At 38.6% G+C, this 72,089-nt stretch overlaps 1 protein-coding gene and 1 long non-coding RNA gene across 2 annotated transcripts; one reads left to right on the top strand and one right to left on the bottom strand.

Moving 5' to 3' along the window:
* Positions 1-3,687: 3,687 nt before the first annotated feature.
* On the bottom strand, positions 3,688-53,001 carry ATAD1 (ATPase family AAA domain containing 1). Its single transcript, XM_008689583.2, has 10 exons — positions 52,877-53,001; positions 49,297-49,468; positions 34,068-34,166; positions 31,995-32,115; positions 27,097-27,297; positions 20,179-20,285; positions 14,783-14,872; positions 11,883-11,933; positions 6,806-6,939; positions 3,688-5,089 (listed from the first exon to the last, which is right to left on the bottom strand). The coding sequence occupies exons 2-10, from the start codon at positions 49,456-49,458 to the stop codon at positions 4,969-4,971; spliced, it is 1,086 nt and encodes a 361-aa protein (XP_008687805.1). The 5' UTR covers positions 49,459-49,468; positions 52,877-53,001; the 3' UTR covers positions 3,688-4,968.
* Positions 53,002-53,153: 152 nt separating this feature from the next.
* Positions 53,154-57,151, top strand: LOC103661920. The gene is made up of 3 exons (XR_568330.2): positions 53,154-53,271; positions 53,616-53,777; positions 57,074-57,151. It is a non-coding gene; the product is annotated as an uncharacterized LOC103661920 (long non-coding RNA).
* Positions 57,152-72,089: the final 14,938 nt, after the last annotated feature.

The raw sequence follows: 72,089 nt of genomic DNA on the forward strand, positions 1-72,089 counted from the left end.
TGCGGGGTCGGGATGCTGGGTACACAAGAGCAGGTCGGCCTCAGGGAGAATTCAACCAGTACTGACCGAGATCCAAAAACATCACCTTCAGAATCAAGCTGCCAGGCGAGACAGTCCCCCTCCCTGGACCTCACCGAGTAAAGGGTGAAAGAGGGGCTCTGAGTCTTGAGCATCCTCATGGGGACTGGCTACCGGACCCCGTCAGAACGGGGCACGTGGAGCCACAGACCTCTGACCCCTGCACGCCCAGCCCCTCCCAGCTCCAGTCTGCTAAGATCAAAAGGCTGCTGCCGGAGAGGGGGTGGTGGTGCTGGGCCTGGCCAACTCCTCTTACAGCCGCAGCCCACACCCGGGGTGACTGGACTGCAGAACGGGGGCGATCAGGCCTTCGCCACAACTGCCTGTCAGAGGAAAAGGTTTGCCTTCCTTGGAAATAAAACAAAAACCAGGGGCGCCTGGGGGGGGGCTCAGTCGTTAAGCATCTGCCTTCGGCTCAGGCCGTGATCCCGGCATTCCAGGATTGAGTCCCACATCGGGCTTCTCTGCTGGGAGCCTGCTTCTTCCTCTCCCACTCCCCTGCTGTGTTCCCTCTCTCGCTGGCTGGCTCTCTGTCACATAAATAAATAAAATCTTAAAAACAAAACCAAAAATCAACACTGTACTTCAGTCTCCAGTGTTCTTTTTATACCCTTTATCTGGAACAAAATAAATGACAAATTGGAAGCGATCACTTAGCTAAAAGTTGGACATGCCAAGTAGCAGTCCAGCATCCAGGGAAGCAGAGTGTCTGGGATCCCTGAAGGCTGTCCACACAGCCGGCGGTGCTGGCCACTCCCATACGCCCACTAGTTAGAACACCGCTGCCGCTGAGCACATGCCTGTGGCCGCCTGGGACCAGCTGGTCATTTGTCACTTTTGCTTGTCCAGCCACCTTCTCCACAATACTCCATTTTCTTTGGTCGAAAGACTGTTCTCTTCTGAGTTTCGTCTTGATGAGTCAGTACCTTCAGGTACTTGCTCTCAAACCGTTTAAGCCAGGGCTCCTGGAGGTCCTTCCCTCCGAGCTCCTTCCCTCCGAGCTCCTGGAGGTCCTTCTCTGCGAGCAGTGATTTTCACTGGGGTTTGCACACCCACTTCCAGGATTCAAGAATGGGGCAATTTAAAGATAAACGGAGTTCATTTAATGCAGTGGAGGAATAAAAGCAAGATTCTTGAGCAATTCCTGCTATAAAACCTTCAGGAGCTTTCTGTCCTAAGTCCAGTTTTTGAAACTTCCTTTTGAGCTCATGAGCTCACCGTATCCTTCAAATATTCCTGCTGGAGTCCGTTGTCTGCAGGAGAACCCTAACAGCTACTCTGTACGAGACTGGGACTCTGGCCCCGTAGACCATGCTCATCTCCCTCACATGCCTGCCCAGGAATTTGCTTTACTGAACTATGTATCGCCACCCCCTACTGGGGCATCGGGGCCATTCTCAGAATTTCTGGAAGCTACGCATCGCCAGCACACAACACCGCTCTAGTTGCAGCTGCAAGTGTTGGTGTCGGGGACTATCCCACTAGGAGCTTTGGCTCTAGTTTTAAAACTGAACTGTCAGAACGCACGAACTCGGGTCCTTGACACCTTCCGCACCAGCATTCACACTCACTGCAACCGGAGCTCAGAGCACACGAGCTTGTATTGACAAGGGTTCTCACGCAGAGTGGTTCTGACCGCAAGTACGAGCTGGTCCCAAACGCGTGCTCCCGCTGCAGCGTTCCGGGGGACGAGACCTCATGCTCTGTTAGGAGTAATGCTGCGAACAGTTACACCAGTGGGGCCGAGGAGGTTCTGTTCTCACGTCGCTATGGGTCTCCTGTAGGTCCGACCTCATTTGCATCTGGCATCTGTGTCCTTCTTCTTCTCAGCAGTGTCACGAACGTGAGGGGAGCACAGAACTTCCGCCTGTACACGTAAAGACAGCTTTGAGTTTTGACAAGATTGGGGAACTCTGATGGCTGAATCTACAACAAATTTAATTAGCGAAGGCCCTCTGAGGACTTCTGTCAGCTCTAAATGGAACGAGTCTATGGCTTTGAGGGCAGGATATGCGATCGGCGTATTATAATTCTATCCAATATTCTGACCTGAGGAAAAGCTAACAGAATTATAAAATATACATCATCCCGTTTATTTTCTTTATCCAGAAGAAAGTCGTAACATTTGTCGACAAACAGCACAATTCTGATAGAAGCACCTCCTATCGACAAGGGATGCTGCCATTTTTACACAAAGCTTGAGACACCCTCACATTAAGGCCAACCATAAAGTGCAGCCAGCCAGCAATGGTAGATTATGGCCCACATGCATTATTTAGATGAGCCCAACCCAGCTCCTGATAGTGTCGTGGGTCCCGGGTTGCCCTGCAGTTGGGAGCGGAGAGGTAGAAGCGAGGGAAATTCGTAAAGATACTGAAGTGCTTCAAATCCCGAGTTACTAAACCCTACACAAAACGGCCAGGAATAGTTTGAGACACACCAGACTTACCATACCAGAAGTCTTCCAACAAGGAGGCCTGTAGAGAAATATCACACGGGTGGTCATTTCCATCTCAGTCCCTAGAGTACAGGCCTCGGGATTCTGGAAGCTTAGCGGATGCTCACAAACACAGCCTGGCCAACAGTGATGTAATCAGTGTGCAAAAGTAACACAACTAATAACATGAGGGCCCGTTCTGGGCAGTCACTGTTCTGGGCGCGGCGCTGACCGCCTCACGGCGCCAACTCCTCACCCCGCCGGCTGCCTCGGTGGCTCCGCTCCGTAAATGAACCCCGGAGGCACAGAGGAATCAGGTGTCTGGTGCACGGGACAGGACTGGTTAACGGGGAGCCTGGATTCAACTCCAGAGGGTCCGACTCCACAGCCAGTACTCGGCACTGCCGCCCACCAGGGAATGCCTGAGAACCCAGAACCCTGCTACCTGTGTAAATGCATGTCTGCACAGGCACAGATTACAGAACGCTAAAAGTTCTTCGGAGGGGGGTAAAAAAGTGTCCTTGATTACTTCAAGGCCTTAAAGATGAGTCATGGTTGATGGGATTAGTGTAATTTCTCTAACTTCATTTGGTGATTAAAACCATGATAAACCTCGTAACTGTACTACTGGACATTCTGAATTAAAGAAAGGACACGAGAGACAGATCCTCTTATTCTGGATCAATATGCCATCAGATTAAAATTAAATCATTACTGAACTCCGTACTGAGACACAATGACTGGATACTAGAAGGTATGCTTCAGAAGTGCGAAGGCTACACGGCGAGATAACACTCCGAGGGCAAGGTTTGTTCACTAAAAACAACCCAGAAAATGTTATATAACTCGAAAAAGACCAAGGAGTAGAGAAAAATTAATAAAGAGGGTCCTCTTTATTACACATTTATAAAATAATAGTATAATATAGTCATTGAAAATGGAGACGAAACTTTTTTTTGGTATCTTGTGTTTTGCAGCCGATTTTCGATCAGATCATCGTCACAATGTTTGTGACTTGCTTTCTGCTGTAACCTCGACCCCACCCGTCATTCAAAGCACAACAGAATGAACTCTCCAACAGGTTCTGTGAGAGACTTCCTATCAAATAAATTTATCCAGTAACTCACGAATGAAGAGTGAGAGTTTTCAAAGAAATACGATAAAAACAAAACTATATGAAGCATAATTTAATCTTTCAGGTGTTCACAGAAGGCACCTCAAGACAATAGCGTGCCGTCTTCCTCATGCGGTGTGCGTAAGTGCCTGCACCAGAACTCTCGTTAGTGGAATTTTGGACAAAAAAAAAGTTTCCTATGTGGGGCACGTAGCATCGAATGACTACAGATATAATATGGGGATTCTGATGTGTATATTTGTACTAACCAGGGCACAATTTATAATATGCTAAGAAAACTTTAAAAATTAAAGTTACAAAATGAGTATTTTTAGCACATTTAGTAACATTTAGCTACTCGTTTTAAACTATCATTTCATTTTTGATGACCAAATTATATTTGACCATAATTAAAGAACATACAACTTTAAAATAACATTAAAAAACCATGGTTACAACAGAACAATGTCCCATGAAACGAAGAAGGGAAAGTCACATACACATACTGAATGGCACTGTGGTGTTTCAAAGCCATTCTCGGGCAAGGCTTTCAACCCGTGTGTCAGGATAGCGATCTGAAACACGTCTCTACTCAGTGTGCTGCCAAAAGGAGGTGAAATCCGTGCTGCTCACACGACTGCCTGACAACCATTCCATGCTCGTCACTGGACAAGTATTTTTATTTGATTATCCTGATACCATAACAGCGGAGCCACATCCAGAAATGGAACTGTGGCTGGCTCCCACTGTTCCACGGCAGACAAATGCTCAACTTAAAAAAAAAATAGCTGAAACAAAGGAAACAAGTGGCAATGGCTGAATCACCGTACCTTCAACACAAGCATACATCTTTGTGTTGCTATATACTATTTGGTACTTTCTGATTCAGTAGTTGGGGTAAAAAAAAGTTTCTGTATTCAAACGTATCTACAGAATATCAATACAAAATGTGTGAATATATACATTTAATACACACACACACACACACACACACACTCTCTCTCTCTCTCACATCCCCCCTTCTCACGAATGACTCAATGAATCATCTCTGAGACCAGCTTAGATGCTCTCAGGCTGCAACGTATGGCTACAGAGGTCAAACACAAGCACCCACTCAGGCCGGATCAAATTGTTCCTCCTCATGATTTCTGACAAGTAGTAATACCGCTTATACAACAACTGTTATCTCAATAACTTAGAATTCAGAGTATAAAACCAGTGTCGTGAACACTTTAACTCTCTCACGGGGTGAAGAACATCTCTCTTTTCATTCTATTTCCACTGATGATAAGAGCGCATCAAACTAGATCACATTGAACTGTACAAATGATCTTTACTCTTAATCTAAACAAACGTGTGTTAAAACATTCTGAAATGCTGCATCCTTTGATTTCTTCATTTTTTCAATTGCCCGATGCAGGTCCTGTTGTTGCACGGGCCGGATTTCATCCTCGTCGTGGCTACAACGTAAACAAAACCGCCAGATGGTCACATGACTTTGGGATACATATCCCTCAAATATGCTACCCAGACGTCTCTTTCCCGTCAAAGACCCCCAAAGATAGCCACAATGCCTCCAGGAATTCTCATGCAGACACAAGTCTGGGAGATTTTTAAGGAGCACTGACTGCTGGGAGACAGGAGGCCAAAATGCCTGGTAATAAATACACATTCAAGATGTGGGAATGAAAACCAAACACCTCACACTAAGACTCCAGGGGAGAGCATTAGCATAATGGAAAACTGTCAGATACAGGTGTGCAGTTTATCTAAACGGGAATGGGATTCCAACCAAGGAATCACAAGTAGCATTTGTGGCCATATAGTCATGTTCAGATTTAGCATGTGACAAACTGAAAACAGAATTCTTTGCTATTAACAAAAACCAACTACTCTAAGTCCTCCCCTCTTTAATAATAATAATAATATATAATGTCTCCTAATAATTTACACTTAGGAAAAAACATTTGGGGAAAAAGTTAGGATAAGCCAAGTCTATTAGCCAGATTTTTCATACTGAAATATAAAATTTTCAAAGGCTTTGAGGACAGCAGAAAAAAGAGGACCTTCATTAGTAATGTGATTTATTCACACAAAATGTATTCATAGGTTATTTTTTGGCCTCTCCTCATTATCTTACACACAAGAATAAAAACCTTTGGAAAGTAGACTCTTGGCTACAGTCAGAGGTCAGAAGTATTCCCAACGTTAGCGTCAGGGGAGCTGGATAATCTGGCAACAAATAAATGAAGTGAGCCTCTCTCCAACGGGGCCCCAGGGAGCACTGAAGGCAGGTGTGGAAGCAGCGCACACACAGCTAACCCGTCCATACCACGGGACTTGCTGCTGGCGAAGCCTGCTATGGCAACGCAACGTAATGAAACAGCGCAAGAGGCAAATCCAGGTCCCGTGGAGTGAAAGCCTCAGGGGGAAGGAGGATGGGGGCCTGAGAAACAAAGGAAAAGAGGTGGAGAACTCATTCACCACAGGCCCCTGAAGTACACGCGTCTGCTAAGAGTTACAGCAACTCTCCGTCAGAAGGTCAGTATTTTGAGGAGATGCAGAGCTACACTGGCCCAGGGCAAGGGGCCTTCTGGGAAAGCTCCCTGCAGGACGGGGTTCATCAGGGCTGACTTATTCCAGTTCTCTAGTGTCTCTGCTGAAATAGCTGAGTACGAATTGGTTTCTCAAACTCATGCTTTGAAGTTGGCTGCAGTGACAACAGTTTCTTTGTTTAGTAAACATGTCACTGTCAACAAGCTGAAGTCTAACTCCAGCCAAGGCCCTAGGCCCTCACCCCCATTTATGTGTGAAATTCCTGCAGGACCACAGGAAACGGGATTTGGAAGTTAAGGTGCAAAACAAGCCAGGAGTGTTGGAAAACCCTGCTCTCCTAGCAGAGGCTATGAGCCTCAGCTCCTGTCAGCCTTCTGTGACCCAGTCCATGGATGTGCAGTAGAAATTCAGCTTTTCTTTCTCTTCATTCCAGAGCCTCCCCATGACCCACATCCCCAATTCACTTTCAGAACTTCCCTTTAGAAAAAAAGGCAATTAACAAAGTCGGGACGAGTGTTCATTCAAGTTCACCTTTGATTCCATAAGCAGGGTTGGTATTGTAAGAAAAATGAACCAACCTAAAAGCTCTACAAGGGTCTGACAAACCTGAGAGATCGTACCTTTCTTCGGACGTAGAATTCACATACTCCCTGACACAGAGGAGGGCTGCGTCCCTGCACATCTCTTTCAGGTCACTGCCCGAAAAGCCATCCGTCTCCTGGGCCACTTCGAGCAGGTCCACGTGCCTGTCCACCTTCAACAGGGAAAAAGGGACGTAAAAAAAGCTGCAGAGTATCTATCCACACACACACTTCTTAACGCATACTGCAATAGCAGGGAAGGAGAATCATCAGTTTCTAGTTTTTTCTTTAACCATAAAAGCTGGAATTTTGAAATCTAATTTTCATTAACTGTCACTATGACTGAAATAGCGGAATAAAGCCTTCGCAGACATACCACATACTGCCCGAGAAGAACAGACATGCAGACACTGTCAGGCTGATTACGAACAGACTTGTCTATTCTCCTCCTTGGTGTCTGAGAAGACTTCTTACATGTGTACATCAGCAATCGGACACAAACAAGAATCTAATTTCGCTACTGCTTGTAATATTTGTGAAAGAGTACATGCATTATGCATCTGTCCATACACACTCATGGGACTGATGGACACTACCGACTTCAGGACAACAGGCTACCAATGACAGAGACTGCAGGAGACGGGAAGCAAAGTATAGGTGGTAGATATAAGGTTATTTGTGTATACACTTAAAATATTTCATGAATTAAAAAAACTACTTAAGGGGCGCCTGGGTGGCACAGCGGTTAAGTGTCTGCCTGCGGCTCAGGGCGTGATCCCGGCGTTATGGGATCGAGCCCCACATCAGGCTCCTCCGCTATGAGCCTGCTTCTTCCTCTCCCACTCCCCCTGCTTGTGTTCCCTCTCTCACTGGCTGTCTCTATCTCTGTAGAATAAATAAAATCTTTAAAAAAAAAAAAACTACTTAAAAACACCTTCAAATTATACTCTGAGATGTTAAAAATTAGTCTTCCTCCCTTAAATAATCAACACCTGCACCCCATCTTCTGAGTACTTTGTTGGGCCGCACTATTTTCTAACCATTCACAAGTCTTGTACACGACACGGTGATAAAGTCACAAAGATAAGCAAATCAAGTATGAGACAGGATCGAAAAGGAGAAGATTCTAGTCACTGGGAGGGCAAGATGAACAGAGGTAGCGCACCATAATGGTTAAGAGAAGGGTTCCATCACTTCTTTGCTATGTGAGCCTGGGCAATTTATTCTATAACTTCTCTCGGTTTCAGTTTCCCAACTGTAAAACAGCATTACTATGTGCTCCTTAGATGGACGGAGGATTAAGTAAAACAAGGTACGCCTCATCACTAGCCTAGGCATATGGCAAATACTCTAAAAGTAAACCCTTTTTACAAGATAATAGCTATCAGACAAACCACAAAGTCATGAAAACTGTTTTCATTTGGTAACTAGAAAGGCAGCTCCCAAGTTAAAAAAGGTTTTGAGTCCCGGGAGCAATACTGGCATAAGTTAACAGACTCCTGAGACAGCTGGGAGCGCAGCACTGGCTTGCGTGCAGTTACTGTGTCTGCCGTGGGGGGCGCAACGCGCACGGTGCTCTCAGCACTTACACGCATCAGCTAAATTCTCAAAAGGATTCTGTGAGACTGTTGGCATTGCCTCCACTTTCCCAGGAAGAAGAATAAGGGCACAGAGACGCTCAACACTATCTGCCCAAAGTCACCCAGCAGGGAGAGGTCAAGCCAGCATGTGGGGCCCTTGGTCTGCCTCCAAAGCCCATGCCTATGAACTATTCCTGCTGTGTTACAGAAAAGGTCTAAACTCGCATGTAGAAGGAAAACCCTGATCTCTTTACTACAGAGACAGGATACCTGTGTAAGGTATCCATTTTATTAGTTCTAATTCTTCTTCTACGTTAAACTTAAAGCCAAAATCACTACCCTGTTTTAAATGAGAGAGTTGTGCTAAGGAACTACCAATAAAGAAATGTGAAAGACTAGAAAAGAGTATCATTTGAGACATCTTTTAACAAAATTACAATGTCTTTCAGATTCTAGTGAAGTAACGCTATGCCTTCAGCATAGAAATACCAGCTAGTGGGAAATACAATGTTCCCACACTGACAGTTATCGAGAAAGCATTCAGAATTATTCTGAATCATAAAACTGGAGACTAGTTCTTTGTGCTTTAAGAAACAGAATCCTAAAAATTCCTTATCCCCATGACAAATGTAATTCTAAAAGAATTTCCAAAGATGGTATTGTTAAAAAAAAGCAGAATATGAAATAGAAGTTTAGCAATAATGAGGAGTTTCTTAAGTTAAATGTGAAAACGTCAGCCTGTGTAAAGCATGGCTATCTTATGAGACAGAGCTTAAACTGTATCATTTATATTTGGCATCTGTATGTAAGTCATCCACATCATCTGTATTAAACCACACACGTTAACTTCCAGCAGTACCATCCTTCGTTAGTTTTAAAAATTAAATAATTGTATTAACTTGAAGTCTCTACAAAATCGTCAGCAATTACCTTCTAATACATAATAAATTTCAAGCCACACCACAGCCATCCTAATTCAAAAGAACTAGTGGAATTATCTCCCTGAACTGCTCACTGACACCCATCTCTGTGAAAGGTTTATGATTTCAGTGTCTTCAGCACTACAACTACACAATGTCTTTTTGAAAGCAGTTACTGAATATTCAGCTAAAGGCAAATGTAATTTGTTGGTTTTTCACTCATATAGGACAGGAGTTCCTTACCCAAAACACATGGAGAATTTTAGGAATTACCCTGAAGTCGTACAAAATATCTCATGGACATGTAGTTTTTAAGAAAAGATCACACAGTGTTTCTCTTTTTTATTAAATGACTCTACTATCCCTACAGTAGTAATTGCTGTAATCTGCTAGGGTCTTTAAACTTTCACAAATAGCACATATGTTTTCTTTGATTGGTTTTAAAGAAAAAAATGAATACGACATTACTGAAAGATGTGGGAGAAGGCTGGAAGAACCAAAAAGACATACTTGCTTTTGGACAGAAAGATTAAACATCAAAAAGATCTTAATTCTCTTGAATTATGATCCATTAAAAACATTAATGTTTGTTTTTTCTTGAATAAGACAAATTAATTCTAAAACTCACACAGAAAAATCAGCAAAAACAGCCAGCACACTTTGGGTGGGGGACGAGGGCACAATCCAAGACCATGAAAAAAATGTGGACAAACCCAACTTGATGGTTTCAACAAATAAACTGAAAGAAGGTAGAGAAAAAGGAGAGAGAGAGATGCATATAGATTAAAAGATTAAAAAACTATCAAATAATAGCAAATCGTGAACTTTACATGGATCTTGAGTCAAACAAATACATGGTAAAAAAAAAAAAAAACCAAACCCAAAAATGAGCTATTTAGGAGATAACAGGAAATCTGAACAGATGAGGTATTCAATGATAATAAGTAGTTATGGTCAATTTTTTGCTGAGTGTAATAAAGTTTATGAGGTTAAGTCAAAAAAGTTAAGAATTCTTTCTTTTAGAGATACAACTAAAATAAACCTGGGAGGTGGGGAAGTAGGGGAGAGCTGGAGCGGAATTAGTGACCCAAGGACCGGAGGCAGACCACGGAAATACAAGAATGCCTCACTATGGGAACCTATTTGATTTTTTTAGTTTGGATATAGCAAGTTCAAATAATGAGTTTATTTAATTAATTAATTTAAGTAAGCCCTATGCCCAACGTGGAGCTTGAACTCACGACCCCAAGATCGAGCCACATGCTCCATGGAATGAGTCAGCCGGGCGCCCCTCAAATAATGAGTTTAAGATATGAAGTTTAGGATAGTGAGGAATACGATGTTACTCAAAACTCAGAAACCATAAAGGGGGGAAATCCCAGTAAATTAAAAAAGACAAACCAGGAAAAAATATTTTCAAATCCTATAAACGAAGAGAAATCTCCCTAATATATTAAGTTCCTATAAATCGATAAGAAAAAGAACACTGCAACAGAAAAATGGATAAAGCATATGAACCAAGTATTTCGCAGAAAAAACTTCCAAGTGGCTCCTAAACATACTCATTTCATCCCTAAAACTAGAACGAGAGACCATTTTCTCATGTCAGCACCAAGTTCAACAGCACTCTTTGCAAGACTACAGGGGAAGAGGTACTGTAATATTGCTGGTGTGAGAGTACATTAGCACAGATAATTTGGCAACAGCTACCAAAATTATAAATCATATCCTTTGATCTAGCAATTCCTCTTCTGGAAAATCCACCCCACTAATATTCCTGCACAAGTGTGAAGGGACATGTGTACAAGGCATTTTTATGATAGTAAAAGACTGGAATCAACCTGAATGTTCTTCAATATGGCACTGATTAAATAAATTATGGTATATCCATACAGTAGAATCCTATGCAATGCAAAAACAGAAACAAAAACAAAACAAAAACACAACAAAAAAACCAAAACAGAGAGAGAGAGAGAGAGAAAGAACAAAGACACTGTATGCTAATATGGAAAAGATCTCAAATGAGTGAAAAAGCAATGCATAGAACAGTGTATGCAGTTTATTAATATGGTTTATGTAGAACAGGGAAGAGGAATAATACATATCCTAATTTGCTGGTATGGACAATGCCATCTGAAAGGATACAGAAGAAATCAGGAGAGGAAGTGAGATTCCTCCCTGAATACCATTTAATGTACTTAATTCTGAAGCATGTGACCTTAAATATACAAGTTCTTAAAGATTTTGATTATCATACCTTCTTAAATCTAAATTCCAACTTCAAAAAATACTGCAATTAAATACATGAGAAAAAAAACACACACAGTGCTGTACAAAAGTAAATGTATCTTATTTAACTGGAGAACTGTCTAGAAACACCAAAGAAGGTTTTAATGTGTAGATATGAAAACACAGGGCTTTAAGAAAAGCAGACCATCTGTATTAAGTTCACATGCACCCGGGTTACTGAGCTGCAGGAACGGCCAACAGTTTTACAGTGATTTATGTCAAGTACAAAGCTGTTTATTCTCAGGTTACTTTTTCATTTCTCTCTAAAATAGTTTTATGAACATAAACATACTTACAGGATAGGGAAAACTGTAATTTTCTACTTACATTTTCATTTTTCAAGATGAGTTTCAGGATTGCTTCTCTTTGTTTTAGCGCCTAAAACCAGAATAATTTCTAGTTAGCATTAAAAAAAAATAAGGAACAACTAGTTTTTCTATTATTTCTTTCCTCTCTAAACCATCTGACAATACCTACAGGAAATGACAGAAACTCTAAAACACTGACTAAAGCAAGATCTAGGTTCTAGACTCTCATTGTCTGTGGTCAACCTACTGAATTCCCATCTTCTTATTCTGAATCCCCAGTGATTAGCACAATGTCTGGGAAATAACATAACCTTAAATGTTTCTTGAGTGAGTGAATGAATACCTAGGATGACCAATGTCTTTCCCCTGTGGCTCTGCAAATCCCCTTTTCTTTATTCAGGAAACTTTTTTTTTTTTTTTTAAGATTTTATTTATTTATGTGACACAGAGACAGCCAGCGAGAAAGGGAACACAGCAGGGGGAGTGGGAGAGGAAGAAGCAGGCTCATAGCGGAGGAGCCTGATGTGGGACTCGATCCCGGTATGCTGGGATCACGCCCTGAGCCGAAGGCAGACGCTTTAACGACTGCGCTACCCAGGCGCCCCCAGGAAACTTCTTAAAAATGCTGCGGTAAAATTTTTACCGCTAATTGGAAGAGATGGCAACAATACCCCCTTAGTTCCTCCACTTCAACCTGTAACTTCCACACTCGCTAATTTATATTAGAGAGTTTTTGTTTAGTGCTGACAGTACATTTGTTTATACGCTTATATGCATCCCCCCGGCCCAGTGATGATTCATAGTATTATACCAGATAATAGAAGCTTTTAAGGAAAACCTTACATATATGGTAAATATAAATGCTTTAATAAATTATCATGCCTGAACTCATTCCTATTCCCACAACCACTGAAAAAAGAGCTAGTTATCATGAGTATCAAATCAAATGACCAGAAACAACACTAAACCCTGTTGTTTTTGTAATTCAAGAGTGTTCAGTGTGAAGGTAAATTTGTTATGTGATCACCAATAACTACTTTTTGTTAACAATCATTTAATTTGGAGAAGAGTTTTAAGGTAAGGTTAATCATAAAATTTGACATCATAGTTACAAAATAAGAAAAAATTACTGTATAGTGTGTATTCACTAAGAACAGAATGAAATGAAAAGGGGGTTACAAAAGCCCAGTCTCTACATTAAGAGCACACAAATATGTAACCAATTTGACCAATAATGTTACAGCCCATTTTGATAACTAACATAATAGATTTAACTTAGAACTTTAGCAAAGGCTACCTTCCAAGCTGTTGTGTCCTACGTTCATTCTACTGTACATCAAAAACCTTTGTTTTCTACTGGACTACAAGCAGAGATCCTATCAATGTAATCTTTGTCTTCAGAACCACTGAGGTAAATTAATTTTCTTTAAAAATATGTCCTGCTGTCTTGCTAACAAAGTAGAAGGGGAGTTCTTGGTCGAGGCATACAAAGTTCGTCCACAGTTGGCAGCAGCGTACCTTTCCAGCCCTCCCTCCACCTGTTTTCCTGACGCCAGAAGTGAACTACCCCCAGAGGCCATCATTAAACACGTGCTCCCATACCTTCTGGCCTTTGTTCTTCCTGGTAGAAAGACTTTCCCTGCCTCGCTTGCATATGAAATTCCTGCCATCCTTCAAGGCCCAGCTGGATTCTGTAGAGTTTACTAACTGCTCAGACAGAATTACTAGTTTTCATCATCATTTCAGGTTCTCACAGTTCTTTAAACATACTTTTGTAAAGTACCTTTTCTGTCACTTATTTATGTGGCTGCCTTTCCTGCGACACAGAGTGGAGGACAGGGGCTGCGTTCCTTCACCAGAGCCTGGCAGGTGCCTGACACATGGACAGTGCTCAATGCTCGTCAAACTCAACTTTAGAGTCTCCTACATCAAGTTAAAAAATTTCTTCATTGATCTCATTTTCTAAAAGAGTGACTAACTTTGTGCACACCCTCAGAGGGGCCAGAGGCTGTAGCCACAGAAAATAACAGATCAGAGCAATTTTACAGAGGCCACAACCATCAATGTTAGGAAACCATGTTTACTGCCACAAACTGGCAAGCTGCAGAATATACAAGGGGACAAGTTGTTTTTAGCCCAGAGACTGTAAGCGGTATTACAATATTTTTATTTCAAAATTCAAAATTTCAATATTTGAAAGGCATGACACTGAGAGTTCCTCTACACAGCTGTACACATAGCACGCTGATTGTATGGCACACGTATTCACTTACTAACCCTGTTTTCTTCTTCTATCTAAAGGCACAGAAAATTCAAGATGTGAGGACTTTGTGCAAAAACTATAGCGTATGGTAAGTTATAATCATTGACTTGAGGGTATCTCTTAACAAAATAAAAGTACTAGAAAGGAGATAACACTGGTTCAAGACCGCCCTCACATCTGCATTAAGTGTAATATCTTAGCGAACGGTTACCCATTATTCCTATCAAAGGAAAGCACTGACTACAACTGCCAATAATTAATCAGATCAATCGCAGTTGTTCTTCCGGTCAGCCTTCTGAAGGGAATGATTCTTTACTGCCAGCACTCCTAATTTCATCCTGTGCTAAACCAAAACCATAGTCCGGGTTTTCTACGTACCTTCCTAGATGGCTTGCTACATTCTAAAGAAAACCACACAAGCAGCTAAGCAAACTTGGGGTAATTACATACTTTTGAAGAGAAGCAAGTAACACTCAGGTAAGTATGAAGGGAGGCAAACCAAGTGGAGAGTGGAGAGGACAAATAAACAGCTACAGGGATGCTTGCCCTGTTCCTTTCCTGCCTATCATAAATAGTAAGTCCTATTACAAAAAACCTTCCCTTCCTATAAAAAGCTGAGTATTTAACTGTGCACAACATCAATCAAAACCACTTACAGGCTGGTTGATATGAAATCTCGTGGGCATTCTTCTCATGATGGCCGAGTCAAGATCCTGAGGACGGTTAGTAGCTCCCATTACTATGACCTGGGCAGATAAAGAAAACACAAGGTATTAAATCTACCAGTAATGCTCCTTTTAGGATGTTATTACTAGGGCTTAGAAGATACAAAAATTAAGGAGTGTTTAAGTCTTCTATAAGACATGATTTTAATCCAGTATTACTCAAAAATTTGTAACTACAAACCAAAGTTAAACCTAAATAGATCAAATCATAGCAAAACTGGAAAGACTGATGCATTTCACCAGCCTTTCCATAACTAAAATAACATACTGTTCAGTTAATGAAGAATTATACAGATTTAAAGTAAAAAAGGTTGTATTTTGCAATATATGATTGCTCTATGGCTACACGATGAATAACTAAAAGCCATGTATGCTACAGCTTGGGAGTCTCTATGGGGGACACTTCAAGTCCTTTGATACTCATATAAAGGAATCATTTCCCCCGAGTCTGAGGATTCCAGTACTAGTAAGAGATAGCATGTACTTTTCCCTCTAGATGTCACATCACCATTTTACAGCACTACCAGCAGTGCTGGTGACATCATCTCAGTGCTAGAATACAACCTCAAGCAATCAAACTTCCAACAAGGGCAACAGAATAAGAGCAAACATTAAACATAACAGCAAACATCAAAATACTGGGTAGAATTTAAAAAAAGAAAAAAGAATGTGGCGCCTGGCTGGCTCAGTCAGTGAACAGTGCGACTCTTGATCTTGGGGTCATGAGTTCTCTACCTGATGCGTAGACTGCTTAAAAAAAAAAGAAGAAAGAAAGAAATAAAATAAAATAAAATAAAATAAAATAAAATAAAATAAAATAAAATGCTGGTGACCCTGCCAATCTCTGGGTCTATATCACTTTATTTATTAAGGATGTAGACATGTAGACATGAAAAATCAACACAAAAAGACAAAATATCCAAAACAAGTCAATTTCTGAAAGGCTTCAATATTACCATTACTGTTGGTATTTCTGTATAACCCAATAATGGCCCATATCTGCTACATAATATGAAATTTACCGGTATTCTAATGAAAACTTTTCTTCAATATAATTTTATTTCAGTCTAAGAGGTTTTAGCTTTCTGAAATAATCTAACTCCAGAACATGCTGAAAGATCCATTAAACCTTAATATTCTACTTCTACTCTTTACATTTAATGACATTCAAGAGCCAAATTATTTTCAATTTAACTGTGAGATGTTGCCACCTAGAGGGAAAAAATGTAAACACAAACATAAATTTGAGAAATGTTAGTTCCACAATATAATGCAATTTTGTATTAAAGCTGTCTTAAAAATATTAATGCTTTTATTTATTTTTTAAATTTACTGACTTTCCACAACCCTATAAAATTAATATGGTAAAATTTCTATGAAATGTAAAACAAAAAAAAATTTTTTTTTAAAGTAGGATCCACGCTCAGCATGAACCCCAATGCCGGGCTTAAACTAACGATCCTGAGATCGAGACCTGAGATGAGATCAAGAGTCAGCCGCTTAACTGACTAAGCCGCCCAGGCACCCCTAGAACAAAAAAGTCCTAAAAGTGATCAAAGGAACTGCATAAGATAAAGAATGAATATAAGTACATTTTGAGATAGAGTATATATTAGTGTTAAAAGAGATTCAAAGTGATAAGGTAGCTTGTGGAAGACTGACCATATCAGATGGCAGAGAATCACAAAAGACATAGTGGCTGAGGCAGTACTTTGAAAAAACCTGAAAAATGGGCTGTATTTTGAGAAACACTGTAGTTAAACAAACAGCCTAAAACAAAAGCCAGTATGGGAGACAGGATGCCAAAAATCAGGATCAAGGAATTTAAATAAAGCTAGCACAGCATGTTGTAACAAATACATACAGGATGATACCAGATATTCATGATGATAAAAAAGCAAGAGTGATTCAAACTACCTGTCTCACTTAAAAAAGCTGTTTTAAGGAGAGATTGTAAGAGGCAAAAATGGATAAACTGTACACAATACATTACCTCTAGTGCAAATGCGCTAAAATTCAAAAAGGGAAGAAATAGTCATTGTTTAGTATTTAAGCAGAAAAACCAGTGCTTTAGTTGACTTTTCAGAATCTTTCTTTTGTTTCACATCTCTGCAGATGCAGAACGTGTCATCAGTTAACCTGGATTTCCAGAGCTGGTGACAGGCTGACTTGGGCCACTCAGCGATTTTTGTTTCCACTGTGGCATATCAGACACACAAGAGAAAGCAGGGGTACTGGGCTGGGTCCATCGTCACAGAACAGACAATTTTACAGAAAAGCTAACTGGTTCATACGAAAGAATATGTCTAAACCTAATATTCAGGTTAACGATATCAATTTTAATCCCCTCAACACACAGAAAAGGTAAAAAAAATTGTTACTAGAGTTTAATAAAAAAGCCACATCTTTATTTGCTCCCACAAATATTTATTTATCACAATGAAAGCAGTGCATACTGTCAGTGTAATGAAGAATTAATTATGGTTCTAACAGCTGTTTTAAGTTGTACCGCATCAGAGCCGTGCTGCGTGGCTCTGGAGTGTACTTCATCCAACCACTGCTATTTCCTTGGCTTTTAAAACTATGCTCTGCTACGATATAATCTGAAACAAGTTTCTCTTACACAGGCTAACTAAGTGCTTATAATACTGTTGCTTAGGAGGATAATCAGTTTTTGGAAGCCTGTAAACTATTCCTATTGAACAGCCTTATTAGCACCAGTTATTAACAAAAATCATTCCTATTAATGTCACCTAAATTTATCTATGTTGTACTTCCTTCTCTATCATCCAACAAACACTAAAGGCAACTTTCCCTCATAATTAAATTGTATTTTCACAAAGAGGATGTAGGAGGAGGACACATGGCTTCATGTTCTCCTTGAGGAGGATGTTTTAACTTTTGATTTATGGTAATGTGGTGGAGTTAGGAGATCCTTAAACCCTCCTGCTATAAAACAAAAATAATAGTATAAAAAAACCTCAAATTAAGCAACAAATCTGCAAAAATGTAAAGGAACTGAGCTGAGCCAGAAGTGAAGTCTATGTACAAGGGAAGTAAACAAGGGGAAAAGCTGACCACATACCATGTGGAAACGTACAGATCATAGACAGTGGGGTGTATACTGGACACCTTACAGGCTTAACAATAAGAGACCACCCTACATGAAGCTGGGACTCATCAAGTACTAGGCCCTGAAAAAAGTGAAATATTAGAAAACACATTCAGTAGTCCAAGCTTTGGTTCTTGGAAAGACATATAAACACACACACACACACACACACACACACACACACTCTGAGATTTCATGGTTCTTTGCCAGCTAACATGGATCTCGGATCTCACTCTACCTATTGGTATCGAAAAAAATCTGGCAGAAGACAAATACAAAATCCTCTTTGGGTCTTTTGGGCCATAAACCTTCAACACAGCTTCCAAAAATTCAGACACAAAGTTCTACCAAATATGGTTTTTCCCATGAAATCACAAAACACACAAGGAAATAGCCACCATAAACTCAGAACAAATGACAGAACCGGATGTACAGTCATAGGTTAGAACTGCTGGACACAACTAAAAAATTAGTATTTTAACATATTCAAAAGAATAAAGAAGGAATCAAAAAAATCACAAGCAAATACTTATGCAGTAAATATATACCAGGCAAGTTAAAAGCACTTTACTCAGATTCCTTAAAACCTGACAACAGTTCTGAGGTGGATCCTACCCTTCTTTTTATAGACAGTTCTCCCTGCTTTCAGATACAGAGTGACTGTATTATTTGGCCAAGGTCGTACAGCTAGTTGATCCCAGGGCTTCAGTTTTTTCTTTTCTTTCCCTTTCTTTCTTTCTTTCTTTCTTTCTTTCTTTCTTTCTTTCTTTCTTTCTTTTTCTCTCCTCTCTCTTTCTTTTTTTTTTTTTTTTTTAATTTATTTGACACAGAGACAGCCAGCGAGAGAGGGAACACAAGCAGGGGGAGTGGGAGAGGAAGAAGCAGGCTCCCAGTGGAGGAGCCTGATGTGGGGCTCGATCCCAGAACGCCGGGATCACGCCCTGAGCCAAAGGCAGATGCTTAATGACTGAGCTACCCAGCCACCCCAGGGCTTTAGTTTTCTAATCCAGTTGCAAACATGAGTTGATGGGCAAGAGCCCATCAAAACTGATCTAGCAGACTTCAAGAAGGATCTAAAAGAATTTCTAGAACTGAAAAACATAATAAGTGAAATAAGAAGCTCAATAAAAAGATTAAATAGCAGAAGAGATACAACTGAACCTAGAATTAGCAAATTAAGTAAAAGACTACCCAGACTATAGCACAAAGAGAGAGAAAATATGAAAGAGAAGTTAAAACGCATGGAATATAAATAAGGTACATCCAATTGGCATTCCGTAAGGAGATCACATGGGGAATGGAGGGGGAACAATATTTAAGAAATAATGGTTGAATTTTTTAGAAGTGATAGAAGATATGATTCTAAATATGAAAGGGCAAAAACAGATTACAAAATAGATAATACCTACTAAAGTTAAACAGCAAAAAAACATCATTAACTTTTCTAACACTTTTCCACGAGATATAAAATAGGTGATTCATGAAAAAAACTAAAAACAGAAAAAGAAGAGTAGTTCTAGAACTTCCATTTCCAGTAATAATGGCAGAAAAACAAATAAGCCAGGTGAATTTTTTTAAAATTTTCTTTTAAAATACATTACTGTTCTGGCAAGAAAATATGGAACATTCAGAGGCAAAGAACTAAGAGAAAATGGGAACCCCAAGAAGCAAATTGAACAATACAGGTGCGTTCCCTTCGGGGCATACCAAGGGACCTTAGTTCTAGGGCTCACAGCCCTGCAGGGTTAACAGACAGGCCCAGACTAGAACACTGTCTTTTATAAAACTGGGATCCTGAGGAAGGTGCATATGGCAGGAAGTGGGAAAGTGTGTACGTTCCAGTAACTAATGAAAACAGCAAAATGAAACGAAGGTAACTGACAGAGGAATGGAGAGTAAAGATTCACAGTAAGGGTCTGAAGAAACGTGCATACAGGACTCGCAGCCACTAATTTCCTTTCCCTTGGCAGGAGGATTCTAAAAAATCCAAGGAGAGGCCTCACCCTGGTTTTCTCTTCTCTGTTGTATTTGTTTCAGGCACTTAGTCCTCAAAATGGATGAAAATGTGCACAAACCACTCTTTTCAGATCCCCATCACTTAATAAGTATAAAAATTTATTAAAAAAAAAAACTTTTCTAAAAAAGCCTATGAAGTAGCCCAGCGAATTTTCTCTTACCCCCCGCAACGAGCTCACAGCAGATTTCTTTCACATACCTGGCAGCTGTGATCAGTGTCCAATCCATCCCACAGACTCATAAACTGAGCTTTCATCATGGCTGTAGCTTCGTGGTCAGAACTTGAACGGTTTCGCAGAAAGGAGTCTAGAAGGAAAAAGTCCTCAACTTTAAAATTAATATTGAATTATTTACTCTTCCTATAACTTCAAACCCTTAATCAAAAGCCAACAACTCTGTGAAAGAGTACAAGAAAATGGGTTCAACTACGCCTTCTCACACTTTAGTCTGATACAACAATTCTGGCAAATAACTGGGCAAATTAAAACACAATCAACTCCCAATTTTCATTTCTTTCCTAAAAATACGTTCATGCCAACATATTTAAAGAAGGACAGGATCTGATACTAAGAGGCTGGAAGAGGATCAAGTGATGTCTTGGAGTGAAGGTCCGTGTGCTTTGGCCCTAACTTTCCAGGTTATCTGCATCCTATGTATTCTTAATTATGGAGTTGCATTCTTTTTTTTTTTTTTTTTTTTTTTTTAGATTTTTATTTTTATTTATTTAACAGAGATAGAGATAGCCAGCGAGAGAGGGAACACAAGCAGGGGGAGTGGGAGAGGAAGAAGCAGGCTCATAGCAGAGGAGCCTGATGTGGGGCTCGATCCCATAACGCCGGGATCACGCCCTGAGCCGAAGGCAGACGCTTAACGACTGAGCCACCCAGGCGCCCCTGGAGTTGCATTCTTTTTCCTCACACACTTTTTCTGGAAATAAAGAAAAATGACACTGGAAAATGTCAAAACACTACTAAGTGGGAAATGCAGGACAGAAAATGGTTTCAAACACACATGCTAGCATGCATGTGCGTATACATTATGTATTGTGAAAAAGCCTTTAAGAAACTACACCAAAATGCTTATCGCTTTAGTTATCTCTCAACGACAGACTTAAGGACAATTCGGATTTTCCCCTGAATTATTTTCTATCTTCCCAATTATCTACAAAGAACATGAAATGCTTTTAAAAAGGGGGAAAACATTTTCCTTCTAGAATGAAAAGGACCTGGAAGACAGTACATCCTAAGAATGAGAAAAAGACAGTAAAAATAAATCCTGGATTGCCTAGTATAATCCTATTACAAATGCTTTCTTATAGCCCTTCAAATAAATGGCATTTCTGGGTACACTTTACATTTCAGCACTGAAATTACAACCTGAAGTCTGTCGATCTATATGTCTAAGTAGCATAGAAATGCTCTGCAATGTGCTAGGTCCACCCAAGCTTTAAAAAAAAAAAAAAAAATTTTTTTTTTTTTAAAGTAATTGCGGCAAAAACACAATACAACGAGATGACAGAGTCTTCTGACAGCAAATATATATCCTGGATTTTCATATGTAGTTCCAATTTTATACAGTCTGTCCCACTGTTGGACTATGTATCAAACTAACCCATCTACTCTGGATGTAGAAAATGCTGTCATTTTTAAATTGCTTCTTTTTAAAGATAATATGTGTAAGTACAACCGCCTACCTAACCACCGTAACTGTGCTATTAATAAGTCCTAAATTATCTTCATTACAAAGAAGTTGGTTCTGGCAAGACAGCTCCGTAAAATAATATGAAAACTTCAAATGCTGGATAGGTATATTAACCTAACTGTATCAGTAATTACATTAAATGTAGACGGTCTTAAGAGTACCCACATACATGGTTAAGAAATTAGACTGGATTAAAAAAAAAACAAACCCAACTGTCTGCTGCTTACAAGACACACTTTGAACCTAAGAGCTCAGATGCTGAAAAGGATGGAAAAAGACATGTATGTAAATAGTAACAAAAAAGTCAGAAAAATATGTTTTTTTAAACTTAACACATACCTGACAAACGGTGCTAGAACAACTCGAAATCCATGCACAAAAAAATCTATCTAGACACAGACCTTATACTTTTTCACACAAATTAACTCAAAATGGATTATAGATCTAAATGTAAAACAGAAAACTACGAAACTTCTAGAAGATAATACAAGAGAAAATCTAGGTGACCTTGGGTTTGGTGATGAGTTTTTACATACAACACCAAAAGTATAACTGATTAATGAAAAAAATGGTTAAGTTAGACTTTATTAAAATTAATAATTCTGAATAAAGAACCAAAAAAAAAAAGAAAAAGAATTACAAATTCTACCCTGTGAAAGACAGTTAAGAGAAGAAATAAGCCAAAAAAAAAAAAGAGAAGAAATAAGCCACAAAATGGGAAAAAAGATTTACAAAACACCTATTTGATAAAAAAAAAAAAAAAAAACCTGGTATCCAAAATATACAAAGAACACTTAAAATTCAACAGTAAGAAAACCACCCAGTTAAAGAATGGGCAAAAGACCTGAACACACATTTCACAGAAGATACACAGATAGCAGCTAAGCATATGAAAAGATGCTCAACATTGTATGTCATTAGGAAACTGCAACTTTAAATTATAACGAGATACCACAACACACTTAACAGGATAGCTAAAATCCAAAAAACTGGTAATATCAAGTGATGAAGGGCAGTGAGCAAAAGGACCTCTCAAATAAATGAGTGGACTGCAAAATTGTATAGCCATTTTGGAAGGCAGTTTGGTGATTCTTACAAAGCTAAGCATAGTTTTACCATACAATCTAAGCAAATGCACTCCTAGGTACTTACCCAATTGAGTTGAAAATGTGTATCTACTAGACAAAATCTTGCAAATCACTGCTGTTAGCAGCATTACTCGTCACTGCCCCAAACTGGAAGCAAACAAGATGTCCTCCAACAAAAACAAACTGGTAAAACCATACAATGGACTGTTACTCAGCAATAAGAAGAAATGAGCCACCAAGCTACAAAGACATGAAGAAACCTTAAAAGCATACTGCTAAGTGGAAGAAGCCAGTCTGAAAAGGCTCCATATTATAGGACTCCGATTATGATATTCTGTAAAAGCCAGCAGTAAACAGATCAGTGGCTGCTGGGAGTTCGGGGGTTTCGGAGGAGCAGGCGGAGCACGAGGGATTTTCAGGGTGGTGAAGCTACTCTGCCTGATTCTGTAAGGGTAGATACAGGACATTATGCACGTGTCAAAGCTTACAGGAAGAACTTTAAACACAAAGAACGACCCTTAATATAAACTATGGACTTTAGTTACTAATAATGTTATCAATACTGGCTCAGAAATTCTAACAGTTGTATCACACTAATGCCAATTGGTAATAGGGGAAACTGTGCGCAGGGAGAGGGAAGATGGAAATTCTCTGTACTTTCTGCTCGATTTTGCTTTTCTTTTTTTTTTTAATTTATATGTTTGACAGAGATAGACAGCCAGCGAGAGAGGGAACACAAGCAGGGGGAGTGGGAGAGGAAGAAGCAGGCTCCCAGTGGAGGAGCCCGATGTGGGACTCGATCCCGGAACGCCGGGATCATGCCCTGAGCCAAAGGCAGACGCCTAACGACTGCGCTACCCAGGCGCCCCTCGATTTTTCTATAAATCAAAACTGTTCTAGGGGCACCTGGGTGGCTCTGTTGGCTGTGCCTCTGACTCCTGGTTTCGGCTCAGGTCATGATCTCAGGGTTGTAAGACTGAGCCCTGTGTCATGCTCCGTGCTCTGCCAAGCTACAAAAGTCTGCTTGAGATTCTCTCTCTCCCCCTCTGCCCCTCCCCCTGCATGCGCTCTCTCAAATAAATCAATCTAAAAAATAAAACTTTTCTAAAAAACAAAGTCCAGTAATTTTTTTTTTTAAAAAAGCTTAATGAGTATCTGAGATTGTTAAGAAAGAAAGGAAAAAAAATCTCAGAGTTCAGGAGAAGAGGAAGCAGGAAATAAGTGGTGAGAATGTGAGGTGATTATGCCGCCGTGTGTGTCTGTGGACACAGCAGGTATGTGTACAGAGCATCGGAAGGTTCTGCTCCGAGGTTAATATCCACGCTGGTACCATGATGCTCAAAAGGATGCACGCTCACAGAAAAAAATTCTGCTCCTACTACAGGGAGTTAAAGAGTCTGTCTGTCGTGCTCTGGGAATAAACAAGTCTCCCCTGAAAAATAAAAAAACCAAGACCACAGGGCATCTCTCTCAGGCATGAAGTCTGGATTTGAACTGTCATTCAGTCTGGGAACATCCAAGTTGAGAAATTATCATAAAAATTGGTCGTGAGTGATCAGACCCCACAGGCTCTGTGATAGGGAAACTACTCGATTGTTCTCAGGCAACGCAGAATTCTCACATAAAAACACGCTGTACGCTATCTAATGTCAGAAATGACCCAAGGAAACAAATTCGTACAAAAAGAGTTGACAATACAAAGGAGCAGAATTTCAGATCACAGAAAAAACAATCCAAAAAATACTATATAAAAATAGTATGGTTAAAACTGAGACATAAGAGGGACTGAAATTCAAACAGAAGAGCAAACTATAGTGAAAAAAGATAAATTTGAAAAAGAATCAAACAGAACTTTTGAAGTTCAAATTTAACAGAATACAAACCCAGTGGTCGCGACATAAACACAGCCAAGTGAAGAATTACTTTTTATAACTTACTCAAAGATTGATTTTTACTCATACCATTATTTTATGTATCAACAAAGTTTTAAATGTTGCCAATTAAATTATAATGCTAAAAGAAGAAAAAAGACTCTGCCAATTATTACATGCTATCCCAATTTCAGAAAGGTTAAAATGTAAATAACAACATGGTACATTTTAGAACTGATGAAATATGGTAGAGAACTCGATGATAAAACTGTGGAAATGACTCAAAATTAAACAGAGAGGTGAAGTGGGTATATGCACATACATATATATTATATATATATAAATAAGTATAAAATATATATAAAATATATATTTTACAAAATGGAAGTCTTGCAAAACCATCAAATAGGAGAACAAGATAAAATCTAATAGCACTAGAGAGAAAAGATAAATTACTTACAAAGAAATATCTGACTATAAGCAGAATTCTCAAAAGCAGCAACAATGACTGGAAGACAATGGACTTGTAGCTTCAAAATGCCAAAGAAAAATAACTCTATCATTTAAGAGTGAAGGTAGAATTAACACGTTTTCATCCAAAGACAGAATTTACTGTATTCATGATCTCTGCTGAAAGAACTTCGACAGATTTTGGTAAGAAGGAAATTCCTGGGTGGCACAGTCGTTAAGTGTCTGCCTTCTGCTCAGGGCGTGATCCCAGCGTTCTGGGATCGAGCCCCACATCAGGCTTCTCTGCTAGGAGCCTGCTTCTTCCTCTCCCACTCCCCCTGCTTGTGTTCCCTCTCTTGCAGACTGTCTCTCTCTGTCACATAAATAAATAAAATCTTAAAAAAAAAAAAAAAAAAAAAAGCAACAGTGAGCAAACAAACTGGCAAACGTGGGTCTCTAAACAAGTACCACCACGTAGAAATAACCAATGTGGATATAAAATAAGAGAAAATTTTAACACGCAAGAGGTGCGTGGACTGATTAGTGTTTAAGAGTCATAAGTCCCCTGTGTTGTTTGGAAGGAAGGCAGAAATGGTTAGCCTAGACTTTTAAGGCAAGTAGGTATGCTAAATGTTTCACCAGAAGAAAAACAATATGTAACTTCAAAAACTTTGGCAGGGAAAAGGAAATAAAAGTAAAAACAAAAAAAGTCCACCAGATTGGTAAATAAAAAGCACATAGTGATAAAACAGAAATAAATCTATATATATCAGCTATCAAAATAAAGGCAAACTGACCACACCTCCTATTTAAAGCTATTTAAAGCATCTTAGAATAAAATTTTTAAAAATCTAGCTATCTGCGCTTTTGTGCAAAATTCACACCCAAACTCCAAAACTGTTGTAATAAACTGATGGGAGAACATACAAGGCAAACAAGTAACCAAAGTACTATATACCTGCACCCATTTTTCTCTCTAGATTTCTATATAGCCTATAATATTACATATAATAGTATAATTAATTCAAAGCTCCAGTTTTAATTACTATAGCTTTACTAGGACTCACCATATAGGAACAGAACACAAATACTGATGTGATCCATAAAATACAGAAAAAGTGCACTAATACAAAAGTCATGACATACAGGGAAAGATGATCTATTTTATAAGGGGGCTATCCATATGGAAAAGAATGAAATTAGATTCCTACTCACACTGTGTATTTTTAAAAAAGGAATACTTATGGTGATAGTGAATGGATTTTTAAGGCAGACACAAAAAGTATAAGTTGTAAGGAAAAAAGATGGATAAATACAACTGAATTTAAATCCCTGTAAAAGAAACTATCATAAAGTGAAAACACAAGCCAGTCTAGAAAATATTTGCAATCATAATAAACATCAACAAAGAATTACCAAGAGAATGCAAATAAACCCAAAGAAAAACTAGCAATTTAAAAGCAAGGAAACCCAAATGACTAGTCAACATTTCAAAGATGCCAGTATTTACCAGCAACGCAGGGAAACACAAAACAATGATGAGATAATTCATGTTCTTTAAAGTGACAAAAAAATCAACAATAATGCCTGAAAAAATAAATTCTAGGGAGTATGCAGAGAAACTATATAATGGTGAGAGTGAAAACAGGCATAAGCACTTTGAAGAACTGGTAATCCTGGTGAGGTGGAAGACAGACCCATCACACAACCTAATGGCTCAACTTCCAGGCATCTACCCTGGACAAACAGACACGCGTAAGGAAACAGGTAGGTGTTATCGCTGCATGCTGCCTGTAATAGGGAGAGACAGAATTACTATCAAGTAGGATAATGAACAGATTATGGTTCATTTTGTAATATGGAAAATTATACAGAGCATATATGGATGCTGACTACCTCTTTTGCTTTCTTAATTTGACCTAATAAATGTTAAAAACTGAATCTGGTCACCTAAATAACACCCTTAAGAATGGTGCTTTAAAATGCTCACACAGCAAAGTCGCATACCGATTTCATCTATAAAAATGATGGAAGGCTGTAGCTTTATGGCAAGGGAGAAGACAGCAGCAGCCAGTTTCTGAGATTCTCCATACCACTTATCGGTCAGCGTTGAAGGCTGAAGGTTAATAAATCGACAGCCTGCTTCTTTGGCAGTAGCCTTGGCAATCAACGTTTTACCACAGCCTGGAGGCCCATAGAGAAGAACACCTGGAAACAAACATGTGATTTTATTATTTCTTTTAAGAGAACAAGATATTTGCTTTAGTTTATGTGATAATATTAACGATGCCTGCACTAAAATTTTCCCCAACATTCACTTGTTATTGTTAATCTTTTTTGAAAAGGAAGGTGCTACCTTCTATAAGTTCAGTGTCAGTGATGACACATATTTGGGATTATAATTATAGCACGCTTGTGCCTCCTCCCTTCATGGAAAGGTCTAGTTCAGGGTACTAAAGACAATCGCCTTGACATCGAAATTCACGCCCCTTGATCAAAGGTTGACAAAATCGTCTACCACCACCCACCTTCACAAGCTAACAGAGCACGACGGTGCATTAACAACAGCTCAGAGAAAACTGAGAACTTCTTCAAAACAGACTGTAGCAAACACTATTTTGCTGTTACTCAGCAAACTTCAGTTTTAGTCAAAAGGGCATGATAAGCCTTTTCCCACACAGGCAAAGATCTCCTCTTAAAAGAAACAAAAGCTGCCAGTGACTTCTGTTTTAATTTCCAAGGGATAAAACTGTATTATTAACCTAAAGTCTCCACTGACAGCAGTTTGCTGCTTCCAATTTAAAGTAATTCTTTTAATATGAGAGATCTAAACTGGTTGAAGTCTTAAGCCTTTTGGGAATCATCACCAACTGTTTTTCAACTAAAATGAGGAAATATTTTTGTTAAGTTAATACTGAAATCATGACCATAGACAAGTCTGACAAAAATTGTATCTATAGACTTAAGTATCTGCTTAATTCAGAGCTTCTCTACTTTTCTCATGTAATTGCACTTAAAAAGACTATATTAGCAGGTGGCATGGTTGGGGTAAAATGAAGAGGCTTTGGAGAGTTCCAAAATTTTATTTTATTAAAAATAAAATACAAAATATAAGAAAAGTAAATATTTTGTATTAAAATCCCACCCCACCCAAATTTTCTTTTTTTTTTTTTTTAATGCAAAACTTGAGCTTGATTCCATAAAACCAACAAATTTTTTCACAACAAGCTCTTCAAAATAACGTTCAAGCTTTTCCTCTGGCACACACAGATTTTTCTGGTGGTCTTAATAATTCTTTAAGATTCAACTAAGCCAAGTTTAATCATCTTAAACTAAACTTTTCTGAAGCTATTTTAAAATTTAAATCAGTAAGTTTTGCCAGTACATATTAATATTTCCATGCAGCCCTTTGCAATTTTTAATTAAGTTCATTTAGGTATAAAAAATTTAGTTAAGTCAGTTATAATATGAACCCTCTACGCTGACACTGTTCTTTTGGATGGCACAGAATAGTTGCCTAATTTCATTTGTTTCAAATCAATCTGAAAACATATGGGATGACTGCAGAAGCTTGGAATTATTATTACATTTGTTATTTTGACTGTATAATTTAGTATGGAATGCAGATCTACAAGCAAACTTTTATATAGATATTACTGGTTTTTTGAACAATCTATTGATGCAAAAATCCTCGTATCTTACTGATTTTGCAGCTACACCATCACTTTAAAAACTCAGGCAAGTAATTTCTTAGAATGTCCTCTTTGTTTCAAAGTATTCCTTTATCACTCTGAATATTTTATTCCTAATAGTATAGTTTTGGCACTTCTGCAGGATTAAGTTTTTCCTACTATTGCTCTTCAAGGATTATAATTAGTGTTATTAAGTAGTTGTTTTTTTCAACTAATATCTGAAGATTTAACATGCAATGAAAGCTTTGGGATTTCATAATCTGCTGGAGGACAGAGATGTGACAGATGAGTAGCATGTGCGGAGCAGTCACTGGTCACTTTCTGACCTGGGTGGTAGTTATGTGTTCGCTTTATAATTATCCATTCAACTGCTTTATCCCCATTTCAGTATGCATGCTGCTTTACCAAGATTCATGTTGTTTCACCTGGCATGTTATTAATGAATCTAGCAGCAATAGTATTTGAAAGTGGCACCTCTTCTATATTTTTGTTGAATGCCCTCCACCATGTTCATGTTTATGAAGAGCGATACATGAATGGTCCCGCAAATGAATGTGAGGCATTCGGCTTCAATTATTAGTTTTGCAACCTTTTAACTAGTTTTTTTGAGCTCAGTTTGATACTTTTACAACCATTTTCAACAAAACAAAAAACTGTGCTATTACTTTGTGCTTAGTAGAGGCTAAAAAGCTCAACCCCTCTTTAATATGGGTGTTTTGGTGAGGGATTTACTTCATAAATACTGCACACAAATAAAAGATTTAGGATGAGGAAGAAAAGAAAATTGGGACAAAAAATCCAAATTTGAAATAATCCTCATGAGTGACAAATACCTTATTAGTAACCAACTTTTTTCTTTGAGCTAGTCTATTGACTTTCAAGTTTTAATAAAAAAATTTGTCCAAAAGGTGGACAGATACATATAGATACAGATACATAAGTATCTATAAAAACTAAATCTATTTAAATACAAAGTACTTGGGGGGGGGAGGGAAGGAGGCTTTTACAGCCTCAGAAAAATTCGCTTTTCAAAATATATTTTTCCTAAGTTACTTACATTTTCACAATGCACTGAACATGGAACATGGTAAAATCACAAACATAAAACTTTTGTGCCAAAATAATGATCACCGAAGTTAGAGTTTGTAGAAAGAACTATAAGTATTCAGATGGAATTTTAATTGTAGATTTTGGAATAATAAAGGGTTACTTTTTTAATACAACCATTAATGTTTTACAACATGTTCTTGTAACCATTTATTGGCCTGACAGGTGCAACTTTATACCTTTATGTAATTGTATGATTTCATGTGCTAGTATATTACAAGTCACTCTCAAATTATCCTTGTACGGTCTGTGAGGCAGTGACAACTTTTGGCTTAGACAGCAATGAACTGTCTAGGGATAACAAAATTGGCAATAGAGCAATGACTCTAGACTAGGTAACCTATTTCCAGTTCAAGAATGGAACAAACTACGGTATGCAACAGATTTTAGGCTCTGCTTTTGTACACTCATACCCAATTTATGTTCAGTGTCAAAAAGTCAATGGTCTGTCAAACTTTTGTTCCTGATAAAAAACTTTCCAAAAATTCAAGGCTGAAAGGCTCAAAGAGTATAACTTTAGATTACATAATCAAGAGATACTTGTGTAACTTACAAAAATTTGAAATACACATAGAAACCACCTCTAGTTTTGGATAATGCTTTCAAATAAGCAAGAGATTTACACATAACTTTGAAGCATCCCATCATAATTGAGTATCTACATAAAAGAATAACTGGGGCCAAGTCCAGCTGGTAAAGCCACCCAATTACCTGGGCTAAGAGCTCGCTGATGAGGAAAGGAACTTTCTCTAATAGCATGTAAAACACAACTCACTCTTCTAAATTCACTAACTTTGTGAAACTGAGACATGAAAAATCATAAAGGTTCTTTCTTGTTCAGACTACCAATGACGTGGAAGAGGGTAGTAAAGAACGTAACCGAATAACCCAACTTTTACTTTACTCTTTTGATCTGGGCTCAGATAAATCATTTGAATTTTCTTTGGGGGGAAAAACTTATAAAAACATAATAAACTAAATGCTTCTTGTTAGGGGGGGAAAGAGGCAGCAGCTTTGTTGTTTTAGAAAATAAAAGGAAAAACCATATAAAATCAGTTTTGTTGTTTTAGTTAATGAAAAGAACATGTCATTTTTGGTGATAACTGTCGTAATCCTCTATTTACCAGAAGCAAAAATTATCTACTTCCTGAAAATGTTAAGATATCGGCTGCATTACTTTTGAAATATAATTTAATGCACTTTGTGATATAACTATAAGATTATAAGCAACTCTAACTTACACATAGCGCTATTTTGATATTTATACAGATTCTATTTTTTAAAAAAATGTATGTGTCTAATAATTTGATTTCATCCTTGACTAGCAACAGAAAAGCAAACCTGTCTAGTGTTGGGCATACAATGAAGAGCAGCTGGAAATCCAGCTCTGCTGCAGCGTCTGTATCTGAAAGCTGTGGTAACACATCTCTGTTCATCTCACTGCCAATTATCACTTAGGCTCCATCTGAATCACCTTGAACAACACCTGAACATGATTAATACTGGAATGGATGAGAATAGAAGTATTACATTTAAAGATGGAGTTATAAACATTTCCTTTTACTTTTTTTTTTTTTAATAAGCATTTCTAATTCTTGAGTTCCAGGGCTTTCAAAGTGATAACTAACCAGGAATAAAGAAGTTTCCCTTAAAAATAGTAGTACTTAATTTCTAGTTCATCTGTACTTCAGTATTTCCTCTAAAACATCACTGCACTCCAAAAATAGTTAAGATATTACTAAGAGGAAAAAAAAATCACTAAACTGTGAAACAACAAAAAGAAGTCTTACTCTGAAAACAAAAGAACCCATATCATGACTTTGGATTTTTCACCTCAATGTCCCAAATTTTTATTTATTTGGAAGTAGTAAAAATGAGTTTGAAATAACGAGACTGTTTTGACATGTTATTATAGGGAAAAAATTTTTTTGAAATTTGGAAAGCTGAAGAATGAGCAATTACTTTAAAACTACTATTTATAAAACAGCACACTAGATCTGTTTTCTCTTGAAAACCTACCCTCAAAAATACCAGTTCTATAATGGCAGAAAGTGTCAATGTTTCCTACATTCTTAATACTTTAGCAAATATAAACTTGTACTATACCCTTTGGAGGCTGCAGAAGCCTGGAATTTTCAAACAAATGCTTCTTTTTGATGGGTAAAATGACGGTGTCTTTCAGATCCGTAATGACATCATCTAAACCTGCTATATCACTCCAAGTAACCTGGTAAAAGGTAAGATCGACATGGATTTTACAACTTATGTATACCCAATGAAGTAAAAAAGATCCCCCCAAAATGGCAAACTCTAATCTGATAATTATACATAAATAATAAAAGATTAAAATATAATGTGAGTAAAGATGTTTCACAGCAATAATGAAATTACTAAACAATTACGAAAGTACAAAAAGGAAATTAATAGTCTACGATCTACCATTAAAACAAACAAACAAACAAAAACCAGGCCTAGCACTCAGAACTCTACAGGGATCTAATAAACTGAATTCACTCCATTTATGAGTAGGAGATACTCCGCCAAGAAGACTGAGAAACAACTTAGACAGCTAAGTCAGCACTGGCTGATGGGGAAGAGCTTACTGACAGTGCCCCTAATTCATTCAGGATACTGTCAAATATAACAGGAATAGATTTTAGAAACAAAGGCATACAAAACTGGACTTTTGAATTTTATTTATCAAAAGTAAAACTGTGCCAAAACTTTCATCTCTATAAATAGTAAATAGGGGATATATACTTCCAAAATAAACACAGCATGTGTATTTTAAAGCCTTCCGACTCAACTTAAAAAATCTGTGGGTGAGGGGTAGAGGGAAGACTAAACTAACTGAAAAAGACCTAAGTATAAAACATCACCCTAAATCTAACCTGACAGAGTAAAGGGGCTGTAGATGGGGTGAGTCAGAAGCAATATTTACAAGTGATTAACTTTCCCTACAACTTTAAAAAAAAAAAAAAAAAAAAAAGAGGTGAAAAGCCATAGCCAAATCTGAAAAAAATCACCTCCTACTTCCACTGTAGCTGTAACAAAAGAGACAGTCTATTGGTACAGTCTTACTCAAAAGTAAACGCAGGTAGGGCCAAGAAAGTCCTACTGAAAATTCATAAATCAAATTCAAATGGAGGATTACTTCTGGGGACGTGTATCTCTCTGAGAACAAGGATGCTAAAAGACACTTCAGATTTTTATTTTCCAGATTTAGAGATAGGAATATCATACTTATTCTATTTATTTGTATCTGTTGTACAAAATTCATTTATGCTTGTTGTTATAAAATACACAGGATTTTAGAGTTTATAAACTGTACTAATCTGATGTTCAAATAATCCTTTTGAAGCAGGTAGAGTAGGTATCACACGGCTCCTGGATTATGCAGGAGGGAACTGACACTCAAAAAGGAAATAATTTGCTAAGGCCATGAATGGAAAAACTGGAATTCAGTCTCTTGTGTTGTCTACCATACCTTATTATGAAAATCTACACTTAAACTCCAAATCAAATATTCACGTAACTTAAAGCAGGACTTTTTAGATGCCACAAAGGTGAATTAAATTACAAGTTTATCTAAACAAGTGTATGCCAAGAAAAGTTAACACAGCAGGCTCCAGACTGCTGTCCTCAGAAAGGCCTGCCTACGACGTTGGCCCTTGGCTGGAGTATGGGAGCTTAGATTTCAAGAGAATTCCCTTCACTCCCCAATAAGAACACCTCACTGTGCCTCAACTGTTTGTGCAAACAAAATGGTTTACGGTGGAGATCTGTTTTCCCTTTGAAAGTGTATAATGTGGGGAGATGTTAGGAAGTGTAGTCTACATGACTAGTCCCAATTAAAACCCTAGGTGCTAATAAGTCTAATGAGCTTCCCTGGTGGACAGCACTTTACACGTGTTCTCACAACTTGTGGCTGAAGGAGTGTGACTTCACTGGGGAAGACTCTTGGAAACCTGTGATTGATTTCCTCCAGACTTCATCCCATGCCCCTCTTTTCTTGCTGATTTTGCCCTGTATCCCTTTGCTGTACTAAATCGTATCTGTGAGCACAAAGCTATGCGGACTCCTGTGATTCCTAGAGAATCATCAAACCTGGTCGTCTTCAGGACCCCTGACACAAAATGCTAGACCAAAACAATCTTAAATAAGATTCAAGATACGTACATGCATGTTAAGAGGGTCTACTAGGTGAGCAGCAATACTCATTTCATATTCTGAAAGCTTCACATTTTTCACACCAATCTGTTTCATTAATTTTTCTGCCTAGAATGAAAAAACAAGCAACTTTAGTTTGGTACTTAGGTACTGGCACTGCAAAAGAGATGATCTGTGAAGTCTAAAGAGCAATGAACAGACATACAAGAATTTTCCAGGGAAATTCTAGGCCCCTTGATCTCCTCCTTCCCCAGTATAAGCCCTCACGTAGATTTGAGTGTCCAACTCCACAGAAATCACAGCAATTTAAACCAGCTCCTAGGAAATGGAAAATATAGGGTACGTGACTGCAGAGACAAATATAGGGCCTTTGACTGCTCCAATGAGACTCCAGGGTCCAACTTGATCTCTTTCCTAGTAGGATTATCATGACAGGTGGAGATGAACCTCAAAATGAAAGACAGAGGAGTTAAGCATATCAAAAAATGGACAAACGCAGTTTCTTTCCTTACAACAAGTTTCTGAAAACAGGTGCCTGACTTCCTTCAAATTACCCAGTTATCAACACCAGATGCCCATAGCTACCAAATTTCAAATTGTTCTGAGATGCTGTCCTTTTTAGTTAAAGCCAATTCCAGGGACTAGGCAACCAGAGACAGTAAAAATAATTCAAAATTAGAAATATACTCGTATATATTTATGGGGCGCCTGGGTAGCACAGTCGTTAAGCGTTTGCCTTCGGCTCAGGGCGTGATCCCGGCGTTCCGGGATCGAGTCCCACATCGGGCTCCTCCGCTGGGAGCCTGCTTCTTCCTCTCCCACTCCCCCTGCTTGTGTTCCCTCTCTCGCTGGCTGTCTCTATCTCTGTCAAATAAATAAATAAATAAAATCTTAAAAAAAAAAAAAAAAAGAAGAAATGTATATATTTTTAGAGCTGGGCAAAACTAGCTTTAAGCCTATTGAGCTTTACCAATGCAACAAAGCTTTTGATTAAAATGTTTAAAAAATGGTTATAAACATTTACTGAGCATGCTAAGCATTATTCCAAAATACTGAAAATGGATTAACTCACTGAATCCCGAGTGAGCTTATGAGGTAGGTACAATTTTTCCCCATTGAAAAAAAGGAAAATTAAAGTTTAACTCAGATGAAATAATTTGCCTTAGGTTGAAGTTACCAAATGGAAAAGACAACATACACAGGCAGGCAACCCAACTCCAGAGCCCATCCTCTAACCCACATGACCTTACTGTCCCCAATTATTAGATGGAAGCTTGTGACCACTAAAAAGTCTTCAAAAATCTACAAAAAACACATTCAAATTTCAGTGAGCATTTTTAGAAATAAAGACCAATATTTTTGTTGTTACATTTTCCTAAAATACTTTTAAAAAATCATTATTGTATCCTTTATTTTATATATTTTTAAGGTAGGCTCCACGCCCAACGTGGGGCTTGAACTCACAACTCAGATCAAGAGGTGCATACTCCACCAACTGAGACAGCCAGGCACCCCCTAAAATACTTTTGATTCTGTAAGATCTTATTCTTGTCTGGGGGGTACTGCTGCTTTCAAACCAAATTCATCTCACATAGCATTACAGTTAAGAGACTGGTTGGAGGATTAGGATAAACGTAGATAAATTAGGATAAATCATATCCTTGTAACATAGCATTTTTAAAGTGCTATGAACCACATTGTTTTTCCTCTTTAGCTCTACCCTGTAAAATGACTGAAGCAATGGTTAAGTAGCCTTTTCAAGGTTCTTTAATTTCTTTCTTGTAAATACCTTCTCTTTCCCTGGCTTTAAATCTTTTATGTGTCAGCTATGAAAGGTATCCTATTTTAGTATCTGTAATAACATCAATTTACTCTTCTTTTTCATTATGCTTCTATAAATGTGAAGCCATCCCACATGTGTTCTTTTTAGGCTATGCCGTAAAACAGTGGTTTTCAACCAGGGGTGATTTTGCCCTCCAGGGGACATTTGGCAAGATCTGGGAATACTTTTGGCTGTCACAACCTGGGGCGATGGGGTGCTACTGGTATCTAGTCAGGAGTCAAGGATGCTGCTGAACATTCTTAAAGGCACAGGAGAGCCTGCCCCTCCCTAATTATCTGGCCCCAAATGTCAACAGTGCTGAGTTGAGAAACTCTGCTTTTCCCCCATTAGCTACTTGCTCTTAAAATTTTACTCTAGGCCACAACTGCCTTTTGCTTTAAATAGTAACAACCTTTACTTACATCTGGGATTTCCTAAATAACAAGTATAGACCTAGAAAATGCTGTGGTCAAATTTACCTAAAATCTTCTCCCCATAAGAGCAGTCCCATTTAACAATGTCTTCAAGTTGCATTAACAACATCGAGAGAAAAAAATAAATTAATGTTTATTGGGGAAAACTCATTTTCATTTTTTTACAGTCAGCCCTTAAAATCACCCTGAGAAGTAGCTATTATTATGTTCATTTCTCAGATGAGGAACCCAAGGGTCAGAGAAATTAAAAGAACTGCCAAGATTATGAGCTAGGAATTGGCATTTCCAGAGTTCAAACCCTGGTTTGTCTAATTCCAAAACTCATGTTCTGCTGAAACATTAATATTCCTCATTTGGGAGAGAACATGGTTAACAAATGAACAAAAAGAAAGTACCCCAAAACACAACATACCAACACCAAACTGTGTTCCAGAAGAAGTTATCCAACTGTTTCTAGCTTTGACACCTTTAACTGAGCCTGTTTCTAAAATGTTTTACCAAGAAAAACCAAAATTATTATTGTACTCTAAAAATAGCTTATGTTCATGCATTCCTTTATCATTTACACCTCAATGACAATTGTATTTTCTAGTTACCAACTTTTCTTTGGTTTTTAAAGTGAGTCTCTCCAAGTAGTTGTCACTCTGGAGGAAAAATGGTGAGCCAGTGGGGCAGGGGAGTCAGAGGTAGGAGGAAAACTTACTTTTTTACTGTATACATATCTCTTTTAACTGTTCCATAGTATTTTTTTATCCTTTCACGCTATTTCATTTTTACCCCACGTAAAGTATTCGTAACAAGATTAAGCAGTAGGGTAGGAAAGAGTGAACTAATATTTTTGCCTAGAATGGGAAGAGAAGAGATGGAGAAAAGGAGCAGCAAAAAAGAAACATTTTGTTCAGTTTCTGAAAGATGCATGAAATTGTTCTTTTGGAAGAATAATTTTAGAAAGTTAAAGATAGTATTAACAAGTTAAGGGTGAAAAACCAGAGGTGAACTATAATTAAACTTAAGGTTTTTTTTTTTTTTTTTAACAGAGGTCATAGCTAACATACTCTAAGTGTGGACAGAGGAAATCATGGCTACAAAGCTCATAAAATACACCGAAATAGGAAACACCAAAGAATTTGAGTAATTAGCTTTATATATTAGATATAATCTCCTATAAACTTATATTAAAATTCTTGAAAAAACCCTTTTCTAGAGGAGACAAGTCATCTCCCCTTTCAGGGCTAATGCACATTTCCTCTTCTGGTTTTACTGATGTATTCTGGAAGTTACAGCATCAGATGGCTTTCTACTACCGTGCTCTTCCACCACGCTTGGGCATACAGCACAATGCTGCGCGGAGTTCTCTCTCCTCCAGTTTCCCTCTCTGGCTGCCCTTCTTTCCCCATCACTTCTACCTATTCCTTGGCCAATCGGGCAACACTAACCGGGTATTCCTTACTGACTTCCTATCTCAATTTACTTTAGCTTTTCAGTCCTCTTAAGATTCAGCGCCAGTAAACCTTAGCTGTGAGAGCCACCTGATCGGACAATGTAGGTCACAGTGGCTTCCTGGTATCGGCAGATGTTAGCTTGTCCCAGTGCAACTGGCTTTCGGTGACGGCTGCTCTTAAAAATACCTGGCAGCTGACAGTTCGTGGTTTTTTTTTTTTTAAAGGTTTCAGTGTGTCATCTCTTCACAAAATACTTCAGCTAATACTTCTCTCAAAATAACTAAAACAAAGTTTTGAAGACTAAGGTATCATGACAGGACTAAAAAGAAGACGACATTAACTTCACTAAGGTCACAGTATATGACCTTCATATGTAGGAAGAATTCTCAGTAGTGAATCTTTCCTGGTCTTTGACAATTAAACTACAATCTCAGAAATATTATACAGTCTAATTAATATGCTGACCCAAATAACGTATTTATAACTGCTCAGCACAGGTCAAGCATTAAGTTATTCATCCTGTACTTGAAAGCTCTTAAACAGAGAGCTTACCTAGAGATTCCATTTTTCTCCATCCCAATTAACCCAACCCATCCTTTCATCAGACATACCTATCAAAACTCTTCTACTACATCTAAATATGATCCAAGCAGCAGCAGATGCCCAGAAAATCCCCATCCCTGCGTAACACTCTGCAGAAACCATCTCCTCTCTCGTGACCAATTAAATATCCACATTTCACCAAGCTGGGAAGTTTTCCTGGCTTCAGGCTAGAAATTATCTACAAATATTCTAATTCAAACATTAAGACTACTTCTAGGTTACTGCTCCTGATTTGAATGCACCAACATCGTTTACCTCTTTCACCTGACAACTGCACTGCAGTTGTCACATGAGGCCCGCTGATTATCAGTGGCCTCAAAACGTTATCTCAGCTTCTATAGTCAGTGCTCTGCCTTTGTGACCATGTAAGTCATACCTTCCTCCTCACCCATATTCACGTGATCTTTACCCTCAACCTATACTCTTAATTCTTTAATTCCCTTCTGTACTCCCACTTAATTATCCCCCATCTGGCAATATTTGACTTCCTAAATGACCTGGACCACAGCTCATCATTTCAACGATGTCTTCTGTTGAATCTTAGAACCCCTTACACTTGGACCAGTCACTCTTATCCTCAATGCTGGCTCTGCACCACCATTCAGTGTACCTGCTACCAAGATGCTCAGAAATGCTTGGAGAAGTTAATAAAAACAAAACAACTGAATTCCCAATAAAGTCATGCTTCCTTCAACTACACCCTAATGTCAAAATCCACAATGATTTATCTCCTTAAACCCTGATCACATACTTACCTCTATTTTCATTCCCATTTAGTTGTGACATCTCCCCACTTCACCCAGAGTAAATTAACTGTATCTTAAAATGTTCTTAACTACTGGGGTGCCTGGGTGGCTCAGTGTCTGCCTTTGGCTCAGGCGTGATCCCAGCGTTCTGGGATGGAGCCCCACATCAGGCTTTTCCGATGGGAGCCTGCTTCTTCCTCTCCCACTCCCCCTGCTTGTGTTCCCTCTCTCGCTGGCTGGCTCTGTCAAATAAATAAATAAAATCTTAAAAAAAAAAAATGTTCTTAACTACTGATCCCAACCCCTCTGGGACCTACTTCCCCCTCTTTGGCAGCAACTCTCTACCTCCTCCTTTTCCACTAGTCTTTTCCCTTTTCTTTAACTTTCCGCCAGCAAACTCTGGAATGACCACATTCTTTTACTTCAAATCATAGTTACCGACCCCAGTGAATGGAAATGTTAAATTTATGGATTGCTTTCTTTGATTAAGTTCTTTATGTCCTCCTTTTCTCCTGGATCATTTTATTTATTTATTAATTATTATTATTATTATTATTTTAAAGATTTTATTTATTTATTTGACACAGAGAGAGACAGCCAGTGAGAGAGGGAACACAAGTAGGAGGAGTGGGAGAGGAAGAAGCAGGCTCATAGCGGAGGAGCCTGATGTGGGGCTCGATCCCAGAACACCGGGATCACGCCCTGAGCCGAAGGCAGACGCTTAACGACTGTGCCACCCAGGCGCCCCTCCTGGATCATTTTATAATACAACATTTACAACTAATTCTCTTTTGCAAACTTCTCTGCCTTTGGTTTTGACGACTTGACACAAATGATTTTCCAGATAGTGGAAGAGAAACGTGAGGAGGGGCTTTTAAAAATTATATTCATCACCTGCCAACTTCCCCCAATTCTTATTTCAGAATGTAGGCCTTTCAGTTGAAATTTACTGCCACAATGAACGGCTACTATAGTCTGCAGTGTTTTGTATACTTCAGGTGTGTTCAGGTGGGAAAGACTAGTACCAATACCTTACATTACTCTGGTTTTTTTCCTATTCTTCTGGCCTTTGTTTTTTTTTTTTTTTTTGGTGCTTTTATTAATAATTGGGTAGATTTAAAAAGGTATCTTTAAAATATATAGTTGAGGTAAAAGAACCACAGAACATGTTCTCAGTAAATTATTTCTTATACGAATAAATCCGTTAACCCACAGAAGAAATTATTGCAAATGGTTTCAAGTAAAAATCAAATTTTATTCCCTCCCATATAGAACTAATTGTCCAAGTATCATTTATTGAAAAGTCCATCCTTTCTCCAATAATCTACAAAGCAGAACCAATTCTGTCATACATCAAATTTCCAAAGTATGCCGAGGTCTGTTTCTGGAGTCTCTCCTGCTAAATTTGCCAATCCATCCCTGTGCCAATAGCATACTGTTTTAGTAACTATAGCTTTATGATAAGTTTTGATTTAAATTAAGGCAAATACTCCCTCTCCCAATACACGTCTTGTTTTTCAAGAGTGTCTTGCCTTAATATAAACTTTTATTCTTCCATAAAAATTTTAGAAAAACAGCAAAAAGCCTGTCAATATTTTTTATTGGCATTGAATTTAAGCATAGCTTTCAACGGTTTTATAATTTTCATTAAAAATGTGTTGTACAACTTGTGTTTGTCAGTTACTGTATATTTTTGATACTACTGTAAATAGTATCTTTTTAAAGTTGCAGTTTCAAAGTGTGATGCATATACAGAAATAGCTGATTTTTGTACACTGATTTTATATCCAGCAGCCTCTTATTAACCCTGACAAATTAGCTACAGACTTCGTTTGCTTTCTATGTAGATTATCATATTATCTGTGTATAACGACTGCTTTTTTCTTTTCCAATCCTTCTCTTATCTTTTTTCTTGATTTATGCATCATTAATAGTAAAATGTTGAACAGAAGTGATGATGACAGGTGACCTGACTTGTTCCTAGTCATAAAGGAAATGTTTTCAATTTTTCACCATGAAGTATGTTTCCTACAGTAAATTCATTTTATCAGGCTAAAGATATTATCTTCTATTCCTACTTCAATAAGTAAGAGCTTTTCTAAAAAGAATATTTAATTTTAACAAAGGCTTTTTCTGCATTTACTGAGATAATCATAGTTTTATCCTTTAATTTGTTATTATAGAACATTATAAATATATTTTTTCCTCAATTAAAGCCAGCCTTAAACTCCTGGAATAAATCCAACTGGTCATAATATGTTATCTTTTTTCATACACTGCTAAATTCAACTTGCCAATATTTTAAGATTTTTCTATTCATTTAATTGAGATAAATTACAGCCCATTACAAGTTTTAGGATTATTCTTATGCTACCCTCATAAAATGGTTTGGTGACTGTTCCCTCTTCTACAGTTTGTATAAAATTGTTATTATTAATTTGTTCCTTATATGTTGCTAGAATTTGCCAGTAAAATTCTATGGGCCTGGAGTATTCTTTATCAAAAAATGTGTCCAATATTAACTTACTTCATAGGTATGGGACTAACTATTCATGTCTGATTCTTAAGTCAGTTATAGCAATTAATATTTTTCTAAGAATCTATCTGTATCATCTAAGGTTTTAAAATTTATTGGCAGTTATTAATTTTCCTTATATTTAATGTCTGCAGCATCGTCATTATGTCTCCTCCATCATTCCCAGTAATATTTATGGTGCCTTCATTTTTTTCTTGACTGGTTTTACAAAACTGCCAAATATTTTTGTATATTCGAATAACCAACTTTTTGGTTTCACTGACTTTACTGTCTAGTCATTTTCTATATTTTTATTCACTGTCTACTGTATATTCTATTTCTTTTTAATTTGTCCTATTATTTCCATTCTTTCATTATCCATGGATTTATGTTAAAACCCTTTTCTTGAGCTTAAGTCTGATATTTATTAATGTTCTACCTTCTTTTCTAACACTTAAGACTATACATTTCTCTTAGTTTTTTGACTGTTTCCTTGGCTGTGCAGAAGCTTTTTATCTTGATGAAGTCCCACAAGTTCATTTTATCTTTTGTTTCTCTTGCCTTTGGAGATACGTCATTCAAAAAGCTGCTGTGGCCGATATCGTAGAAGTTGCTGCCTATGCTCTCCTCTAGGATTTTGATGGATTCCTGTCTCACTTCGAGGTCTTTCATCCATTTGGAGTTTATCTTTGTGTATGGTGTGAGAGAGTGGTCAAGTTTCATTCTTTTGCATGTAGCTGTCCAATTTTCCCAGCACCATTTATTGAAGAGACTGTCTTTTTTCCACTGGATGTTTTTTCCTGCTTTATCAAGATTAGTTGCCCAAAGAGCCGAGGGTCCATTTCTGTGTTCTCTATTCTGTTCCATTGGTCTACGTGTCTGTTTTTGTGCCAGTACCATGCTGTCTTTGTGATTACAGCTTTGTAGTACAGCTTGAAATCCGGCAACGTGATGCCCCCAGCTTTGTTTTTCCTTTTCAACAATTCCTCGGCGATTCAGGGCCTTTTCTGGTTCCACACAAATTTAAGGGCTGTTTGTTCCAGTTCTTTGAAAAATGTCATTGGTATTTTGATCGGGATAGCACTGAAAGTGTAGATTACTCTGGGTAGCATGGACATTTTAACTATGTTAATTCTTCCGATCCATGAGCATGGAATATTTTTCCATCTTTTTGTGTCTTCTTCAATGTATTTCAAGAGTGATTTGTAGTTTCTAGAATATAGATCCTTTATGTCTCTGGTTAAGTTAATTTTGAGACAATCTATGATTTTTGGTGCTATTGTAAATGGAATGGAAACTAAGAGGCAGCCCACGGAATGAGAGAATATATTTGCAAGTGATACTACAGATAAAAGACTAGTATCCGAGATCTACAAAGAACTTCTCAAACTCTATACATGAGAAACAAATAAACAAATCATAAAATGGGCAGAAGACATGAACAGACACTTTTCAAATGAAGACATGGCTAACAGACACATGAAAAAATGTTCAAAATCATTAGCCATCAGGGAAATTCAAATCAAAACCACACTGAGATACCACCTTACGCCAGTTAGAATGGCAAAAATTGACAAGGCAAGAAACAACAATTGTTGGAGAGGATGTGGAGAAAGGGGATCCCTCCTACATTGTTGGTGGGAATGCAAGTTGGTGCAGCCACTCTGGAAAACAGTGTGTAGGTCCCTTAAAAAGTTAAAAATTGAGCTCCCCTATGATCCAGCCATTGCACTACTGGGTATTTACCCCAAAGATACAGACGTAGTGAAGAGAAGGGCCATATGCACCCCAATGTTCATAGCAGCATTGTCCACAATAGCTAAATTGTGGAAGGAGCCGAGATGCCCTTCAACAGATGACTGGATTAAGAAGATGTGGTCCATATATACAATGGAATATTACTCAGCTATCAGAAAGAACGATTTCTCAACATTTGCTGCAACCTGGAGGAGATAATGCTAAGTGAAATAAATCAAGCAGAGAAAGAGAATTATCATATGGTTTCACTCATCTGTGGAACATAAGAAGTAGGAAGATCGGTAGAAGAAAGGGATAAAGAAAGGGGGGGTAATCAGAAGGGGGAATGAAGCATGAGAGATTATGGACTCTGGGAAACAAACTGAGGGCTCCAGGGCTTCAGAGGGGAGGAGGGTGAGGGAATGGGATAGGCTGGTGATGGGTAGTAAGGAGGGCACGTATTGCACGGTGCACTGGATGCTATACACAACTAATGAATCATGGAACTTTACATCAAAAACCAGGGACGTACTGAATGGTGACTAACATAATTTAAAAAATTATTATAAAAAAAGACTATCATTTCTCCCTAAACACTAATACTTTAAGTTTAATCCAATCATATTTTCTTTTTAAGATTTTTTTTATTTGAAAGAGAGAGACAACACAGGTGTGTGCATGCTGGGGGAGGGGCAGGAGAGGGAGAAGGAGATCTGCTGAGCAGCAAGCCAGAGGTGGGACTCGCGGAACTCGATTCCAGGACCCTGAGATCATGACCTGAGCTGAAGGCAGATGCTTAACCCACTGAGCCACCCAGATGCCCTCATCGTAAGTATTTTCTAATTTCTATTATGTTTTCTTTTACCCAGGAGCTCTTTAGAGGTGTTTCTTACTTTCGGAACTTACCTGATATTTAATGATCTTACTGTTCTGCGCTGGAGCCAGGGAATGTAACAAACATACTACCGGTGCTATGAAACTTAACATCTTATGCTCTACGTAAGTGCTTTATAACTTAGCATTTAGTTAAATTTCACAAATCTTGTGGATGCTTTTTAGATACATACCCTGAATTTGTATGAAGCACAATATACTATACGTGGCCACTAGATAATGCTGTTACTTACATAAATCTGCTATATCCTTACCCATTAAAGAAATGTTTCATCTGACTACATCAAAATAATAAGCCTCTGCACAGCAAAAACAGGAAGCAATCAACAAAACTAAAAGACAGTCTACTGAATAAGAGAAGATATTTGCAAATGACATATCCGATAAAAGGTTAGTATCCAAATTATATAAAGAATTTATAAGACTCAACACCAACCCCCTCAAATAATTCAATTAAAAAATGGGCAGATGACATGAACAGACATTTCTCCAAAGAAGACATCCAGATGGCAAACAGACACATGAAAAGATGCTCAACATCACTCATCATCAGGGAAATGCAAATCAAAACTATAATGAGATACCACCTCACACCAGTCAGGATGGCTAAAATCAACAACACAAGAAACAACAGATGTTGACAAAGATGTGGAAAAAAACGAACCCTTGTGCACTATTGGTGGGAATGCAAACCGGTGCAGCCACGGTGGAAAATAGTACGGAGGATCAAAAAGTTAAAAATAGAACTACCCTACGATCCAGTAATCACACTACTGGGTATTTATCCAAAGAATACAAAAACACTAATTCAGAAAGATACATGCACCCCTAGGTTACATGTCCTGAGCACTATTTACAACAGCCAAATTATGGAAGCAGTCCATAGTGCCCACTGACAGATGAATGGATAAAGGAGATGTGTGTGTGTGTGTGTGTGTGTGTAAAAGAGATTACTCAGCCCTAAGAAGGAACAAAATCTTGCCATTTGTGACAACATGGATGGACCTAGAGGGTATAATGCTAAGTGAAGTAAGTCAGAGAAAGGCAAATACCACATGTGGAATTTAAGAAAACAACAACAACAAATAAAGTAAAAAAAAAAAAAAAAGAGAGAGAGAGAGGCAAACTAAAAAACAGACTCTTTAACTACAGAGAAAAAACAGATGGTTACCAGAGTGGAGGTGGGTGGGTAGGGGAATGGATGAAACAGGCGAATAGGATTAAGAGTACGCTTATCATGATGAGCACTGAGTAATGTATAGAATTGTTGAATCATTGTGTTTTACACCTGAAGCTAATATAACACAGTATGTTAACTATACTGGAATAAAAAATTTTTTAAAAAATATTTCATCTACCCATTACCGAAAGCAATGTTAAAAACCTCCCACCATGATGATGGATATGTTATTTCTCCCTATAGTTTTATAAATTTTTTGCTTTATGTATTTTGAGGCTACATTAATAGATGTATACAAATACAGAAATGTTGTATTTCTTGGTGAACTGAATCTTTAATCATTCTGTAATGAACCTTATTTTCTCTAACAGTATTTTTGCCTTAAAGTTTATTTTTGTTCAACCAGCTTTCTCTTCGTATGGTATAGGCATTTTCCATTTTTTCATTTTCAACCTTTCTGTGTCCACAGTTTATATGTGTCACTTCAACTAGTATATGGCTTAAATTTCTCTTTTTAATGAAACATGAGAGACTATGGACTATGAGAAACAAACTGAGGGCTACAGAGGGGAGGGGGGTGGGGGAATAGGATAGACCGGTGATGGGTAGTAAGGAGGGCACATATTGCATGCTGCACTGGGTGTTATACACAACTAATGAATCATCGAGCCTTACATTGAAAACCGGGGATGTACTGTATGGTGACTAACATAATATAATAAAAAATCATTATTAAAAAAACAAAAAAAAACAAAAAAAAACCAAAAAAAAACAAAACAAAAAAATAAATAAATTTCTCTTTTTAAACCATTCCTACATCTTTAGGTGAATTACCAAACAGGGTATAGTCTTTTGGAGTTAAAGATTTATGGGAATATTGTCTATGAGACATCCCACCTTGGAATGGTCCTGTGCTTTGTATCCTGAGCCCCTCTGGGCCATAACAACAGAAGTTCAAATTCATCAGGTTCAGCAAATTCCCCCCAGTGTGAAAGCTGGCCAGCAAGCTGATGTTATCTTTTTTCAATCTTTACCTTCAGTTTTTTATCTGAATCTCTTACTTTCTTGCTAGCTCAGAACACCTTTACGAAGATTTAAAAAATATTTTATCTAGATCATTTAGCTGTTTTTAGCAGGAAGGTCAGTCTGGGTATCTAGTCACCCTAACTGACCTGTTCATTCTCCACTGGCTTCACTTCATCTTCCCATTTCCTATATGAAAGCTTACTCTTCAGCCTACTATTTATGGTGTTTGATAGCACCTCCTTTAGATACCTAGCACTCCCGATACAGTCATCAGCATCTATCATACTCACAATCACAAGAAAAGCTCTCAACAAATATTTGGATGTATAAATCCTGATGGTGGTAGAAGGAAGGTGGGGAAAACCCCACAAATGATACATTATCTACACAAGAATAACCCTGGGGCCTACCATATCCCAGTTGAGGCTCACTTCTCTAATAAGCTCAACTACTTCTGAGCATCTGAGGAGGAACCTCTAAGGACTGACCTTTTCTCTGAGATTTAGACCTACCATTAACCGCTGGATGAACATCTTCCACTGAATGCTTAACACCAACACAAACTCAATATGTCCAAATCAAATACCATCTTGCCATAAACTTGCCCATCTATCAGTTTCTAAACCTCTATGAAAGACACTATGAGTCTTCGAGGACTCCAGACAAATCTTGGATTCATTTGTAAGATGTCCTTTTTCTTTTCCCATACCATCACAAAGTCCTTCCAGCATTCATTCTCATTGGTCTATTTCACCCATTCCATTCCTTTTGTCACCCCCTCCTTATTCTAGGTCTTTGCCAGGCCTACTGCAGTCTGGTTAAGTCTCTGCAACAGATCTTGCATAGAGTCTCCCTAACCCCAGTTCCTGCTATATGCTACTGTGAAGTTAATTATCCTTAAAACATTCCTTTGCATATTACCCACCTACTCAAAAATCTTTAATAGGCAGTTTGACAGTTGAGCAGTTTACCACTGCCTATTCAGAAGACTTCTACTGGTCAATAGGGTATTTCAGTAGCTGGCCAGAGAGGTAAGGAGGAAAAGAAGGCTACTGGAAAAGCTACAGCCCCTGACCAAGCAAACAGCATGCTTCCTTCTTGGCTCATAATGACTTGTAAAATGCTGTGGCATTATTTTTTAGCAGCTCTGTCCACCCACCAAAAAGAACAGAGTAAGGAAAAGTAGAGATCTTTCCCCTGACTTTACACCTTAATCTCTAACCTCTCCCTCCAAGTTCTACTAGTTAATTGCATAAACCCTCTACTCCAATCTGACTGTCTATTTACTGTTCCTGCAACAGGTCTTGCTATTCCTACAACCGTCATGATTCTGTTCACGATCTTCTTTCTAATTCGAATTGTCCTTGCCTATTCTAGTGGCCAAACTCTTTCATGAAGCCATCCTCAACTACCTCAATCATTAGGGACTGCTCCTTCCTCTAATGCCATAGTTTTGTCTACTCACTAGGCAATCAGAATATGCTACTATAAATTATATTATCGCGGACAACACTTTTCACCCTACCACAGGCAATACTATGCACACAGTTTTCAATAAAGGCTTATTAAGCATAACAATCCATTCATGTATTATCGAATATCTGTGTTTGGCTTTCTACGTCTTCCATGTGTGTTCCAGGAGCTCTCAGAAGCTAAGAAAATAAATAACAAAATTCTGTTTAATAGTCACATCTCTGTTTTTAAGACTTTTGAAAATGGTATGACTTACCAATCTTTGACCTAAGGCTCAAACTGACTTGATCGTGTGGGTGGCAGGAAAAGCTGCACTTCAGCTGACACATGGATATACTTAATTAACACACACACACACACACACACACAAACTGCACTGGTCAGACCTCTTAGAGAGTTATAAATTGAGTGATATTATGATATAATCTGAACCCTGAGTCAACTATTTTATAATCAAATTCAAGGAACAAACTCACAACTGTTCAAACTGCTTTTCGGATACAAACAGTAAGCAGTATTCACAAAACTGTAATTTTTACTGATTTAAGAGCTATGCATAGCACCATAAAGCAGTCACTTATTAAACATCCCGGTCTGCCACACTAGCCTATACAGCATTCTCAAAGAACAAGATTTATTTATCTTCTATCCTTGGCACCAAGAATTTGCTAGGAGCTCAGTTAAATGTTTACTGAATGCATCACAGTCACAACACACAGAAGGAATCTAAAAATCAATGAATATGAACATCTTGCCCTCAAACAGCAAGAAAAACCTGAAAGGCTCCTTTAACGCTTTTACTTTTTTGAGCAAGAATAGAAACCAAAACAGATATATCATCCTAATAAGAAAATGACCACAAAAGTCACTTACTGAAAAAATAAATAAATAATTAAACCTACTACATATATTAAAAATAACATTTAGCAACTTCTTAATTAGAAATTAGTGAGTTTGCAAGTGTTAAGACTGACAGCTGATCAGTATTACCCACATTTCAAATGTCGTGCAAAGCAAACTGCATACCATTACTAAAGATAAATTGTTTTTGTTTAGTCTCTTGAAAACTTTTACCTAGATTCCTTCATTCACTAGCTGACAAAAATGTTCTAATGAAGATGTTCACAACGAAATACTGGAATATCTTTATTTTTCACCCTTTTTTTATCCTGATAAGTTACATAGAAAGGATCTGAAAAACAAATACTTTTTTAGGAATAATGAAATTAAATAGGACACTCAAACACATTTTCACATGGGTCTTAGAGAACTTCTCATTAATTTATAATCCTACTACATCCTTAGTTTTATGGAAAAATACTAGCTAGCTACAAGAAAAAATGATCCTCAAACATATCAGTCATACCTGTTTCTGAGCTTCGACTTTTTGCTTTCTGGTTGGATCAATTGCATCTACCATCCATTTGATTGTAAAGTATGTTACTGCACCAAATATCGTCAAACGGAAAATTAAACCAACGACTTCATTCCGACTCAAGGGACGAGAAAAGGCTTCAGCATGTACCATCTTGATTAACCTTAAAAAACAACAGAAATGTCACTAAGTAATAACTAGATTCATTACAACTGGGAAACTGATAAGTAGCTTAAACTTAGCAAGAAAAACTAACTTCTAGTCAAATTCAACGTTACCTGCCTTAAAGTCTTATTTTTAAGGAAAAATGAACATACTAAAAACTGAGGTTTATTAGACTTTTAAAATGAATTTTCCTTAAAGCTCATACAATTTAATAGACAATAATTCTGCAACAATGCAGTCAACATCTTAAGCTATTTACTCTTTTAAACAGCTTTTAAGTAACCATTTCAGAAAATCAAGAGATAAAATGACCAAAACACTAATCCAACTGAAGAAAGGCAACAGATGACGAAATACCTTCCTAATATGATGGTAAGAATTTCTTCTACTAAGTACAACGTACAACAGGCAATTTTTGAGTGAAACTGAACAGACTCGCTTTTTCCTCAGGCTTACTTTTCAGGTTTTCAAGGCCTGCTTAAATTTAAACATGCCATTTTGTCTATTAATAAGTGACATTAAATGTTTTGAGCCATCCTATTGTTTCAAACCACCCAGCTAAATATGAAGCACTAGACTCTTCAAACATCTTTGAAGACAAGAATATAGTAGTCACCTAAGACAGAGAGGAAAAAAGGAGGCAGCCTGCCTACTCTCAGCTCCATCTCTGAGCAGCTACCTCAATCACATACAGGCTTGCGGAAGGCATGCACACCCCTGTCAATAAGGCAGTAACTACCCAGAACAATAAGGTTGTTAGGGACGATGGGACCGTCAAATTTTGGAAGACGGGACCTCAGATTGTAATAATGCCATTTTCCTCTCATGGCACAAGACTGTGCTGAGTGCTATGCTATGTGAAAGAGAGAGAGAGAAAATATACTCTGCACTCATGTGAAAGGAATAAATCAGAATTTGCACAGATGGCTCAGCAACAGGTAAAAATTAGGAACTGCACAGATTCATATCTATGGCCCTTCCTCCACTAAAATTAATTTCCCTTGTCACTACTACTTCTCAATTAAAGATCTTCACGTTCCTCCCTCTGGAACAGCTCCAACAATTTTTAAATTCCTCTTAGTTACCTGCCCCCTTCCATTCAAGAGTATATACTTCTCTCTGATAAAAAGACTTCAGAGCTTTCCCTTTATTTACAGGATTTCCAAATGTTCACAACCATCCTAACCTAGCCTCAAAGAGTAACATTTAAGCATTTTAACTCTCACCACTTCTCAATAAGAACTTTCAATAGCTGGAGTCACTGGTGTCTGAAAATGCCATGTGTATTTTCCCTCCACCATATTTGCCTGGTACCCTGGATAGGCCATTTCTCTCCCTTCATCTAGCATTAGTCAAATTCTATACAAACTTCACAAACCAACTTTACCTTCTTCATTTTTCTGTCACATACAAGAGACGCTATTCAGTAATTATCTGTTCAACAGATAAATTGCTGCAGAAACTGCAGAAACACTTCCCACTCGATCATTCCAACAAAGCTGCTGCCAGACTTTGAACGATTTCCTCCAAAAAAGTCAAGGGTTCCACGTTTCTCCATTACTAGGGGCCACTTACTTCACTATAGTACGTTATTTAACTGAAACTTAACAACAAAATAATTGAAAGCCTTCATTTCAGATGAAGAACCTTTGACCTAGGGACATTAAGTGATTTAATTCACACCATAAAGCACCTATAGAACATGTATTTATAATGCCTACTATATAATGGGCATACAATAATGGCTAAGATAAAATTACTGTCCTCAAGGAACACACAGTCCAGTTATTATATTAATTATATCTTTATAAATGGAGCTAGGGAGGAAAATCCACCTAATTAAAAATCTCTCTTCATACAACAAATTCAAGTGTACGTTCATCCATCAGCATGGATTCCTAAAGATGAGTTAACAATACTCCATTTCTTATAAGTAAAAAATTGACTTCTCTACCCTTAATTCCAACAGAGTAAATTTGAAAATGCAGCTGGAAGATATGATATCATTACGCGGGGATGTTGCTCATAGATGGAAATAAACCAATAGGCAAAACCTATTGCCTATTATGTTTTTATTAACTTATTAATAAATTTTATTAACTTAATCTGTGACAACCAGTGATATTCGAATAAAACGTTTTCATTTATTTAGAAGTTTGAGTTAGTAGTGGTAGAACCGCCATCTACTGGATGTTCACGGAACTACATGAACAACTAGGGCAAGTTTCAGTACATCCCAGTCGTCGAGACAATTTTTAATTCTATAAAAAATTTAAAGACATAAAACCTTTGTTAACTGTACATTTTCCTACATTTAAATTAGTAGCTGCGGTAGAGTATTCTAGACCTACGGCCACGTTTAAACCAGTAGTCCATCTTTCACAATGACTTTAAAATCCTGAAATGAAACCGAAACTCCTACTTGTAGGTTGTAACCGTATATACTTTATTGTCCACCCATCTATCATTCATACGACACAGATCTACCCGCAACGTGAGGCCGTTACAGGAGCACTGCAGCAGAATACACAACAAAAGCTGCCTGTGCACACAACAGTAGGGAATGTATTTCAATCTTGTATAAATAAACATAAAAAATCAACAAAATACACAAATATGCACAAACATACAGACGCTATAATGTACAACTAAGAAATATGGCAAAACCCTGCAATGCATAGTTACTTGCTAGGCAAACACGACACCAGACAGTTTCATTTGAAGAGTTCTCCGTTTCAGGGTAGAAAACTTTAGAAATCGGGCAATCTACTGACAGTTTAGGGACCGAGAGTATGGTGTTTCTGTCCTAATTCACTGCAGGGTTATAGAAAAGTTTTTCTCAACCCCAAAGTCCCAGTCTCGAGGGCAACGAGGCCCTAGGAACACAGCCTGTGACAATGACTGCCAACCTTCCATAAAGGACAGGTTATTATTAACAGCACCATCCTCTGAGAAAGAGTGCCCGGGCCTAAACAACCGCCTCCCCCTTAGCACTCGGTGGTGGTGGCAGTGCCTGTGCGACACTCACAGCCGGCTCCGTCCGGCCGCCTCCGCCTAGGACCCCCGGTGCTCAGGTCGCCCGGGACGCCCCCAGGCCCCCGCGGCGACCCGGCTGTCTACCGAGAGTCCCTCTCAAGTGGCATAAGTCGCGGGGGGGGACAGCGCTAACGGAGACCTAAGGGCCTAGGCCGGGCCGGAAGCCAAAGCGAGGCCCGGGACGCCCTTGGAGGTTAATCCGCTGGATACCAAGGGCTGCGGGAAGCCGGGGGGCGGCACGGAGGAGGGGCGTGGGAGGAAGGCGCGGTGACCTTCCTCTCGCGGCCTCCCAGATCCCAGCCGGCCCCCAGGGGAGCTCAGCGGGCTCCCGTGCCAGTCCCACGAGGCCCCGGAGGACCCCGCTACTCACCCCGGGGCGCACACTCAGGCAGCAGGAGCCCTCAGCCTGCCTCACACAGGAAGGAAACGCCGCCTGGGAGAGAATGCTTCCGGCGGGAGCCGTGCCCCGCCCCCTGGCACGGAGCGTGCGCCGCCCACGGTCGTCGGCGAGGAGGGGGCGCGCTTCCGGGTTTCAGACAAGGTGGGGGGGTGGCGGGGACCGGGCGGCAGGTGGTCCAGGCTTGCGGTGATGCGGCTACGTCCGCTTGTAGCATTCGCCGAGATTCTGAGTTTAGCAACTGAGATGGGATAGGCGAAGGCGGTAATCCCAGGAGATCCCCGCCGAGCTTGCGGGCTCCGGGCGCGACACTGACAAATCAGGGAGCCTTCTTGAGAGTGCGAAGAAATGCTATGCATCCCGGCAGAGTTGAGTTCTCCCCTGACTCCTCCTTGAGCCTTACGCCCGCCCCTCGCCCCTCACCCCGCGTGCACACCCGCAGGGACTGCTGTTACGTCTGTCCTTTAGCCAAAGCGCTGACGCGCATGGCCACCCCCCACCCCTCACCATCTGCCTTTCAGTTTCTAGGGTGAGCTCACCCTCCTCCCCCATCTCCGCGCTGACAAACACCTGGGGGTGGCGCCTGAAAGCCCTATAGAACGATTTTGCAGCCCACCCAAGCAGGACCGGCAGTCGGGACAGAATAGGCTATCTGGTAGCAGGATATGCATTTCAGTGACTTCCCTTTTCTTCTACACCTTCCCCTTTCCAGAATGAGAGAGGTGACACAAGAGGTCCCAAGGGAGCAAACCTGAAAGCCAGCGCCTCCTGAACACACAGACTGCCGGGGCGGGGCGAGTTGATATTAGCCCGTTTCCAGGTAGAAGCATCGCTTCCTTCAGGTAGAGGCGGCAAGACTAGCCTCCTCGGGAAGGTAGTGTGTGCCTTTCTGCTTTAGACATCTAAGATTCTGCAGCCTGATTGTAGGAGTTAGTGTATGCTACCCTTTTTACAGGCTTGTAAGGATAATAGCTACAGTTCATTGGGATGCCTACTAGTTGTCCGGCGATCTGCTTCCAAGTGCATCCATAATCTAAATTCCTCCAAAAGCAATTCTTTTAAGTAGCCATGATTTTCTGTTTTTTTAGACGAGCAAATTTTGAGGCTTAGGGAGAGAAACTTTCCGAAGTTCATGTACCTAATTGGCAAATTTCGCTGGAACCAAATTTAATTCAGACCCTACCCTTTACACGTTCTCTTTGAGATAGTAATTTAATACCAGTTTCTACTTAAGTCTAGTTGAAAGAAGACCATGAAATGACAAGATCTTAAGTTTTTAAAGGGTGAGGATGGGATGGCAGGGATGTGTAAATATTTTAAAACTTTGGGTTCATTAACAAGAATCAGAATGGAACTGAATGATACGAAACTGGGTTTAAGAGAACTAGACTCATTATTTAGAGAGGAGGTAGAACTTTGAGAAGAACAGGATGATTATGAGACCAAGACAATTTTTACCAAACCAAACCAAAACCATAGTGGCTCAGCAGTCTTGGAGGAGACTCTCCATTGGTTCCCTGGGGGTTATCCTCAGTCTGAGTCATTGCTTGGGATGCTCCTGGGAACATTCATTGACAGAGCTAAAAGGTAGAGATTACTGAAGGAAAGAACTTTAGGTGGCCCACTAGGATAGGCTCACCAGTAAGGAAAATAAGCTGAGAAATTCAAGATGGTAATGGATTTCCATCATTCACTGAGTAAGGGCCTCACCTGCCTTATCCTGAGGACCAGGGTGGCCAATCTACTCAGTTTCTCTGACATTAAGGGGGTTTTTGGAACATAGGACTTTGGGTGCTAAAACAGAGAAAGTCTTAGGCAAACCATGAAGAGTTGATCCCCTATTAGGGACATTTTAAATAGATTCTAGAATGAGGTGGAACTCCTGATATGATTGCATCTTGCCTCAATTCACCTGGACTGTGATTGTACAGGAGGTTGTTAGGTAAAATAGTCAAGACTGGCCATGAAGAATCTGCATGCCCCCAAATAAATTCTCTGCTCATTTCTTTTCCAGTAGTTTGGCTATAAACCAAGTACCTGCACCTATATCTTTTGGACCTAATTTTCATTTAGCAAATTCTCAAGAAGCCTCTTACGTCTGGGTCCTAAGACATCAAATTACTGTCTTCCCACATACCATGCATGTTCATTTCCAGCTATCACTAAGTCAGCTAAGTTCTTCCAGAATAGAGCTGAGTGAACATATGCTTTTCATCCCAGGATAGCTTTATATAATTCCTGGCAGCACAAAACACCATATTTGGCCCACAGTAGGGGTTCAATAAATAATTCATTATGTATAATATTAATCAGGAAATTATAACAACAGATTTTTTTGGTAGACTTTCTGGGCCTTCCCCCGTGATTGTTAGAATCAAGAAAATAAAAATAATTTTTACGTTTATTATAGAAAGTTGGGCTTGGGGGTTTTTTTGGTTTATTTATTTATTTATTTTTATACGAATGCCTCCTAAAACAGTTTATGGCAGTTCTTCCCACATGGAACTGAATTATCCTTTGCATTTGTTAGTTGGATGGGAGTGTGATTAATTTGCTCCGCAGCCAAGGTGAATCTTTGCGCTGGACCCTGAAGGGGAAGGGATTCCTTAGATTAGGGGTTCTCAGATTTCATTGTGGATCTGTTCACTTGGACAACTTGGCAAAATGCAGATTCCTATGTTACAGCCTTAGAAACTCCCGTTTAACTGCTCTAGGTTTTGGTCCAGGGATTTGAATTTTGAATAAGCAATCGAGATGGTTTAGATATAGGTAGTTTTGGATCATGCTTTGAGAAACTGCCCTAGTCAGTGACGATTTTAGATGTATTTTTACAAAAATCTCTATGCCCCAGCCCCAAAAGCCTATCTGGTCAGCTGAACCATTAAGTCAGCTGGTGTATACCAAAAAAATCAAGGCAAGGAAGCTTCACAATGAAATTCAGAATAAAATGTCTTTGAAAGGAAAAACAAATCTGAAATTTTTGGATAAGTAGACACACTACACCTGACTCTTTGATGCTCATTAGAAATGATTCTCTTGACAGTGATTTAGAAAGAGCAGAACTTCAACAAATATATAGAATTACATAGCAGTACAATAGTCACTGGGTAGCCTTGGTTCTTTTAAAAATATTTCATCAGAAAGAATAGTCTTCATTATTATTTTGACAAGTTAAATAGGATGGTTGGAGAAAGAAAAGTAAAACAAGTAAATGAAGCCGTACTTGAAGTCAGAAAAGCCCTGAGAAAGACCAAGATTAAGTGCTTGAAACTCCAATAGAAAGAATAAGATGGCAGCAAGGCAAAAATAATGGAAAATTAAAATTTCAACAGAATGGACGGAGCAGAAAGATGAATTGATAGCTCCATTCTATAAAAAGCACAGAGAGCTAACAGATCCAATAGCAAAGTTCAAAGAACATGTTGTAAATTTACTTTTCATGCATTTATGTTTTAAAATTTTACACGTAGGGGCGCCTGGGTGGCACAGCGGTTAAAGCGTCTGCCTTCGGCTCAGGGCGTGATCCCGGTGTTATGGGATCGAGCCCCACATCAGGCTCCTCCGCTGGGAGCCTGCTTCTTCCTCTCCCACTCCCCCTGCTTGTGTTCCCTCTCTCGCTGGCTGTCTCTATCTCTGTCAAATAAATAAATAAAATAAATAAAATTTTACACATAATTTAAAATGTGTGTGTATGTAATTTTCTAATGTTATCAGGGTAGCACTAAGCCACAATCTTACATTGCTACATAATCCTTTTTCTTAAGCACTACTGCCAATTGGACTTTTTTAAAGTTTATGCTAGCCATAAACATCATGTAGAACTTGGATATTTACTTTAAACCTGTGATGTTTTGTTGTTTCACTTTAATACGGTACTGAAAATATACTGCTCAAGTGATACTGTCTATGGAAAGTCAGGATGGATTGAAACGGGATTGCTTGGGAAGAAAGCTAACCCCACTGTAGACTCATTAGCAAAAGCTTTAAAGCATAGATGAAAGAGTAATCGCCTTAGGATTCATTTAGGACCTTCATAAACACCTTCCCATATGCTTTTCTTCAATGGGAGAGGGAATGAGAGGGATTGGGTGAGAATGACAAAGATATGAGTTCATCAGCCAAAATGGAAGAAACAGTAGCTGAAACATTAATTCTCAATTTCTGTAACAGCAGATTGATAGATGAAGCATAAAACAAGACCAGATGCTTTGGTTTCCAGGATGCACTTGGCCTCCCATGCTTTATAACCTGGAGCATTTATTGCTGTAAGTAGGTCACTTGCTTGCTCTCATTTACCTGATTCGAGGAAAATGCCCTTGAAAGTACTTGGAAAAGAATGTGTGCTGTGACTTAACATTTTAAAAATTAAAATTTCATAAAACCCCTTTTCCCCCTATTTCTCTATTAGTCTGAATAAGTTGTAACCCTGAAACACGTGTGAAACTAAAATGGATGAAAAGAATTTGAGATCTCATTTTCTAAGCACAAAAACACTAAAATTTGTGTCCATTCTGTTAGCCCCCATGACGCACTCTGCTGAGCACCGACACAGTATTCATCTCACGGAGTTCTCACTGGGGTTTAAGTTTTTGTGTTCTCTTATCAGATGTGAACTTCTTGAGAAATGAGGTTGCCTAGGACATAGGAGGGGCTTAACAAATGCTCCTTTAAAATGTATTTATTGAAGTATAGTTGACACACAATGCTGTATTAGTTTCAGGGGTATAGCATAATGATTCCATAACTCTGCACATTCCGCCGCGCTCACCACAGTAAGCACAGTCACCATCTGTCACCGTACAAGGTTATTACAACATTGTTGACTATATTCCCTAGGCTGCTTTATAAACAGAAGTTTAGTCCCCTTCACCTATTTCATCCATCCCTCCACTCTCAACTAGTGTTTTAATTAATTGATTCCCCCCATCAAAACCTGACATATCTATTGGGGCTTTTTAGGCTCCATTCCTACAGATTTCACCTGACCAAGGGAGAAAAAGGAAGGAAAGACATATGGTTCAAAGATAGGAGATGTGAAATCAAGCCATTTTACTGACCATCCATATATTATTGCCCTGTCATGATAGGTCCATTCCTGATGGGTCCACCAGAGACCAGTCCCATCATGGTGAGTCTTGGTACCCATAGGATTTGAGAACGTGGACACTGCAGTCCAACAGACCTGGGTTTAAATACACAATCTGTTTTTTTACTACCTCTGTGACTTTGGGCCATTTATTAAGCTCACTAAGCCTCAACTTCCCCATCTTTAATATAGGGACAATAACAGTATGCACGCCATGGAGTTACACTGAAAATTAAGTGAGACAGTATCAGGAAAGTGCCGAGCTGTATGCCTGGCACTTAGCAAGTACTCAATAAACATGCCATTGTAGTACCGATGTTTTTATTATACTATGAAATGATATTCTCTCATTTCCAGAAGCCCATAAGGACAAAGATTCCTTCATATCTCCATACTACTTTCATGAAGACTTCAACTCTCAAGGTTTTAACCATAGCATCTTGTCTGGGAATGTCTGCTCTGACTGGCGAAGAGGCCATGCCTCTCTCTTTGACCTCTTGATTCTCATTCTCAATCTTAATACACCGCTCTGGCTGACTCTTACTGATTAGTAATCAATAAACCATTTTTGATAGTTATGTAAAACCTGTAAGATTCCATCCTTATGGCCACCAACACTTAAATTTAAAATATTGATCAACCCATGAAAATAGCTATCTGGGTGTTTCTCAGTTCACTGAAGACCATTATTGATATTGGCTGTTGTTCCCATCTGTCTAATAATAGCCATTTATTGAGCTTCTAGTCCTTGCTCTCATGGAATTCTAAAGACTAAAACATCTTATAAAAATGCAAGTCCTCACAGGGCTATTGATTTTTTTTTTAAGCTAAAGGTTTATCCTATATTTCATCCCCATTTATTATTTGTTTAGGGAAAACTTCCTCCCTTAGATTGTTGAGTGGGTTTTGCACAAGAAAAAGAAATTAGTTCAATGGGTGAAGGTGGAATGCTGAGCCAGACTGGAGATTTTAGAGGTCAATACTGTGCCTGTCTTATCTTTTCTTTGCAAACTACAACTTTCTTATTACACTTGGGGACTACCGTAACATCCGAGCTGCTATTCTTCATATAAAATTTAATTCATTTGAGCACAACACATTTAAAAACAAAAACAAAAAACTATTTATTGTGTGCAACTCATGAAAATGCTCCTAGAATTGAGGGAGTTTTCCTGAGCAAAAGAAACGCTACAACCCGTTTAAAGACTGAGTACATGGCTCTCAAAAGCAAAGACAAGGTCATACCTTGCTGAATTTAGATGTTTAAGAAGGAGATTATACTAGACCTTCTTCTGTCACCCTAGAAAGGCCCCCAATAGTGTACTGGCAAGCTAACATTAAAATCACCCTTCTCACCTTTTTATTGTCAGTGTTTCTGGAACCAGAAAAACAAAACAAAGGTGTAAGCAAGAAAAGAAAGACAGAAAAGCCTGTAACTTGAGTCACAAGAGGTACAGGAAACAAATCAAGTATACTAAGTCAGCTGTGCTCAAAGTTGCATTCAACTTCAAAACACTATACCTGATAGAGTTTCACACACCTCTCTCCTTTCCAGTCTGTTGCTGATTAAGCTTAAACTCCAGAACCATTCTGAGAGTTCTGGAAATTATCAATACTGAATGAGGCCAGTGCCAGAGGCATGGCCCATACCTGTTTCTTTATGTCTTCTGTTTCTCAGGTTAAAGGGCGGGGGCGTGGGCACAAAGAGGACAATTAAGGAAAAGAGACAAAGAGGTCAGCCCTCCCACAGTGGCTCCCCCCCCCACCACCATGGTGTTGTGCAAAAAGCAGGAGAGATACTAATGATTCTTAACCGGCTGAAAGCAACATGAGAATTCTGTCTAGATGATCTTGAATCTCAGGCTGGACAGTGTTCCACCTTCCACATTCCAGTCCATCCATCATTCAATCCTACTTGTGCTAGACAGACTGGCTTTCCATAGTCTGTTACCATGTTGTCCTCATGGGCTAGTGTTTAAGGAGCCTCCCCCTACTCCTTTCCTGGAACCCGTGGAGGTAGACAGGGAAACAGTTTAAGTGAGTGGTGTCTAAAGTCATGAAATACAGTGATTGTTCTTTTTTTTTTTTTTTTTGGAGGGGGGAGGGAGAAAAAGTAAATAATCCTATTTCTTCAGCTGAGTGAATCGTAAGCATTTCCAGCATGTGAACTTACACATATAGACAAAAACAGGAGACAACTAAAAACCTCTCCGGGGACAACATTCTTCCTCATTCGATAGGAAGGTGGGGGGTCTATGATACTCCGTGTTAATGACCATCTCCAAATTCTGTCTCTGTAGCCAATACAGGAAAGTATTGTCAAGTCCAGAGTGTTAGGCACAAATATAGCCTCTCTCAAAATAATTTCAAGCATGCAAGATGCAGATTATTGAATACGTTATATGAGAAATTCTGACAATACTAAATGAAAAGGCCAGCTCTGTGCCCTGTCCAGGTTGGATAGCCTTTCTGGATCACCTCCTCTGTAACCGAGCTGCTTCTACCAGCTTGGTCATTCCATGATTCTATGATTCTCTCTGACCTGAGTGTGGAGCAACTGTTGCTTGAATTTCTTCCCCCTTTGGACCCAACAAATGAATGCTAAATTTGAATTCTAGGTTTGGGAGTCTAGTTTAAAATACTAAGTGAGGAAGGTTTCTGAGAAGATTTGTGTAGTAATCCCTTGTCAGTCACCATTCTGCTAGTCATAGTTTAGTCGCTATGGCATTTCCCATTTGTGCGCTTGAATTGTAAAATAATTGATCTCTGTATGTCTGGAAGACCTTAGTTCCTTTAAATTAAAGGACTAATCTACAGTTATCCCTACCCTCATCTCCAGCCCTATCCCAATCTCAAGGTCAGATGGTAAAAATGGAGGAGGTCTGCTCTTCTCCACCCTGTCCATATATGACAAATAGAGAATAACAGTAGGAGGCCAAACCTGGAGAAACCATGCCCTTCTTTTGTGGAAAGACCAGCTGGCTACTAAGAATGTTGCCAAGGCTTGCAAAAATAGTACTAGAGAGAAAGCAAATGCAAGAAAGCATTAAAAATCAATATACTAAGGGCTACATCAAGAACTTTTTTAAAAAGAGAAATGTGGTTAATATAAAATAAACCCCATCTTCCACAGCAGATCATGACTTTCAAGGATATGAGCTCATGAGCAACTGAGGGAAAAGAGTCCTTTCTGCTTTACTACCAATATTATTGTTTTATTCTCTTGTAAATTCTCTATTTTCTGTGAAACCTTGGACTTGGAAAGTTTTAGCTAACCAGACACTTTTCAGGAAGGTACCTAGCACCACGCCCAGTTGGTGAGAGATTACTATGACAAATTTTGAAAACACTCACATAGATTCTCATGAACCATGTTTTAACTGAGAACTGAAGAGGAAGAGTGCAGAAGTAAGGACATAGGTTTATCTCTACCTATGTGTTCATTTGTTACTTTTATTAACAGAAAATAAATGTTACCTTTTTTTTTTAAAAGAAGATTTTAAAATCTCATTCTCTAGGAAGTAAATTCAAGAGTAAGAAATTCTACACCTGTTCTACATGGTACAATATACTGTTAATTTCATTGACGATTGACATACTGAGTGGTGTGTTAAGCTTGGAACACAACTCTCTCACTGAAGTAACAAAGCAACATTAAGAAAGATAAGACACATGCATTTTTCCCTTGATAAAGACACCTGCTCCAGTGTTACAGAAATGGCTAGGGAAGATCTAGATATATTTTTAGGAAGATATGATTTCAAGGAATCACATTCTCTCAGGATTGAAAGGAGTATTACATGTTATTGAATCTTAGTGGATGCCTCCGAATCTTGGACTTACCTTGATGAAAATTGTTTTCAAATATCATAACAACAATAGATCCTATTTGAGTTTTATTTTAAATTAACATACGATAAAATTGACTGTGCATATATGTGTGTGTTTATAATTCTCTGAATTCTGATACAATAGGTTCATACAACCACTGCCACAATCTAGATACATAACAATTTCATTCTCCTGAAAAACTACCTGGGGTGACTCCTTCGTAATTACCTCCTCAGCCCCTGGCAACCACGGATCTGTTCTCCATCACTGCAGGTTTGTCTTTATGAGAGTGACATAGCAATTCAATCATGCAGTGTGTAACCTTTTGAGACTGGTATGCCTTTGAGACTCATCCAAGATGTTGCATATGTCAATAATTCATTCATTTTTATGCTGAATAGTATTCCATTGTACTACAGTTTGATCATTCAATCACTGAAGGATATTTAGGTTGTTGCCAGTTTTGGGTAATTATGCTGAGAGCTGCTATAAACGTCTGTGTGTAGGTTTTTGCGTGAATAGAATTTTTTATTTCCTTAGAATAAATACTGAGGAGTGGAACTGGTAGGTCATATGATAAGAGTATTTTTAACTTTATGAGAAAATGCCCAACTGTTTTCCACAATGGCTGAACCATTTTGCATTTCCACGGGAATGTATGAGCATTCCGTTTGTTCTGTATCCTCACCAGAACTTGGTATCATCAGTATTTTTTAAGTGTCCTAATAGGTATCTAATTGAGGTTTTAATTGGCATTTCCCCTAATGACTAATGATATTAACATCTTTTCATGAGCTTATTTGCCATGCATTTATCTACTTTGGCGAAACACCTGTTCAAGTCTTTGGTTCATTTTACAATTAGGTTGTTTTCTTACTGTTGGGCTTTCAGGATTCTTTGTGTAGTCTAGGTAACAAGGCCTTTGTCAGTATGTGATTTGCAAATGTTTTCTTCCAGTCTGTACCTTATCTTTTTATGCTCTTACTAGTGTTTTTTGTAAAGTTTTAAATTTTGATCAAGTCCAATTTATCACTTTTTTTTTCATTTATGAATCATGTTTTTGGTGTCACGTGTGAGAACTCTTTGCCATACCCCAGGCCGTGAAGTCTCTCTCTAAATGTTTCTTCTGCAAGTTTTATATTTTACATTTAGATCTATGATACATTTTGAGTTCATTTTTGTATAAAGTGTGAGATTTAGGTTGAGGTTCATTTTTAAGTATATGAACGTCCAGCACCTTTTGTGGAAAAGACTATCCTTTGGACCTTTGTCAAAAAATCAGTTGGCCATATTTGTCTTTCTGGGTTCTCTGTTCTGTTCCACTGAGTTGTTGTCTGATCTGCGTTACTATCCCTTCACCATGACCACACTGTCCTGTTAATCTAGCTTTCTAGCATAACTTAAAAATCAGGTAGTGTGATTCCTCCAACTTTTTTCTTCTTTTTCAAACTTATTTTGTCTTTTTCTAGTTCCTTTAAATTTCTGTGTTCATTTTAGGATCAGCTTGCCTGTATCCACAAAAATTCTATGGGAATATTTAATAGAATTGAGTTAAATCTGTGCATCAGTTTGGGGAGGTAAGCTTTCTTGTCCCCGGAATAGGTCTTCGCATTTGTTTAGATCTTTTTTTTTTCCTATTTCTTTTATTGTGTTTTGTAGTTTTTAGTATAGAGATCCTGTTTATGTTTTGTTAAATCCATTCTTAAGTATTTAAATAATTTTGGAGCTATTCTAATGATTTAAAAAAAATCAGTTTCAGTTGTTCATTGCTGGTATACAGATAAGATGTTTTTGTGTTTTTACCTTATGGCCTGTGACCTTCCTTAACTCAGTTCTAGGGGGAGTTTTTTTTGGTCACTTTTGGTTTCAATCATGTCATCTGCAAGTAGGGACGTTTTTCGTTTCTCCCTTTCAATCTGCATGCCTTTTATCTTTTATTCTTGCCTTATCATACTGGCTAGGAGTTCTAGTATAATGTTAATTAGCAATGGTGAGAGAGAACATCTTTACCTTGTTCCTGATCTGAAGCGGAAAGTAGTCAGTCTTACATCACTAAGTATGATATTAGATGTTAGCTTTTTGTACGTGATCTTTATGAGATTGAGGAAGTTCCCTTTCCCTTCTTTCTTAGTTAGCTGACTTTTTTTTTTTAAATCTTGAATGGATGTTGAGTTTTTTCAAGTGCCATTTCTGCATCAATAGATTCGGTTATGCAGCTTTTCTTCTTTAGTTTATTAACATAATAGATTATATTGGTTGATTTTTTAAAATATTGAAGCAACTTTGCCTTTTCAGGATAAGCCCTGCTTGGTTGAAGCATATAATTAAAAAAAAACAAACAAACAACTTCAGTGTTCAATCTGCTAAGATTTTGTTTAATTTTTATGTCAATGTTTATGAGAGATATTAACCTATAGCTTTTTTTTAAAGATTTTATTTATTTATTTGACAGAGAGACAGCCAGCAAGAGAGGGAACACAAGCAGGGGGAGTGGGAGAGGAAGAAGCAGGCTCCCAGTGGAGGAGCCCGATGTGGGGCTCGATCCCAGAACCCCGGGATCACGCCCTGAGCCGGAGGCAGACGCTTAACGACTACGCTACCCAGGCGCCCCTAACCTAAAGTTTTTGTTGGTGTTTTTGTTTTGTTTGGTTTTGGTTTTTCTTGTATTGCCTTTGTATGGTTTTGGTATCAGGCTAATGCTGGTTTTATAAAAATGAGTTGGGAAGTGTTCTGTCCTCTTCTCTTATTTAGAATAGCTTGTATAGAATTTGTATCCTTTCATCTTTATATGTCTAGTAGAATTCTGCAGTGTAACCATCTAGGCCTGGAAAATTATTTTGAAAGGTTTTTTAAAAATGTCCTTATAGTTATAGGATTCTTTAGGTTGTCTATTTTCTCTTTGATGAGTTTTGGTAGTTTGCTCTCAGCGATTATTCATTCTACCTAAGTTGTCATATTTACATGTTTAGAGATGCTTAATGCATTCCCTTAGTACCCTTGTAATATCTACAGGGTCTGTAGTGATGTCCTCTTTTTGATTCCTGATATTGATAATCGTATCTTTTTTTGGTTAAGATTTATGAATTTCATTTCTCTCAAAGGATCAGTTTCTTTTTGAAATATTTTATTCATTTATTAGAGAGCATGAGCAGGGGAGGGATTCTTTGAGGGAGAAGCAGACTCCCCGCTGAGCAGGGAGCCTAACGTGGAGCTCGATCTCAGAACCCCAGGATCATGACCTGAGCTGAAGGCAGACGCTTAACTGACTGGGCCACCCAGGTGACCCACAAAGAATCAGATTTTTATTTCATCATTTTTGTCTATTATTTTTCTCTTTTCAATTTCATTTATTTCTGCCCATAGATTTTTTACTTCCTCCTTTCTTCTTGATTTAGGTCTATTTTTTTCCTTTTTTGTTATTTTTGTTTTAAGATTTTGTTTATTTATTTTAGAGATAGAGAGAGCATGTGAGCAGGGGAGGAGAAGAGGGAAGGGCAGAGGAAGACAGTCTCCAGCAGACTCCACGCTGAGTGCAAAGCAAGACACGGGGCTTGATCCCAGGACCCTCCAATCATGACCTGAGCCAGTCTTAGATGCTTAACTGACTAAGCCACCCAGGCACCCCTTGTTTTTGTTTTTGTTTTTGTTTTTTTAAAGCTCAGTGATTTGAGACCCTTTTTTTTTTTAAATCTAAGCATTTAATGCTATCAGTTTCCCTTTTGCACTGCTTTAGCTGAATCCTACAAATTTTGATATGTGTTTTCATTTTTATTCAGTTCAAAATATTTTCCTATTTCCCTCTAGACCTCCTCTTTGACCATGGATTATTTAGAAGAGTTTTGTTTACATGTTAGCAGATTTTTCTTTTCATTTTTTTCTGTTATTTAATCCTAATTTAAATCCATTATGATTGGAGAGCATAATTTGTATGATTACAATTCTTTCACATATTTTTTTGGCTGGTATTATGATTCAGGATATTGCCTGTCTTGCTGAATGTTCCACATACATTTAAAATAATATGTGTTCTGCTATAGTTGGGTGGAGTAATCTGTAAATATCTGTTGAATCCAGTTGGGTTGGTGGTATTGTTCGGTTGTTCTGTATCCTTGCCAATTTTGTTTACTAGTTCTATCCATTGCCGAGAGAGGAGTGTTGAAGTTTCCAAATATAATTGTGGATTTGTGTGTTTCTCCTTTCAGTTCTATCAGTTTTTATTTATTTATTTATTTATTTATTTATTTATTTATTTATTTATTTAAAGATTTTATTTATTTATGTGACAGAGAGACAGCCAGCGAGAGAGGGAACACAGCAGGGGGAGTGGGAGAGGAAGAAGCAGGCTCCCAGCAGAGGAACCCGATGTGGGACTTGATCCCGGAACGCCGGGATCACGCCCTGAGCCGAAGGCAGACGCTTTAACGACTGCGCTACCCAGGTGCCCCAGTTCTATCAGTTTTTAATTCATGCATTTCATAATGTTTTTGATCTCTGGGTTTTTTTTTTTGTTTGTTTGTTTGCTCTAGTCTACTTCGATATTAAATAGCTACTCCACTTTGTTTTGATTAGTGTTCGTATGGCATATATTCTTCCATCCTTTTATTTTTAACCTATGTCAACACATTTGAATTCAGATGTTTGTAGGCAACACATGGCTGGGTCATGTCCTTTGTACCCATCCTGCCAATTTGTGTGTTTTAATTGGCATATTTAAGACCCTTTACGTTTAATGGAATTATTGATATATTTGGATATTTGATATAGTTGTTTTCTGTTGGTTTCCTTTTTAAAATTTTCCCCCTCATTTCTCTGTTTTCTCTTTCCTGCCTTCTTTTGGGACATTTGAATTTTTTTTTAGTATGTTTTATCTATAGTGTTTTTCACTATATATCTTTGTAATAAAAAGGTTTAATAGTTGCTCTTGGGATTAAAGTATAAATGTTTGATTTTCCACAATCCATGTAGAACCAATATATGTTACCATTTCAGGAGGAATGTGAAGGTCTTGCCATCATTTCATGTAGATCCCTTTATGCTCTGTGTTGTAATTGTCTTATGTACTACGTTTATATACATTGAAAATTTCGTTGCCATTGTTGCTTTCAAACATGAAACATATTTTAAGGAATTCAAGAGAAGAATAGTCTATTATATTTACCTAGATATTTACCATTTCTGTTGTTCCTCCTTTATTCCTGACGTTCCAGGTTTCCTTATGGTGTAGTTTCCCTTCAGTCTAAAGGACTTCCTTTAGCAATTCTTTAGAGCAGGTCTGCTGGCAATGAATTCTCTTTGTTTTCCTTCCCTGACAATATGTTTATTTCAACTTCACTTATGAAGAATATTTTTCCTTGATTTTGAACTCTGGTTTGAAGGGTTGTTTTTCCCAGCATTTTAAGTTGTTCCATTTTATTCTACCTTCCATAGTTTATGATGAGAAACCTGTAGTCATTGAATTGTTGTTGCCTTGTAAGTAATGTGTCATTCCCCCCCCCCCCCCCCCCCCCCCCGGCCTGCTTCTGTGATATTTTTTTGTCTTCAATTATTAGCAGTGTGATTATGCTGTATTTGGGCATGGATTTCTTTGGGTTTATGATGTTTAGGGTTCACTGAGCTTCTTGAATCTGTGTTTATATTTTTCACCAAATTTGGGAAATTTTAAATCATCTTTTTGAATATGTTTTACTGAACTGTATTCTTTCTGTTCCTCTTCTAGATCTCCAGTAACATGAATATTAGATCTTTTGGTTTTGTCCCATTGGTCTCAGAGGCACCGTGCATTTTCTTCCGATTATTTTTTCTCTTCATTGTTCAGATTGAATAATTTCTCTTGGGTTATCTTCAAATTCACTGACTCTTTCCTGTGTCATCTCTGTTCTGGGATTGAGTCCATCCAATGAGTTCTTTATTTTGGTTATTGTATTTTTCAGTTATAAAATTTCAATTTTATTGTTTTTACCTTCTGTTTTTTTGTATTTAAGAGTATTTCCCCTTACTTCTTGGTACACTTTTATAATAACTGCTTTATAGCCTTGTAAGTTAGTTAATTCCAGCATCTGTATCATGTGTGCTTTGACCTCTGTTACTGTCTTTTCACTTGTGAGTTAAGATCTTCCTGGTTCTGTGTATGATGAATAATTTTGAATTGTATCTCAGATGTTTAGAATATTGTAAGACTCTGGGTTTTGTTTAAATCCTATGCAAGATATTGATATTTTTGTTCTAGCAGGCAATGGAGATAGTTGTGTCCAAGCTACAAAACCTAACCAATATTCTGTGGGCTGTGGTTTTAATGTTCGTTCTGTTTTCAAAGCATTTGCAGTACTATTTGGATCTGTCTTCTATGGGTGCTGCTAGTCAGCGATCAGTCTGGGACATGTGTGCTGGCCCATCCTTTAGCTCAGTCTCAGAGTCTTTGGTATACTGTTTAGGCTCAGCTCTGGCCTTGTGTAGCTTGAAGGGGGAGCCTAGGAGTTTATAATTGACTTTATCTGTTACTTTCCTGAGTTACTCCTTCTCCATGATCTCTGGTCCTCCTGGCTCCCTGAAGTTCCTCTTTTACTCCCATCACCAGAAAGCTAGTGCTTAGTTATCCTGTTCCGCTGCATACTTCCTGAGACTGTACCATGCCTGGGGCCAAGCAATAGGAAGACAGAGAGAAAACAACTCTGATTTGCCCACCCTCCTGGAACTACAGCTTCTCCATAAGGAAGGTTTCCCTTCCTCAGAGATTTTGGTGCCTGTGGCCCCCCACTGCCATTGTAGTCATTGCTACTGCTGGGGCGGCAGGATTTCCTAGGGCCTGGAGTACTAGAGAACAGAGAAAAGAACAAAAAATGGCAGCTTTCCCTGACATTCTCTGAGCATTAGGAAATGCTTTTCCTGATCCTTGAGCCAGAAGAGAACTGGAGGGCTTCTTCAGGAGCTTTCTTTGTGCCCTGGCACCCATTCCAAGTTTCAGACTGCCTTATATCTTAGGCCAGGGATCTGGTAGGGGAAAACACAAAACAGAAAACTCACTGCTAGGGGGGTCTGGGTGGGTTAGTCGGTTAGACATCTGCCTTTGGCTCAGGTCATGATCCAGGGTCCTGGGATCGGGCTTCGCATTGGGCTCCCTGCTCAGCGGAAGTCTGCTTCCTCCTCTGCACCTCCCCCTGCTCCTGCGTGCTCTCTCTCTTGCTCTCTCTCTTGTTTTCTCTCTCTCTTAAATAAATAAAATCTTAAAAAAAAGAACAAAAACAGCTCACTGCTGATTCAGTGGTGCTTTGAATTCTGGTCTTCTTTCCCAGTTCACCTGCTACTATTTATAGGCTTTTCAAATAGTTGTTCCATGTGTTGCATCCAGGTCTTATAGGTACATTCAGTGAGAGAGGCAGGGTAGAGTGTGCTTACTCCATTTTACCTAGAACTGGAATAATATATTTTATTTGCTGTTATGGACTGAATGTTAATGCCCCTCCAAAATTCGTGTGTTGAAACCCTAACCCCCAATATGATGGTAATTAGGGATAGGGCCCTTAGGTGGTAATTAGGATTAGATAAGGTCTTGGAGATGGGGCCTTTATGAGGGGATTAGGGCCTTTATAAAAAGGGACACCAGGGGGCGCTTGCTCTCGTGCTCTCTCTCTTCCTGCCTCCCTCCCTGCCCTGTGAGGTCACAGTGAGAAGGTGGCCATCTGCAAACCAGGAAGGGGGCTTTCTCCAGAAACTGAATTGGCCACCACCTTGATACTGGATTCCACAGCCTCCAGAAATGTAAGAAACCGGATTTTGGTTGTGTAAGCCTCCCAGTCTAAGGTACTTTATTATGGCTGTGCAGCCTCACTTGAGACAATTGCCAAAATATTCATGAAAAAAGTTCATGGCACTACCTATTGTGTCCCTCTTCCCAATTCATTCACAGCTTTCCCACATAGTTCCGCCTAGTTCCACCGAGCATATTTTCTGCAAGGTTTATTAACAATTTTTACTTAATTGAATTTCCAGACAGAAAAAGAAACAATCCCCCAAAACTAGACTGGCAGCTTTAATGCTTTTTATTTTGTAGTTATAATGTCTCAAATATATTTTTTGATATGTCAGTGTTTATTTACTGCTTGATTGTTTGGGTCCCGGTCCCCTTGACACAATCTGCTACATGTTTTGCTGTCAATAATCTCAAGGCTAAAATGACCCCAGGTCCTGTTTGGACCAATTCTTTTTCTCTTTTTATTTTGTGTCTTTGAGAAGCTTATTTTGAAGCACATATGGTGAGAAGCTCACAGTCCATTTTTTTCACATACAGCATGGCAAAATACAAGAAATGAGCATAGTGCTGAGTAAACTTAATTGAGTGGAGGAAAGATAAAGGAGCCACAGAACTCTGCTTCATTCACTTGATAAAGGCTTATCATTGGCAGATAATAGTTTTGAATAAATTCATATGTGAAAATAAACAAAACATTAGTCATTCTTGACCACCAAAAATGAAGGACAAGTCCTCCTAATTGGAGTGGAACGAGGCTGGAACTAGGTTATTGTCTCAAGTGAGCCGAAGACTCTGGAAGAGGTCGGTGAGCTTTGGTACCTAAGGCAGTTTCAGGTCATGCTCTATTGCTCCCCACCAGATGGACTACTTTTCCTCTTTTTCCTCCCACAAATCTTTTCCATCTCACCTCTTCCCTTTTCTTTCTCCCCTTTGCACAAGCTTTTACATCTATGAACTTGAGTTAATCTGTACAGCAGTCTCTAAGGGAGCTGCTGATCCTGGAGGGTAATGCCTTTCCTTCCTCCGCCTCTCATCTCTTCCTTGCATGCTGACTCCACCACCATTCCTCTTCCACCATATTGTCCTGCTCCCTAGGACCGAGCTTTAGCTCTGCCCCTGTTGGCAAGAAGGCATGGCTTTCACTCTGCTAGGGTTCCCTTGAAAATAAAAGCTCATTACTTATTCCAGAATAAGAATACTGTAGCCCCCCCCCCATTGCTCCCACAATGGAGTTTTATTAAACCACTACATTGTTCCAGAGTTAATATGCGTAATTTGTGAAACTAATACTCACTTGTGATTTGGCCACTTCCATCTTAGACAAAAGCAAAAGAGCAGTATCAGAAACAAATAATTTCACCAGAACCTGTTTGAAAGAGAAGAGTTCGCCTCTTGAATAAAATTAGGAGTCCATGTTCTGGGCATTTTGGTTATTTGTGCTGAAGCTGAGGAAAAGGTCTATGACTGTGTTTGGTTTGTAATTAAAACAGTTTCATGCCCCCCCCCATCGGGGCACAGAATATTAACTATGATAGACATTTCCTCTGTTGGTGTCCCCTCTGGGAAACAAAAGCTAGAGACAGGAAGGTCTGTTCAGATAATACACCACACCAAAGTATTGAAAGAAAAGGTTTATAAACCTGACATGATAATGTCGTATAATGTATGAATATTATTACCTAAGGATTATATTATACCCAGCAGATAAGTTGTATTTGAATGTTTAAGTGTATATTTGAAAAAGAACATAGTCTTTCAATCACTGAGTTTATAAATCCTTAACTGAGTGGTAAAAAAAACAGTGCCAGGCATTGTGAGAAGGACAAAGGTTTACACCAGAGATGTGGGCTTTGTTGTTTTTTGGGGGGTTCTTTTCCCCCTAGCCTTCAAGAAACTTCAGTGCAAAATGGGAGTAGCTTCACTGAAGTGAAGACTGAGATTGGGTTAGGAGTCGTCAGGGCTTAAGCTCGAGAGTCTAGGTGCCATTTAGATTCTGTTACTGTACCTTCGGACAGCTATGAATCAGGCGGGTTCCTGGGCAGCCCCTGCTGGTTTGCTCTTTGCACGGTTCAGCTGGGATTAGCATCCTTCCAGTTTGTAGGAGACATTATCCAGGAAACGATCTAGCCCACAGGGAGGTGGCATCTTCTGAAACGGCTCCCCTGCAGAGAACTCTGAATGGGTGGAAAAAGGAGTTTGTGTGCATTCTTGCTCATGTCACAATGTTGGGAATGTGACTCAAGCATGTGGCAGGTCAATGTGATTGGACCACTGGATCACCAGGCCCTGACTCACTCTAGAGTGGCTCAGTGGCCAATGCTGCTTATTTAAACTCTTAACTGCCACATGGGTATGACCTAAGATATATCAAAAAAGACGTAAAATTAATTTTAAAGTACTGTTTATTGGGACATCTTGAAGGACTTGGGGGGGGGATCCTTGTTTCCTTACCATCTCCTATCTGGCACTTGTGGATAATTATTTGTCATTCATTCAGCATTTACTGAAAGCTTACCAAATGG

Source organism: Ursus maritimus, unplaced genomic scaffold, assembly GCF_017311325.1.
Source record: "Ursus maritimus isolate PB19 unplaced genomic scaffold, ASM1731132v1 scaffold_7, whole genome shotgun sequence".
NCBI classification, from domain to species: domain Eukaryota; kingdom Metazoa; phylum Chordata; class Mammalia; order Carnivora; family Ursidae; genus Ursus; species Ursus maritimus.

Excerpts from the sequence above, each read along its gene's own strand:
- ATAD1 (XM_008689583.2), bottom strand. The coding sequence starts at position 49,458 with ATGGTACATGCTGAAGCCTTTTCTCGTCCCTTGAGTCGGAATGAAGTC. Across the intron at positions 34,167-49,296 it reads AAGTCGAAGCTCAGAAACAG|GCAGAAAAATTAATGAAACA; the intron begins GTATGACTGATA and ends TTTTCATTCTAG. Across the intron at positions 6,940-11,882 it reads TCATCTTGAAAAATGAAAAT|GTGGACAGGCACGTGGACCT; the intron begins GTAAGTAGAAAA and ends TCCCTGTTGAAG.